Below are 72089 nucleotides of genomic sequence, written 5' to 3'. Positions count from 1 at the left end.
ATATGTATTATGGACTAAAATTTATATTTTTTTAAAAACAACCCTACTGGTTTTACATATTAATTCACAAAATCATTTTCAGCACAATCTATAACTAATAGTAATGAGGTGTTAATGGCGAAATCCTTTAATCCTGTGTATTTCCATGTGAAGGCTGCATGAAAGACAGGAGCTAAATCTTGGTTATTCAGTATTCCATGACTATTCCATAACCCCCTCCTCTCCTTTATTAAACATCGTTTCTGAAATTATTCATCCATAATTTACACAACCTTCTCTAAATGTTATGCAGCAACAATTCTTTCTGAAAATAAAAATTAGAAGGAACATATCCCATTTTCACCATGTTTAAAAGCATTATTCGTTATGTGTAATCCATAACTGCCAATGAATATGACCTGGTGGGAATATTTCTCTTTTAATTCACACTGAAGCTTCTAATAGAATTTCCAATTGACATAGGGTCCATCCATGGATAATTGAAGTATGTTAGAGAGCTTTTAACCATTATCCATGCATTTGTAAAAAGAGGACAAAATATTTTCTGCAGTTCCACGACCCATAAATTGGGAGGTAAGATACTTAGTGCAAACTTTATTATCAATTCCTTACCATAATGTCCATCTGCTTAGATTGTAGAGACTGATTTAACGTCTCATCAAAGAGTACAGTGTAGCAATCAACATTCTTCAGCTCATTTATAAGAATCCCTTTGAAGTATAGTGCCAATCCAAAGGAGCCCAAATAGGCTCACTTTGTGGCACTACAAAAAAATTGTCTCGCTATACAGCTATCAGCAAACATTTTGGAGAACAATTTACTAATCCCTTCACAGGAGTTACATGAATAATTACTAGTGATGCACTTCAGACTCCAGAGAATTTCAGCATCAAGCACATTCCTTTTGGCCAGATAAGAAGACAATGTTACCTCGGCCACTAAAGTTTCTGTTTCACTTGGGGCACACGATGTTGAAGGAGTATTTACACCAGATGAATTAGATGTTGATGTCTTTGGAAAAAGAGAACTCAGGGCATGAGACTGCTTTTTTGTTTTACCTTTCTTTCATGTGGTATTTCAGAGCAAATTCTTCCATTTTTGCGATATCGATCTCCTTCATGCATAATCGACACTTGGCTCTGAACTTCTTTTCGGGCGTCGATAAAATCCATTCATTATAAGCTTGATTATCCATCCATTGGGGATTAAAATAGCACTTTCCAGGCATAACTAGTCTAAACTACATAACACAAATACGAAGCCGTCCCTTTGCGAATACGCTTTACAATTAAGTTTTGAAATGACGCAAACGTAAGGACAAGTGCGGATGGTAAAACGGCAAATTTATTGAAAACTACAAGGTACATATTGTTACGAAATTCGAGAGCATTCCAGTTTCGATAAGAAAAAAGAAGATCTAAGCATATGCGACAGAAGATGAAGTGGAGTCTCACCCCGAACGCATTGATTGTCTGCTGTGCTCCGCGCGCTTGGCAGACACCAAGACGCTAGGCAGGGTTAGAAACGGCGGCGTTAAAAACCATGTGAGAGAGCTCAGGAATAAAACAGAAAGAACGAGAAAGATCCGCGGGTGTTTTATAAAAAGGGCCGTCGGCAGTATTGGACAAATTCAAGGACGTATCAAGTTTTTCAAGGACCTAAGACGTTTTTCAAGCACTTTCAAGGACCTAAATTTAGCACAAAAAAAATTCAAGGACTTTCAAGGACTCTCAAGGACCGTGGGAACCCTGATAAAATATTAAATCATACAATGGTTTTTCTTGTGAATATATCACATGAAAAGTAATATATAAAAATTGATACAAAAGAAAAGACTAAACAAAAATAATAAGAGTCAAATTTTTGGTACCTATTTACTAATATAATGAAAAACACTGAAAAATTAATATGGGGGATCTGATTGAGATTAATACTAAGAAACATGTACCTATAATTTATTTTTTCCCTTTTATTAGAAGTATTTTCTTGTTTAAACAGAAAAAGTTAATTTCCTTAAACTGTTGACTTTCAATTGATGAAAGTTATAGATCATCTGGTAGAGTAAAATAAATAAATAAAAAGCAAAGTACGAAAGGAGACCTGTGTAAAAAATTACATTGAGTAAGTTGTGCAGTACAAACAGAAATTTATCAATTATGAGGTAAAATATATATATATTACAGTGTAGTGTACACAATTACAAAAATAGTAATTATTAATTAACTGAAACAAAATGTTTATTCATATTTTTTTTTGTATAATTCAAATAGTAATTAACATTTTACTGTAGTAATCTTTCATCAACATTTAGAAAAATTTCATATTATCTAAGTATTAAAGTTGAGTATTATTATTATCAGTTAGTCTTGTGTCTACTGCATAAAAAATTGACATCATGAATTTTTTTTTGCAAAAGCTTTAAAGTTTTAAGCCATGTGTATTGTTAAATTAGTAAAATAAACGATGATATGGATTATGCATTTCCAGTTTTCTTACTCAGTCTCCAAAATTCAGTTTTATATGAAAAATATCATTTCTTTGAAAAAATTTTCGCCATCCCAGCATTTTATTTATTTATTTTTAATTTTTTCCACAAATGGAACTTTGATTTCCATCACTTAATTTAAGGAGATGATTTTTATATCATTCTGAATTTCTAAACACAATTCCATTTCTTTAAAAAAATCCATCCCAAATCCACTGAATTTTGTACATTAACTAATAAGATTGATTATTTATTAAAAATATATTTTAAAAACAAAGAAAAATGGTTTAAATTCTAAGTAGTTCTAAAGAAACTTTCACCTATCGGATAGAAAAAGATAAAGAAGTTTAATTTTTTTCAAAATTCTACCTAAGAATAATAATTAGAATTTCACCAGATTTTAACATGAAGTAAACTATCAAAAATTTGACCTCATATGAAAATTAATAATATAAGATAAATGTTACCGAAATTTGCAACTAGAAATAATATGAACTAATTAATATATTATTTAAATACATTGTGTTGTCTCATTTATACATGAGACGTTATTTATAAACAAAAAAATTTTGAATATTTAAAATAAACATATTTGCTACATTTTTTAAAATCAATCTTTAAATAAAATTTGTAATAATTAACCACATTAATGCACTCATTAAATTTAAATAATATGAAAATAAATATAATTAAATACAGAACAAGCTCCTGGAAACAATATGAATATGATCCATTAATAAACTTCATAAAAAAATTTAATTTAAACTTTTTTTTATATTGCTATATTTTTTTAAACAATGTTAAACATTAAGAATTGAATTATATATAAATCAATTCTTAATGAAAATAAATGCATTCTTTTTAAAGAATAAAATGTAACTATGTTATGAACAAAGCAAAAAATTAATAAAATAAATGAAAAAGACCTTAAGAATTACACTAATAATTAAGGTGATTACTCCAATCTATAAAGAGAAGTTTCAGTAAAATAGAATAAGAATTACCAACAATGATATTTACTTTTACTCATGAAACTCAAAACTGTCCAATCAAATCAGAAGAAGCCTCAATGGTATATAATTAAGACTGTAAAGTCTTAAATATCTATGATGGTTTCACAGATTAAAGAAAGTTTTAGAATAATATCAAAATAAGAAAATGCTTTTAATTATTTAAGATCTCTTAAAAAAAAATTTTTTTTTAATAATATTTAAGGTACTGAAAAGGATCTGAGAGTTAAATAATGTGATAAAAAAGTATCAGATCTTCTAAAAAAGCATATGAAAATTTTTTATATCAAATATAGAGAGCATGGCAAAAAATAATCAGTATAGAGTTTTTTAAAAAAAAGTGACTTTTGTTACTAAATAAAAATATTAAAATCTAATGTAACAAAAGTTTACAGTTTGAGCCCCCTGATCAAGATAAACGTGTATACATACGTATATGAAAAAATAATCTAGTTACCTTTGTTTCGTTCAACGAAAATTACAGTTTAAAGTAACTAAACATAAACAATATCAGAGTAATATAAAGAAATTGGATTAATAAAATAATTTATTAACAAAAAATAAAAATGGCAATTAAACATAAACAATATCAGATCTAAAAAAAAAAAAAAAAGAAACATATATGCATCAATAAACAGATATTAGTAAAATAGGTATTAGTACCTATTAGGTAATACTAGATACTCTTTTAAAACTATAAACATCTCAAAAAATATTTTTATCAGAAAACAGATATTTCTAAATATAAAATATTTCATTTAACAAAAGAAAAATTTAAGGCAAACTAAGCATATCAAAGTATTAAAACTCAAAAAATGTAAATATGACATTAAAAATATGATTATCTGTAAAATAAAATAAGATACATCATTGGTTCATTTTCATCATTCAACAAGATTAGCTACTACAAAGAATTATTTCAATATCCCAGAATTATTAACTTCCATCTTCAGTGGAAATATCTTGAACAATAAAGGAATTTCCAAATAATCAGAATGCACTGAAAAATCATTTGTACAAAAGACATAATAAATACGATATTTCTCTTTATAATGATAAAACTCTGCCTCCAAATGGCCAATTTTTTCAATAAATTCGCAACAATTTATCTGAAATGTATCATTATCTTTTAGACTGCTCACTTCAACTTCAATAATTTAATCGATCTCGCCACATTTTTTCATAAGAATATCAAATCCTTCATCTTTCAGTAGAGTAATTTCGACCCTATTGGATTCTTCCCCAATGGAAAATTGCCTATCCTGCAAATCCCACATCAAATCTGGATGTTTAATCTTATAGTAATCCTGCAGGTAAGCAAACACATATTTTTTGCCAAGCATTTTAAATTGAGACACATCCTTGTGGCTTTCTAGAGATGGACTACCTTTTTCTACGGAAGAATTTGAAACAAATTTTGTAGCTTCGACAGTTGTTTTATAACTGAACTGACTATATGTTATTCTAGACCTCTTTCTCTTTCTAAAACACACTTGTGTAATTGATTCATCATGAGGAATATTATCTTTTAAATGAACACTAACTGGAACTTCATGCAGTTTAGATAGTATTTTGTCCAAGAGTTCTTTTTCAAAATTTGACGAGGAAACAATTGAATGAGAAAGATAAGGAGCTATGCATCTCCTTACTCCTTGTTGAACACTTCTAACAGTTTCATTCTGAAAATTGCTAACTTGTGTAACAGTTTCATTCTGAAAATTGCTAACTTGTGTAACAGTTTCATTCTGAAAATTGCTAACTTGTGTAACAGTCTCAGCTTGAAAATTGTCACCTTGTCTAAAAGTTTCATTCTGAAAATTGTTATCTTCAAGATTAACAGTAACTGGTAATTCATTTGAGGTGGACAATCGCGTATCCATGTGTTGTTGTCTTCTAAAACTTGAGTGATGAACTTCGTTAAGGCCACGATGAAGGTCGAAATGCCAATTGGTGTTTTTTCTTTTTGATATGGCGAGAAATTCCTCCACAATTGCTTTAAATGTTGAATAATCTTCTTCAGAAAGATTTTCCAAAAATGCTTCAAAATCGTTTTTATCCGATGGGTCCATATCAATAATATCTTTTATATCAGTTAGAAAACCAAACTCAAAATTTAAATAATCATGGATTTTAGACCGCTGTTTAATCCATTTTCGAGTGACATACAGCCTCAATTTATCAAAGTGATGTTGAACTTTAACCTGTTCTCCGAATGGATACTGCAAATGTATATCCTTGCATTGAAACAATTCCATGGAGCAAATTTTCTCATACAAGCTTCTTAATACTTCTGTTTCAGATTCATTTAATCGCTTGGACTCTTGAAAAACTATATAAGGCAATCTGTCAAGATAAAATTCTTTCAAAGAATCATCTACTTTGGCATCCACTTTTAATATCTCTTGATTAAATGGCAATATATTTACACCACATAGTGCAGCAAGTTCCAAAGTTTCATCATGAGACATGCCATTCACTCTTTTTAAATAACAAGACAACAATTTGCAAGATGTATCCTTCTCTCTAAAGTAATAAAGTTTCTTTGCAAGCACCATTTTATTTTCTTCTGACAATAAACGAAATCGGCAATTGTTTAAATCTTTCCTCACTTTATTTCTTAGTTGCTCTAATATTACTTTAAAAAAACGTGCATTTCCCAATTTAGGTTTGTTGCTTACGGCTTCAAGTAACTTAATAATGCAGGACAACTCAAGTATATCTTTAATATAAAAATATTTTTCTAAATCGGGTGATAACAAATCATATTCTAAAATAGGAATCAAATCTAGATCGATTTTACTTATTTCTACAAATTTAGAAGAGTACAAAGCTGTAGAAGAATACAATTTGCCATTTTTCGCTAAAAGGCAAGATGATGAATTAAATTTATTTCTTAAGGTAACCAATAATTTGTCACTGTTTGAAATTACTTTATGATTTTCCCAATAAGAAGTCAATTCAGAGAAAAACCATTTTACATTTTCGACTTTTGACAAATGATTACTATATTTCTCATAGATTTTGTCAAACTCTAGAAATCTTACTCCGAGGTTAGAAAAAATATTTGATAGGAGCATCTGATCCTTCTCAGTAGTAAAATAGCTATCTGATATTATTTCACCAGGAGTAAATACTTCTTCTATTCCCGGAATTTGAACACTAAGATGAAATATTTTGCTACTTGTAGAAAAGTAACATTTACAAGCTACATTAAATGAATCATTTTTTGTAAGTAAAGGAAACTTTTTTAGAAATTCTTGGTCACTTGCACTCAAGGAAGTCCACTTTTCAGCAATGAAATGAATTATTTGTAAATTATTTCTCTTTGAGATTTTCTGATTTATTGTACCTTCTTGAATCCATTTTAAAACACTTCTCTGCAGTACTTTAGATGGGCTCATGTAACTAGATACTCCTATTTTCTTATAGAATTCAATAACTTTTTCAGAAAAATTCTCAGTGTATGCTAACTCATTCCTCTCAACTGCAAATTCCAATTCTTTACACTTTGGAATGGCTTCTTTAAAATAACACATTTTAGCTTCTCTTAAAGTATTATTACAGGTCAATACAGGCAATTTCTGCAATTTAATTTTCTCGCCTGGAGTTAAATGATGTTCCATAGATAGATAAGATGCGGCAAAGAATTTAATGATCGGTTTGTAGTTCAATAACGTTAATTGGGACATAATAGTGCCATTATGAATTCAAGCAAGAATACTTTTGCGTAAAACATCAATAGGATCTAACCTGTCGTGAACTCCCATTTGAATGAAAAATTCTCTTAAAGAGTGCATATCATACATGGATGAAATTGTGTCATTATCTGAAATAACATTTGAAAGTTCTTTAATTGTTGTGGCATCATTCACATAACACAAACGAGCATATTTGAACTGTTTAGATTCTGTCAGAACAATAAATCTTTGTTTTAACTTATCAAAATCATACCAAGAAAATTTTCTAGAGTGCTCTGCCATATATTGTATAATTTTATAATGATTGTTTAAAGTGATTTTCTGATTTAAAGTATTATCATCAATCCAGGTGAATACACTTTTTTTAAGTATTTCTAATGAAGAGGTCAAGTAGTGAGCTCCCAAAACAGTTAACCAATTTTTAATATTTTCCTGATCTTCTCCAGGCAAAAATTTATTGTCAACAGTCATCGCATTTAGCATAAAAAATTCAGGTATAGGATTACTGTAACCTTCAAGTGTTGCATTTACAGGTGTTATGAATCGTTCATCTTTTGAAATAAGAAAAGGCAATGATTTTAAAGAATAAAAGTCAGAAGTATTAAACTTTACTCTTTCATACAGATAAGAAATAAATTTCAAATGTGATCTAATATTAAATTGTTGACGATAATTTGCAGTATAAAGCTGAAATAGCTTTATGAAAGTGAAACGTTGAACTTCACCAGCATTGGATGATAGTAAATTTCGATTTTTTACTTCATAATCAATCAAATAAGGAACAATTTGGTCATCTTTGATGTTTTGAAATTTTTGTTTAAAGAAATCAATTTCATCAGTCCAAGCTTCTCCCAGTTTTAACAAGTTTGATTTCTCATAACATGGCAACCAACTTATCTCTTTTTTAGCTAATTCATAATAATTCGAGAATTCTGTGCAAAACTTGCTAAACTGGTGCTGAATTCTGCGTACAAGAAGTACAATTACATAATTTCTTAAATGTTCAACTCCAGCTAAATCTTTAAGTAAATATAATTGAAGGGTGCCAACTGAGCGAATCAGAAAACAATTCCATTCATTTTCGTGCAATTGAGTTCGATCCAGATTTAAAATAAAACTGCTGTTTAGATGATATGGTAATGATAAATGTAGTTGAGTTGGCAATGTGCTAAAGCAAAGTCCATTAATCTTCTTTATTTCTTCATAGGATTCATCACAAGATATTGCAAACGAAACAGAAACTTCATTTGCTCTCTTGATTTTTTCGGGATATACAAACTGACTGGCTCCCTGAATTAATTTCCTAACATCAATTGGAATCGTTAAATTATAAGTTTTTGCTAACCAAGAGCTAACCACCTGTCGATTATTCAGAAAACGAATTTTTTTAAAATTTCCGAAACTTTCAACCAGTCTTTCCAAGCAAAACTCTCTTCCATTTAAATTAATGATCATCGTATTAATTCGGTGTAAAAACAACAGAAGAGCTGGTTGGTCTATAAGCTCCTTCAGTTGGCTTTCAAGCAGTTTAACATTTTCAACTTTTAAGATGATATTCACTTTTTGGGTATAAGAATAATTCTCTTGTAGAGGCAGTTCATTATCGACACACCAAATTGGTATAACTTGCCAGGGCTTATTTTCTGGATCAGGCCAATAATTTTTATCGAAACGAAACGAATATCCGTTTGAACATACGTAGATGCAATCAGACAAATTAAATAATGACTTAAAACCGAGTCCTTTGTAGCCAGTCTTACTTAAATCATTTGCTTTGACTTCTTCAATTTGCGAGGCATAATCACAAATTCGCTCAACGTCGTTATAGTCAAATCCCTTACCGTTGTGATGAACAATTAAGTAATTACCATCCAGAATGAATTTTATTACAATCGCCGTTAATCCTTCATCGTATGCATCATCAGCATTTTGTAAAAGTTCAAAAATAAATTTGTTTTGTCCACTTAATGCGGTTTGAATAACTGTATTCGAAAGATTAGTAAAAGAGCGTAATACACGAGAAGGTGTAGTATACTCTTTAAAAATACCTGCTATGTGCTCCTTTGCTACCTTGGAATTTTCCATCGTAATAATATCAGTATGTTACTTTAAAACTTTTTGAATATGTTGAATTTCAGCACGACGACATTAACATACCGAGCACATAATTTCAAAGATGCTTTGTAAGAAAATCAACTTATATGAAACACGAAAAGGGAAATTTCCCAAATCGAAACCGAAATTTTATCAATGAGTAACTGTCTTATTATCTACGCTTGTCATCTTTTAATATTTAAATGCTGTTGGTTTACGTTGAGAACTGCACAATGGGCCTGAGGATGATCCGAAAACATGCCTTCACAATTTTAATCGTCTACAGAGGGATGGTGCTCCCCTGCTTTGGTAACCCAACCAAAGAATATATAACGACCGTTAGTTAAATGAGCTTTCGCTTGTAGAAGAGAACAAGGCAGAGCAGCAGTGCCCCTAAGCGAAGCGTGAAGGTAGCTGGTTCGAATTCCGCCGTGAATGTATCTTCGTGTTGTCCCTCTCAGTATTGTACTGAGTCTTTATCTTGATTAATTAAGCACACAAGCCTGTAAATAGAAAACTATTTTAATTTATAACAGATTTTTAATTATCTTTTTCATCAAAATAAACAAACGTAATACGATTATTATTGTTATGTTTTCAAAGGTCATTGAAACTCATTGTTAATATGTTAGTGCCGTAGATAGGAGGAACCCGCAAGAGGAAGTGAAGGTCCTATCTTCCCGATGGCAACGAAAAACCGGTTTTCAGGTTTGCCTTATTTTTGTGGTTTATCTTATTATTGGCGTTTAAAAAAAATTTACTACCATCTTTTTTTTGGTGAGTGTTTAGTTGTACTAGGTCTGATTTAGAATATAACAATATACTAAAATATAAAAAATGAATAATAAATTATATTTTTTTAAGGTTAATAAACTTTCAACTCGATTTAGAAATATGTATTAACTTAGTTAATTACTTATTAATAATTAATTTGATAATTTAATTTTGCAATTCTAAACTATTGACAGAGCCTTTAGTGGAGTGTATTTTAATGCAGAGCTGCCATCTAGTGTTGGAATTAGTAAATCACTACAGAAATGAAATGAAAATAGAAAGTTATTATTATTGTTAATTTACGTCGCACTAGAGCTGCACAATGGGCTATTGGCGACGGTCTGGGAAACATCCCGGAGGATGATCCGAAGACATGCCATCACAATTTTGATCCTCTGCGGAGGGGATGGCACCCCCGCTTTGGTAGCCCAACGATCTGCGCGCGAAGTCGAGCACTTTACGGTAGCACAGTTTAACGAGGACCAATACCGCACACCCTCGGTCCCTACGCAGACTGATCTAAGTGGTCACCCACCCGCACACTGACCGCAGTCAGTGCTTGATGCTTGACTTCGGTGATCTGCTGGGAACCGTGCCTTAACGATCAGTCCACTGCGGGATTTTACTGTACTTGAATATTATTTCAAGAGCACAATAAGCTTGAAATCAGAGATTTTCTGCCCACGCTGAAAATGCCTTAAACCTTCTTAGGAGAAGCATTATTGACATGCAATTGCATTTCTGTGAAAATAAAAATAAAAACAGATTAATCGCATATACATGAATTGATTTTTGAATTTAGATATTTAAATTTAAGCAAAAGGAGGGAGCACATTATTCTTAATCTACAGCTTTAAAAATTATATCTAAAGTTAATGTTAGCCTCTTCTGAGAAAGAATGGTTCTTCGAAAATTCGTTGTCTTGACGCTTCAGCTTTTTAACTTCGTCTAAAGAAGGAAAATAAATTATAGTCAATAAAATTCAAGCTACAAAAAAACAATATCTGTGAAAACCAGCAAATCCCAGTTTTGGGGTAAATAACGATACATTATAACGATTTTCGGGTGGAACAGAAAGAAATTGAAAGGAGATCGGTAAAACTATATCTAAGAATCATTAGGCAATCAAATTGGTTTTGCCGTTTTTTCATCTTTTCTTCTTAACTAGGAATTCGATAGTTTCCAACTATCTTTTTGTTACTCCTCGCATATCAGTTTGCGACCTATAATTGAGTATAATATTTAGATTAAATTATTAATATACATGTATATAAACAATTTATATTAAGAATGAGAAAACGGAACACTCTGTTCATATATTTTAAAAATGCTTGTGGCACTTGAAGTCGCAATTTGATTAAAAACTTCATGTTTGGTGACGCTAATAAATGTTTCAGTCAGAATTTTATCAAAATCTAAGGAATCACTGTTGAGCATATAAATGGATTTAAAATTAATTAGAAAAATAGCAATAATCCAATTTATCAAACTAATAAATTATACCAATCCAAATAATCAAACTAATAAATCTAGCAATCCAAACTAACTAATAAATCTAGCAATAATCACTTTACATCCCCATTTAGTCTATGCTATGGCATACAAACTGGTCTTCATACATGCTATCTGTGACTGAAATAAATTTTTTTTTTTTTTTTTCGTTTAAGCATAGGCGTAGTAAGCATATAATTTTTCCAAGTCCTTTTTTAACACCCTAAAAGATAACTTTTTATGAACAATTTAAAAATTTTAGATGGTTTTTAATTTAAATCATTTCACGATTATCACATTCATGTAAGTGTTACTGTAAATATCATTTAAGGATTTTTTTTTTTAAAAAATACATAATAATTCAAATAAAATTTTTTAGTGAAACAAAACAAAATCTAAGTATTATTGGTAATTTTTAACTACATTTGAAAGTTCGGGGGAACCACGCAAAAACTATGCAACTTTGGCAATTAGATTCGTTTGTGCAGGGTGAAAATGTTTTAACTGTAATAATTTTTTTTTTCTCTCCGGTTTTTGTTATTTTATTATTTTTTTTTCTTCTCTTTTTTCATCATTGTTCTGTAATTTTCCCCTTGTTTTCTCTACATTTTGAATTTATTTTATGAGTTCTATTTACTTGCAGCTTAAGCTCAATAAATAAAACTTATTGTTTTTCTTAATTTTCTTCTTATTTATTTAGTATGCTCTATATATATACATAACTACTTTTTCTTTCTGACAAATATTTTACAGCATAATTGTTAACGTGAATGACTGAAATCAAGAGAATGTCAACTATCACATAGTCGCTTTTGGTGAATGTCCGAAATACTTATTGTATCCGATTAGATATTACTTTATTCGTCGATATTATTTTATTTATTCTCGATTTTTATATCTTTTCTTTAACCTAAGAAAGTACGTGCCATAACCCAAAACTTTTGATTTTAAAAAAAAAAATTCTTTCTTTAAATCCATAAAATAATACTTTTTATGAATTAAAAAGTTATATAATTTATATGTAATTTAGCAAAGTAAAAATTTAACAATGCAACAAAATTTAAGCATTATTGTTAATTGTTGTATTTATTTAGGTTATAATTATAGTTATTTGCTATTTACGAAAGATAAATTTTCTTTTAATTACCTTTATTTTCCATTAATACAGTGACATAAATTTTAAAGACACCTTTGTTAAAATCAAAAGTTCAATTTTGATTTTTTTTTCTTTTACAATTTGAAATAACTTACAGCATTATCGAATTCAAAATTTAAATTCTGATTTTTCAAGGATTAATTTCTTGATAAAACGTGATAGACTATGATGAATGTTCTTAGAATTTTTAACTAATAAGTTCCATTTTATACGATATATCCCTTTTATTACTATGAATTAATGTGAAATATGGCGCAAGATTTTCTTACATTTCAGCAAATGGTGGTGCTTAAAACTATTTTATTTCATTATCAAATAACTTTAAAAAATTTCATTTCGACCTTATAAGACCGGATTGAGTCAAATGCATAACAATATTAAGTGGCAGATTATGTAATTTTATTCTTTTAGCTTTTAAGGACATTCCATATCTAATAATTACAAGGTTAAATAATAAATGCATGTTATAAAATGTCTTACTTTCTCAAAACTGTACGGAAATAAGTTACGAATGAAAAAAAACTGTATTTAGCTTTTTTACATTCTGATTGTTCTGGGCAAAGAGATTATTTCGCTAAATACAAGCCTAGACAAATTTATGTAAATACCCAGTTTTTCTATTGTATTTCATGATAATTCACGCTATTTTTCAATCAAAACTGAATTAAGTTAAAATAAAGTATTATTTGTTATATTTACTCTTACAGGAAATAGAGTATTTAAAAGTGGCATTTTTGTGTATACAACACTTGGATTGGTAATGACGTCAAGCTTTTCTTAAGAATCTTAAGCTTTTACTGAAACTAAATTAGTGAGAAACTTAGTGTAGTCTATTTTTTTTATAAAACAAAACATCAAAATTGAGGCTTGCTATGGCTTCTCAACATGCCCTGAATGCCTTAACTTATACTTACATCAACATGTCTTATTACTTATACTCGCATTAACTATTGTCGATGCTGGCAAAATATGTTATTTTTTGGGCTCTAAAAATTTCAAATTTTTAACATGATTTGTACAAACATATGTCAATTCAGAGCATTCTTATTAAGAAAAAATTAAGATTATAAAAATCATTAAGTAAGTAACGGCGAGTGTATGCCTTTTAGTTTAGCATACTTAAAAACGATGTTAAAATTTTCATATCAATTATTTTCTTAGGCTCAACAATTGGAAACTTTTTGTATTCGTATAAAAATAAAACATTATTAAGGAATATAAAAGAAATAGGTGCCTCAGTGAAATTATTTATATATTTAATATCAATTATAATTTATCTATTAAGACTTAAATAGTCCAAATTTTTTTTCTTTTCTTACCCTTTCCCATCCAATCATATAAATTTTCGGGACGCTTAATTAGTATTTTAGGGTTTTTTCAATTTATTATTTTCATTCTCGTAGAGGTAAAATACATGCACCGGAAATTTAGGGTAATACAATTTTCAATAAAATGCATGACTTATTGTTTAATCTAAAATGAACTAGTTTCTAAAATAAATAAATAAAAATAAATGTCTCTTTGAAAAATTGTTCCCGCTGCTTTTAATATTATATTTTTTAACCATTGTTGAAATAAAGTTAGCATGAAACGAAATATCTATTTTATTTTTACTTACTAATTAATTTTATACGTCGCGTGAAATTTTTTGACATATTTGCATCGAATGGATTCCAAAATACTTTTTTAGACCGTCAAATAATTTGGAAAAACAGCGGATTTAGAGAGGATCAGATTGCAAAATGCTTCAAATACAAAGGATGATAGAAAAATGTAATCCATGACCATAATTAAGTATTTTATCTTCTTAGTTTTTATTAATATCCTAAATTTAATAAGTACAAATATAAATTATGATGCGAATCTTCTACACGCTTCCTCAATGATGATTCATAAGATTTCGAAAAGCTTATTTTCTTCCTTGTCATCCTATTTCTGGGTTACTTTAAAAAATTTCACATCCATTATTTTACAAGAGAAAAATAATTTTTTTGAAATGTACCATAAAAAGTATAACCTTTATTTTCTGACTATATTATGCTTTTTTTTTATAAGTATTTTGTGTTCTAGGTGTTAATAGCTCAGAAATTGTTCCAAGTAGAGTTATTGCTGAGGAATTGTTCCATCGTAATGGATCTGATAGCATTTCGTATGGAATTTCCCAAATTGTTTCATTACCTGAAGATCAAACGTTTAAAAAATGTACTTAATATTGATAAGGAAAATAGGACAGAAAATTTTTCTGAAAAATTGCAATAAAAATTAATAGAATTTAAAAGTGTAGAATTTTAAGTTGGTAGATATCGCAAATTGATATTTACACACTGTTTTCATATTTCAAATTGATAACTCAAAACATATTCCAGTAGATTTTTATAATGAAATATTTTAAGCATTATAAAAATAAAAAATATCGTTACTAATTTATTTATTGTACAAAGATACTGTAATCAACTTCTTGTAGCTGCATTGGGTATGAATTTTTACTTAATAAATAATTTCATACTTAAATAAAAAAATTTTTTAAGTATGAAGCTATAATGAATGAAAAAAGTCAAAATTACTACTGGTCATATGAACAATTTTAAACTTTATTTAATAAAATAGTTGTCACAGTTTTCCATTTTTCTGAAATTTCAGCAGACAGACATCACACTTTCGATAAGACTTCAACTTAAATACACTTCACCTAAATTAATAATCTCAAATAAATGTATTAATAAGCATACAAACAATAGTTTTAGATACAAATATAAATAAGAATTTTGCACAAAAGGATTCTTTTCTTCATAGAACGGTTTTAAAAATTATTAATTAGTGATAGCTTCTTCAAACATGGGAATTATATTCAAATACATACCAGGAATGGTAAACTCTTGTCAGGCTAGAAAAAACTGATTATGTAAATCTACCCAATACAAGAAACTGTCATTTACAAGAAACATCTAATTTAAAAATGGAAGTTTAATATAATTCACTCAATAATTCTATATGAAAATCTATTTTATTAACTTTTAATGTTATATTTTACATGCTTAAAGAAACTAGTTTAGAAGAAAAGAAAAAAATATTAAATTTCGTTTGGGTCTTCAAAAGAAAAAAATTTCACAAATGAAGTGCCATTGAAAATAAAACAAAAATTCAGAATAATATTTGCCATTCATTTAAAGCCTACTCATAATTTTAATTAGGTATTCACAACTCTAAAATATTACTTATAGGTTTAATAGTAATTTTTTCAAACTTTATTAAAACAATATATTTAAAAAAAAACTTGAAACATGTGTCTTAGCATTTTATAGTATTTTGTTTCAAACAGAACATTGGACATATCTTTAAACTTACCTACTAAGCATGGCAGTAATATTAGTTTGAGAAAGACAAGCTATAAATGCTTAATATAATTTTTAGATTCAAATATTTAGACACATAAATATATGGTTAAGCATTTACAGAAAAAAAAAATTTACATTTTCGAGAGCATAACAACTAATATAACACAATAAATTTATCAATTTTAGTTTGCTTAATCAAGTAGAGTAGACTTAAAAATAGAAAGACATTTAAGGAAATACATTTACCTAAATATTGTTCTGAACTTAATTGCCTAAATAATTAGACAAATTATGAAAATAGTTCATTGTTCTTGCGTTATTGCAGAAATTCTTAACTGCAATTTTTATTGTTTACACCAGTGAAAGTTAATGTGGTTAATAGAATTTAATTGCATAGATTTTCTACTTTAAATAAATTACCAGCATATGAAAAAAAAAGTTTCACAGACATAAGCAAGTATAAACCTTAATAACTATATTTGAAATTGACGAAACTCTCCTCTGAAAAATTGCGAAATCATAGCTGACAACACGGATAGGAAAAAAATCCAGTAGATTTCACGAAATAATATAAATTTCATAACTGTTGCAGAATGTACTAAATAATTGACACAAAAGGGAATTTTAAAGATTTTTCTAGTTATCAAAATAGAAAAATTGCAATATTTTCCAGTTAAAATTAATGTTATACTTGAAATTTTATGTGTTACGTTTACTCATAATTTTGAATATTAATAGGCATTTAATTAATCAAATATATTTAAAAGATTCTATTACTATAATATATTTAAAAAGAAAATTCTGAATAAATTGAACATTTTAGAAGAAAAAAAGTTTTGACCCGATTTCTGACAATGAGGTTTGCTTCATTATGAATTACTTATACTTATGCAAATGTGCTTACTGACATCTGTTCTGATAGATGTCCCAATAACTAGCTTTTACACAATTAAAAACATTCATAAAACACAATTGTTATAACTTTCATCCCATAACACAAAAAGGCTATATAAGAGTTTATACACAGGCTGTGAAATTAATACATAACTTAAACAGCAGACAATAAGATCATGCATATGTTTGATACAATATACCTGCTTTTTTCATTTCATACACAAAATTAATTTTACTTTTAACAAACTGTACTTTTACCCTACAATAAAGAACTTAAATTATCATCAATGACTTGATCATTTAATCATGTGCAATTTCAAAAACAATACTTAAATTTTTATAAATTAGAAACAATAACCTTAATCCCAAACTGCCGATTAAATTTTGTATAATTACGAAAAATCAGAACTTTGGATTACATTTCATGATATGATTATATGTACACAACTAACAAAAGGAGAATAATGAAAACTCCAAATGCTTACAAATATATCCACATAAATGTGAAATTATAAATAATTGACAATATAAATATAAAATTACTAGAAGATAAGCTGATTTTATTTGCATTACAGAAAACTTTCACATCTTTAAAGATCAAAATTAAACTAAAAATATTTTGATAAAACTGCAATGTTTTACTCGAAAAAGGGAACTTACCAGTTTCGGGAGTCTGAATGGCACGTAACTTTTATTGTTGTCATCAATGCAAAATTAATTGCAGTAAGAGGTAAAAAATACAGCTAATGTAATAATAAGTTTTCTTAGAACAATCTTAAATCTAGAATTACAATCTAATGAACGACTTACCCTAGAAAGTAATTAACATCTAGTTAAGTTTGCAAATAAGCTTTAGTTGTTATACCGTGCTTGGAAAAACAATAAAAAGATAACCATTTTAAAAACATCTATATAGAAAGTTTAATAAACTATCTAAATAGGCAGTTCTCTAGCTACTGTTTCACCAAGTTTATCTTCTCCACAATCAGCTAACTGTATTTGGTACATAGAGATGCTTCCAATCTTTGCTGTACATGAATCATGAGCCACTAGAGAAAAAAAGTATCATTAAAAATACTATGCATTAAAGAATTACAATGTCAAAAGGGATAAATTTCTCACACAGACAAAATTTACAGAGTTAACTAATTTATTTTGAATACATAAATCTCATCTATCAATTTTGAAATAAATAAAGATAATTTGAAGATCTAAAATACTTGTAACTTTAATCACCACATCTTCTTAATACAGCTATCCTAAAAAATGCAACCTTCATATTTCAACATTCCTTATTATAAACTAGACATTATATAAATTTTAGCATCGTACCTTAATTTTAATGACAAACAGTACAACACACAAGCATTTCTCTCTATATAAGTTCATTTATTATTATACTTTAATAACAGACTATATAATTTCCAAAAATTTAAGCAAGCTCATTTTTGCTATATTACCGCTGATTTAACTAAAACATTCTTAATGATCAAAACATTTATATTTTAAACAGAATAAATATTCCAATATGAAAACATTTTTAGGTTATCAAAAATTATCCAACAAATGTTTTAAACAATAACCGCTCAATCAATTAATGCATATAAAAATAAATTTCTATTAAAGTTGAATTATAAAATTCATTCTCAATGGAAAATAACTCGTGAAAGATGTTTACGTTTTATAGAACGTAATATATTAACATTCATGCAATGTTTTAAAATTTAATTAGTTAAAAATAAATGTATAAAACTAACATATTAATAATTTTTACTTACCACAACAGATTAGATTTCTACTCCATGCAGTAAAATTTCGGCACGTGAAATTAACAACAAACATGCACACGAACACTGGCGATGTGGCGATTTAACAGATAGAAAAAGTCGCCACACTGATTGAAAAAAGTAACCCATTTTTCGTTGCCACCGGGAAGATAGGACCTTCACTTCCTCTTGCGGGTTCCTCTTATCTATGAAACTCGTTAATATGTACATAAAGGTGGGATTAAACAGGTTTGGTTTCGGGCAAGGTCTTTTGTAAATTGTATTTATTAAAACATAATCGTGAAGAGTATGGATGGTGTTTTCTACACTAGGGAACGCTGCAAGCTCGGGACTGCCTAAATTTCCGGGTTACTGTTTCAGTTGTATTTTAAAGGCATTTGGCATCTTTGTGTTTTGAGATTCTTGCAAACAATGATTACTTATTACTTATGTTTACAATGCTAACAATACTTGTGTTTACAATACTAAAAGTGTTAACGCCAACGTAAGGTGGTGCACAGCTTGTAACACGAACAAACAGTAATAAACAAATGGAAAGAGGCCAAATCAAGACTGCCAAAAAAGCGAGATATTCAAAATCTAGCAACCATGTCACCTTTTTTAATAATAAATAACAAAATAACTCAAACAAATTTTCACTCCAAACTCCCCAGAATTACATAATAATATTAATATCTTATGAAATACGGCAGATTTGAGCTCAGAAATTATCTAATTTATTTCTTTTATTGAAAACAAAATTATCCGTTTGAAAACATCGCCTATTAGAATAACGTGTAGTAAGCAGCTGCAAACATTTTAACCGGAACTAGAGTAGGTGCCGAGATTGTTATTGTTTACATTCCTATTGAAAACACCATCCATAAAAATGCGAGAAAGTTTTGCAAACAAAAAGGAAATTATTTCTTATAACTCGTTCGTAAAATAGGTAGAGGAATTCTCACCCTTGGTTAAAGGAATATATATATATATATATAAAAGTTAAAAATATCGAGAAATCATAGAAAATAATGAGGATTGATGAAAAAAGAAGAAAAATATTAAAAGATTTAAAAAAAAAAAATGAAATTAAAAAGCCCAAAAAAAGAAAGAAAAGATACCTCTTCATCAACTCTCATGATTATATCCACAAAAGGAGTGCTTTTTAATACTCTATCAATGTAGCCAAAGCAAAATATATCAATACAATAGTACGAGGAACGCTCAGAAAAATTGAAACAAAATAATACACATTAAGTGAAAAATATATCGCTCAAAAAACAGAACAAAACAACAACAAAAAATTTACTTTGGCTATATAGATAAAATATTAGAAAGCACTCCTTTTTGCAGTTATAATAGTGTGAGCTGATCAAGAGATCATATCTTTTTTTTGTTTTTGTTTTCTGGCTTTTAAATATACATATTTTTTAAAAAATAATTTATTCTTATATTTTTTCATCTCTTTTTATAAATCTTTATCACTTTTCATGCCTTCTTTGTATTTTTAACTTATTTTATGAAACTTACAGTTTAAGCACAGTAAATAAGACTTATTTTCTGAGGTTTTTATAAATTTTTTTTTTTTTTTATCCTTTCTGTCTTTATTGTGCTACGCAAGTTAAAAATATCGAGAAAAAAAACAATTAAGATTAATGAAAAGAAAAATTAAAAATAAATATTTGTAAAATAATAAAAAAAATTTTTAAAAAAAGCAGGAAAATAAAATAATGAAAAATCTTTTTATCCTTTTTGTGCTATATATGTTATAGATTTGTATCTGTATAGATACATATATATGTAAAAGGTGGAGGGGGGACAGTGTGATAGGGTCGCCTGAACTGCTCTGATGAGGTTTCTCTGCCCCCCCCCAACCAGCAGGCGAGGGGCCCTATGAATCAAATCGTGAGGAAAGGAGTTGTCTTTTATTTATGTAGAATTAAACCTACATCCTGAGAAACATCCCTGAAAATGGTCCAAATACATACCATTACAATTTTGATCCTCTGTAAAGGGAAGACTCGCCCTCTTTGGTAACTGAAGAGCCTAAGCAAGACGTCAAGCACTTTAACCCTTTGCAAAGTGGTCATCTACCCACTAATTCAGCGTTTCCAGCGATGCTCGACTTTTAGGAAAAATTAATTTAAAACAACACGCTTAAATGATTAGGAAATACTGAAAGTTATTTTCAAATACTTTAAAATCAAACTATAAGGATTTATTTAAATAAAACACAGTTAAGACTTTTATTATGCGGAAGCTATAGGAGAAAAAAAAAACTGATGGAAATGCAATATACATTTTAAATCTTAATACGTTGAATGCCTTGGGAGTCACTGGTGACCAGCACTGAGTTTGTTCATAGCACCACGTAGGTTCACCAGTGACTGGCACTGAGTATGTTCGTAGCGCCACGGGGTTGACCGGCGAAGCCAAGATTATTAGAAACACATAATTCAAGTAAATTTTTAATGCTTTTAATTTTTTTTATATTATTATCGTTGCTAAAATGGTTTGAAGAAATTAATGCAATAAAGAAAACACAAAAATCATTATGGCCAAGCCATGTAAAATTAGTGTGACATTCAACGTGTTAACACAAAATTGCAAATAAACTATCTGTAGTCATAGCATTTTCTTGTTCAAAATAAAAATTTGCTAAATAATAAAAGTTACCGCAGTTTTTATTGTTGTTTCCTAAAATGGACAGCAAGACAAATTTTCATTTTATGACGTAACTGTGTTAACTCTTCCCCCAAACGTTGTAAGGGCATATAATCGAAATAAAATATAAAATCTGAAGCAAAAAGAGTTCAAAAATCCAATTCAGATTGCAAGAAGCCCTAAAATGAACTGCAGAAGCTTTTCTAGGATTGGTGAGCAGGATCTAAAAATCATAAAATAGGATATACGTTTCTACACATCACTGAATAATTTTATGCCTAGATTTTTTTTATTTTTCTAACTAAAAATAATATAAAGCTGTTTGCAAAGAAAATAATATATTAAATAAACTCATATATAATAAAAGTGGAATCGTATAAAATATTGTATTAATTATATTTAGTAATTGATATGTTTGCCATAATCAAAGATTGAGAAAACTGTCAGCAATGATAAAAGATTAACCCACAGTCTACCTTTTAGATTTTCTCAGTGTCATATTCAATACAATTTAAGAGAAAGAATCCAACAGTCGTCATATCCGCATATAAATTGTGATCGCTTGTGCAAATACATATTAAATTAACTAAATACTATGAGTCGAAATAACACCAAGAAATTTCAGAAGTTTCTTAAATGAGAAGCAGTGGATGGATTGTGCTATCTAAAAGCTAGAAGTGCTAACTATTAAGTTCTAAAAACAGACACATTACTTTCTCCATGTAAACATTACACATCTTTCTTTTTTTCCCCCGTTGACAGATTTGTAATTTGGTCCAAGACTAGTCCTTTAAAATTGATTTCACTTTTACCAATTTTTCCCTAACTTTTTAATCAAACTAAGTTTTTTTGAACACAATTATAAAATTGCTTTATTTAAGGAAAATTCCAAGCCACACTAATAATTTCCACTAATGATCGAAAAAAGTTTAGGTTTGTAAGATAGACAAATTTTTATGTCATTTTAAATTATACAATTTGAACAAAATCAATTTAATAGTTTGAGTTACTAAAATTTAAAAAAAATTGCACTTTTGAATATTTTTTCTCTTTATAAAAAGTTAGCACAGGCATAATTTGAGGTTAATTAGCATAATTTGAGGTCAGCTCTCTAACCCTCCAACTTTGAGTCTCTGGATAAAATTATTCGGAATTTTTTCTGCGACACAATAGTTTTCTCATTCAAAAATAAGGAGAAACTGGTGTGCTACTGGAACTATGAGAAACTGTTCAGAAAAAGGAAGGACTAAGGATGAAACAATTGAGATTGGTTCTTGTGTGACAATCTAATCACTAAAGAATAAGCTACTATTAAGGGTAAAATATACGTAAATTATCTCTCTCACATCATTCAGGGCATCTATATTCAAGCTCTATGGCAAGAAGGCCCATGAGCAATAGTGCAACTTGGATGGTCAGAGACAAAAGCTGAAAAGTTGCGCCAAAAAGGGCTTAAGCTAAACAGGAACAGTTAGAGGAAGATCATTGGTCTAACTGGACACTGCCCCATCAGAAGACACATAATGGGTGTTGTATCTGACCATTTTTGTCGAGGTTGTCATCTTGAGGAGGATACTTTACGACATATACTTTGTTGTGAGGTCTACTCAGTTCAAAAATTTTAGAATTTAGGGCAACATTGCATTACTTCCAAGACATACCTGATAGGTGTTTGCTAAACTTTATTTTAGTTATAAAGCTTTCTTGTTAATCATGATTTAGGGTTTGGGTACAATAGACTTCTGGTCAATGTGCCTTGCTCTTTGGAGCTGTCCAACCTCTAAGTCTACTTTCTTGCAGGGGAAGGGGTTCACTGAATACTTACTGATAAATTTTAAAGTCTACTGGGGTTGTGGTTTTTAAACAATTAGAATTACGGCAATGCTCGTATAATAATTTTAAGGTAAGAGTTTTTAGGAATGACTGTAGTCTACAGTGTTTTGCATTACAAAAACTAAAACACATAACATTTCTGAAATATGTTTAATGAAAAGATGACATGTAACAATTTTGTAATTACAAGAGAGCACACATTATACAAAAAAAACAATCCTATTTAAAATAATCAGAAAAAATCATGACTGAAAGGTAATTACGAAGAAATAAAATAATAATAATAAAAAAATGGAACAAAATCATCCATTGGTTTGATTTAATGAATTTTATTCTCAAAAAACAAATTGCAGTGCAATACTTGTAACAGTTGCAGTTAAAGGTGAAAATAAAATATACTAATAAAACTATAACTTCTTTATGTAGCTGCCAACCTCCAATAAATTCACACAAAATATGGCTTTTTTTCCCCCCAGTTACATAATATCTTACTGTGAAAATACGTAAGCAACTGAATTATTAAATTTCTGAAATTATTTTGCATGTATGCATAGGGTGGCCTGAAAAAGTTTAAGTGTCTTAGGTCTTCTTTTCAAAGCGTGGAAAAATTGTCAACTACCATAATTAAGAAGCATACAAAATCTTATAACTATAAATTGATATCTTCTAAATCATAGGACAAGAAGCTGAAGAATTTAAACCAAAAATTTTAGAACTAACTCAACTTTTGCCACCTCAATGCCACCAATGTTTAGTCTAGTCTTTTTTCGCCAATCAAATTTCATTACCAGCAGAAGGAGTGGGAAAAAGAACAAAAAGTCTGAAAAGTGTTATCAACTCTAATCATAAAAAAATGTATAGAAGAGCGTGTCAAACCATTATACACAAAAATAAACATTTTAATCAGTTACATACTTATTTAAAGTTTTTTTTTATCACTGTATGTGTAATTTAACTATCCAACTGTTAAGATTTATAAATATATAAATCATGATTAAAATAATAATGTAAAACAACAAAAAATGTAGAAATATTAAGAATTCTTCTAAAGTTTAGAAAGATGTAAATTTCACCAAAAGTCTGAAGTATTTCTTGCCTGGTAGAATATAGTGAGTTATATTTTGTACTGATAAAATTTTCTTTAGGAAATTTTAACTTTTAGGCACTACTGCAATCAAATAAAAAAATTCTAAAATTTTAAACTTTTTCGGTCAAATCTTCTTAACTTTAAGCTGAGTAAGGCAACTGAAAATATAAATTCAGTTATAAGAGTTTGCAGATTTTTTTAAATGACTTTTTTTTTGCACAAGCATTAAAAGATGTAAAATGTTTTAAATTTACTGGCCCTTCCTAGTACACTAGAATTTTTTTCAAAGTTAACCTCTCAACTGTATACAGAATTGGCAGCTGTGATCTTTATTAAAAACAGCTTTTGTTCACCACGGAAAATATGTCATATTTCAAGAACTCATAAAATTATAAGCTTTAAATACTGTGGTTGGCACAAAATTCAACGTATTCAAAACTCTTTGGTGAAAAAGATGAAGACAGACTATAGAACATAACAAATTAAATACTGTCAGAAAAAAAGTTGAATTACTTTTTTAAAACCAAAAAACTATAAATATGCATCATTTTTTACACATTTTACAACATAATAATTTGATTTGTTCTTTGATTCATTCAGCAAAATCAGTAACAAACTCAATAAACATACATTTTTGGTTAACTAAAACAATATATATTCATATGCATACAAATATTTGGAATGTTTCACATTCTTTAAAGATGATGGAATCAAGGTAATAGTACTAATGTGTGCATAGTTATGCAAAAGCATTTTATTTTTACTAAAATTAAATAACAAATATAGAACAATTCTTATATAATATAAAACTTTTTTGGAAAAAATCAGTCCTTTAATCACAAAAGGCTGCCTTTATTTTAGTAGGAAGTGTTCGCTGCACCCCATGTATGGCAGCACAAGGCGTCAAGTATTATTGAAATGCAGAAGATCTTCCTTATAGACTTTCTTCCTTCAGTGAAAGAAGGCAATTCTTAAGAAGTTGGGCCTGGGCCTGGAAAAAAATATTAAATCACTAACAAATTTAAGGAAGGTTAGAAAGTTATATTAATATATGCTGCTAATATTTTTATTAAAATTGCAAAAGAATGTACCATATATTTTTGAATATAAGCTGAGAATTTTCAGACAACTTACAAAAGCTAAAGTGAAGGATTCAGCTTATAATCGGATCCACTAACTTTGGAAATTCCAGGAGGATATCGCCAATAGAAATACCTCACCTTTTCAAGGCCAGCACTAGGGAATAAATTTCTAGCAAGTAAATTAGACAAATTTTCTTTTACTGTTGGGAAGGAGTAAATGAGCAATGAATGGGATAGAGTAGTGTTTCCCAAACTTATGACTTTTGTGTACCCTTTCTACATTTTTCGTAACGCTGCGTACCACCAACAAAAAAAATGAATGTATTTTTTTTTTAAAACTATGCTTTTTTGGTACAAAGTTTTGTAGATACCAACCTGCAATCCATGTTCAATGTTAGGAATAAAATTATATTTTGTAAAAATAATCAATATAAGTAGAATTTATTACAAACCTTTACTATAAAAAAAAAATTGCACAAAAGTTACAAATCACAACTGGCTGTTGACATCACTCATTATTAACTGTCAACTCTGCAAAAAATAGCCAATAGAAAAATACATAATCCTAAATTTTTATGGGTAGCTTTGTTTTTAAATAAAAGTTTTTGAAATTTTTGCTTGTTGCAAGATATTTCACATAAGAACGTGTACCCCCGCTAAACTGTACCCGTACCCCAGGGGGTACACGTACCACACTTTGGGAAACACTGGGATAGAGGATTAAAAATGCAGATGTTTGTTTTGTCTTTGAGGAAAAAAATAGTCAGGGTTAATTTTTGATAACTTCTTAGACAAAAGTTGAAATAAAAAGATAAACCTGAAGCAACATTTGATGTTCTGACTATCTTTTAAATAAATATATTTCATTTTAAATAAAACAGTTCATTCTTTAAGTCCTTATTTTTTTAATAAAAGAATTTTTACTGTCTCCTTTATTTTTTACTCCTGTCATTGTAATCATTCAGAAAAAAAAAAGGATCCTGGTAGAAGATAAGTTTTTTGAATAATTTAATTCTGTTTTATTGGTTTTTACACTACTCAGATTTTTAAACAAAATTTGGAGGATGTCTATTGCCAACAGAGTACAGGTGGTTTTACGAAATCATTGAAAAATGGTGATCTATAAAATCAAAGTTAAATTTTCGTATTTTAGCAACCGTTTTAAATTTTTAATAAGTTTATTTTAATAAACAATATGTTACTGTCATTAGAATACATGGTTAATGCAAAAATAATTAGATGCTAAAATACATTTACCACTTATTATGCTGTTGTTTTTTTTATACTCATATAATATTTCTAGTTGAATCCTAATTAGCTATACAACATATCTAAAGGATAATTATTGTAATGAAATAAAAAGGATATTGTAATCAAATAAAAAGTAGAAAGATTCATTTTAATGTAATATCAGAATCTTTTAAGGGGACATATATATTTTTCTTTTCAGTTGAAAAATTATTTTGCCAATGCTTTCACAGAAACACAATTCACTTCACCGAATTTACGCTATTACCACATTTGATGAGGGGGTGAATGTTTAGCGCCGGCCCTGCGTTTTGTCGAGCATTAGTGATTATCATTATATCTGTGTGATACCAGAAATATTACAAAACATACATACAAACCATAAAAATAGTTGAAAACTGAATGCCTACATAAAAAAATTGAAAAAAGGACTACACTATCTTTCATTTTATCAGTTTTGTAAGCTGAGAATGATCCCTTTACCAGCATAGCAGGTTTTTTAAACATAACGTCTTTTATTTGGTCTCCTTTGTAATGTTTTACTTAGGCTTTCTGCCAATCCCTAATGGTAATTGAAATATATGAGGGGAGAGGGAGAAATAAAACAAGTTGGAGCTGATGTTATGACCGCAATGCTCACCTGAAATGCTTGCAGAGTGGGTACATTTCTATTTCAAAGCATAGATGCCTTTTATTTTTACATCCACTTACATACAAGTTATGAATTTTGGGTGAATTTCCAAATTACAACAATAAATAATAGCGATCATACTCTTTGGCTTACATGCAGAAATATACCATACTTAAAATGCAAAAGACTTTACATGTTTACAAGTGGAATAAAATATTTATACACAACAAGTTCAAATACATTAGAAATAGAAAAAAATACACCATCTTTTTTACTATCAGATACATAACATTTTATATTTTTTAATAATTTGTGACTTAGAACATTGATTAGGCTGAAGCAAAGCAAAAATTGAGGATATTGTTGTTTGAGCATGGAATAAGAGCACTGTATGTGAATATTTAAGTAATTCTAAGAAAGTACAAAATTTTAATGTATATCTTCAAAATGCAGAAGAGTTGTGAGCTATGTTAGAAACAAATGAGAGTCTGTTTGAAACTTCATTAAATACAGTCAGACCTCGATATAAGTTCACCCTAAGGGACATCACAAAAGTGATCTTACAAGCAGGGTCACCTTTAAACAGATTCATTAGCAGTTCTTAACTAAGCACGTAAATAGTATACATTATGATTTTTTAAAAATGGTAATACAAACGAAAACGATTGGCCATAAATTAAATATTTAAGTCAATAAAATTTTAACAAAATTAGTAAAGAATTAAAGAAAGTTAGATTTTTTTTTAAAAATTTAATTTAAAATAAAGCTGTTTTCAAATTTTCTCAAAGTGTACATACATACATTACATCTTACCTTATTTAAAATAATCATTTATGCAGGTCTGTCTCGTTTTTAGTTTAATTTTTAGAACAATGTTTTCTAGATTTTGTAACTTCTTAAAATTTTCCTAAGCTCCCTCATGATTTGAAAAAAAATTTCGTATGACATTTATTGCATTGAAGGCTTCTACTTGGGTAACAGCTACAGTCTCAGGAACACTGGCATTGTCCTCACTGTCTACAACTTGTGAAACAATTTCAGAAATTGTAGCTTGTTCGCTGGCTGCAACGTGTTCCTAGAACTCGACAGGGGTAATTGCCTTGTAATAAAGTTAAATAGGCTTTTGTTAGAAAAGAGATCCCCTCGTCTTAGATAAAAATGACCTTATTAAGCGATAACGATTTTTAAAACTTGACCCTATATCCGATAATCTGTAACAAAGAATTCCTATTCAGTGAGTCAGGACTTTGGAAAAGTGACCTTATGTGCGGGGTGACCTTATGTGCGGATGACCTTATATCGAGGTCTGATTGTAAATTGCATGCAATAGCCTGTTTTACATTTATTTACAATATATAAAACAATGCAAATTTAATAAAATTAATTATTAGACTAAAATATAAATTTAAATGTGCACATTATGGTGCTAAAACACTATAACTAAGTTCAAAGGGATTTATATTTACTGTTTTATAATTTAAGTAATACAGTGAAAATCCAAATATAAACTGAAACAATGACTTGAAAGAAAATGCCTACTAAATAAAAAAAACGCCAAGTTATTAATCTAAAACAGTTAAGAATATTTTAATCAGTCATAAACTAGTTTCTTAACCACTTTTTCAAAGGTAATAAAATACATTTTAAATAACGAAGAAATTTAATTTTAAAATAATTTTTCAATAAAAAACAACTGGGTACTTTTTACCAGTCCTTCAGAAATGAAACAGATAATTTTGATTAAATAAAAATCAATTTTTCTTAAATATATTTTCAAAAACTTTGATTTGATATTTGTTCAGTTAAATTATTATTGGAGTTAAAATAAAAGTTAAATTTATATTTAAACATTTTTAAATGTGTGTCAAATTAAATAGGTCCTTGAATGTTAATGATGTGAAGGACCTAAACTTTTAAGTAAAATATTGACTGGTTATTAAATATAATTTAAGATAAAGTAAAAGTTTCCTTTGATTTACAGAACATATTTCAGTTCCCTGATATGTATCATAAAACTAAGAATACATCCTAATTAATTGGGGATACATAACAAAATTGAATCATTCTTGCCCAATTATTCTGTAATCAGCTCATTAATAAATTTTCTTTTATGTATATAAAATGGTTTACTTATTAAAAATAACTTAAAACAAAATGTTAAAATAACATGTTATGTTAAAAATAATAAAATATGAATGCATACTTAAGGATAGCTGCAGAATGCTTTAAAGAACTACATTTTATTTAAACTGTTCAATAACAGAAACATAAAATGGAACCCTTTAAAATTTCAGATTAGATTTATTTAGTGAAAAATCTTATCAAATTATATTTACATACATGTGGGATACCTTTAGAATACTTAATGGAACTGTTTTGTATTAAAACTATTATAATACCTATTCTACTAGCTAACAGGATAAAAAAAATTACTAAATCATTAATTGATGTTATGCTATCATGCGCAAAATTGAAATTCATATTAAAATTACACATTCAAAATAATATTTTTTATTCTTGCTTTTCCCACACACTTTACATTAAAAGATAAAGAAAAGAAGCTTAACTTATAAAAATAAAGATTATACTCATAATTTGGCAACAAAAAAAATGATGCTACTTATTTAAAGTAAACTCATGAAGTTTATAGCAATCAAGTATGAAATATTGCAGACTTTGCACTTTTAGCATAAAACATTTTATTTCAATTACATTTCATTTAAAACATTTCAAATTATACAAGCACATTTCAAAAGCATAACTAAAAGCAAAGTAAGGACACATTTTCAGATAATTTTCTTCTCAATTAGTATTTTGAAAGCTATGTTTTTTTTTAATTATTAAAAAATAACAACAGTGATGTCGCTAAATATGCCACAATCACATTGATTTTATTTATTTTTACCCTACATAAGAAAACAAAGATTATTAGAGATTGTGCAATAAACTCAACGAAACTCATTTCGAAAAAAATAAAATTGTAAGCTAGGAAACATTGAAATTTAAGAGGGGAAAAAAAAGTCTGCATTTTAATTGCAACATGATAAACCTATGAGAAAAATAAGTTTTTCACATGTCCCTCCCAAATGAAGGAATTAAATTTCTTGAATGATTTTGAGAATTCTAGGCAAAATGTGCCTTTTGCACTCGCTGTCCATATTTAAAGATCCCAGCAGAAAAAAGTTTTCAGGACTTAAGAGAGACACAAACTTATTATTATGTTATTAGACAGATGCAAAGTAAAGAACCCCAAGAGGCTTTTTTTTCTCTCACTCGCTAGTATTTTATTTAAATCCTTCAATTATTTACTATGCGATAATCGCCAAAATTATAATACTGGACCACTTTTGGCAATAGGTAGTAAAAAATTAAAAATAGTGCACATTTTAACTTTTGAGATTAGAAAGACTTAACAGATAATAACACACAATGTTAAGCTATTTTTAAATCTAATTTTAGACAAAATGGGTCAATATTGATTATTACAAATATATTATATAACAATACCTTAGCATGTTTTATTTCTAATTCAGCAAGTTCCACTAAATTTCGCTTGAAGGCAGCAACTCTACGTATTTTAAAGTCTTGCAGCTCTGTTGAAAGATAATCAATATAAAGGAAAAGTAAGACCACCAATCAAATTACAATAAAAATAAATAAAAATAGTTTTTTACGAAACATAAATTCCATGATAATTGTTGCATGGTGTGCTAAATATCTTACACATAGGGAATTTTATAGTCATCACAACAGAAAAACTGCAATATTTTCCAGTTATGATTGACATTACACATACTTGAAATGTTATATTTTATCTTTACTCATAATTTCGAATATTAATAGGCATTTAATTCATTAAAGGATATTTTTTAATTAATTTAAAAAGAGAGTTCTGAATAAACATAAATTGAACATTTTAGAACAGAAAAAGTTTTGAACCGATTTCTATAAATGAGGCTTGCTTCATTATGTATTAGTAATACCTATTTAAATATTCAAGCAAGCAACACTTGGTACAAAAACTATTTCAATTAGAAATTTTTTTTTGACACTTATTCTAATTTTAGGAATTTTCTAAAATGTACAAAAACAATGAGAATTTTAATTAAACCAGTAAAAACTGGCAAAATTCAGTAGTCTACTGGAAAATCCAGTAAATTTTCAAATAAAGCTTATAACTAAATATATTCATTAATTCCAGTACTAGCTATTTAATAATAAAATAATATCAGGATATAAAACTCTTATCTAATAGAATATTTTATATTCTATTAAATTTATTTTCTTAAGATACAAATCTCATAACTCGAAAAGCCATTGTGTTGAAAATAACAATTTATAAATATAAAAGCATGAATATGATATATTCATTAATTTCAGTATTAGCTGTATCAATAAATATGCAAGCGCAAGCAATCTGAAATAACTGCATAAACAGTTTTACCAATTAACTGAAAATGACAAATAGCTATTACTAAGCTTAAATTTGTAATAACTTTTGGAACAATTATCTCCTGATTTCTTTTTATGATTTTCTTTTTATATTTAAAAAAGAAAGGGTTGGAGAGAGAAAAAGGGGGAAGATTCTTTTATTTCATTAAGTAGTCAATATTATTAGCAGTAGAATTATGCAAAGTTGCTCTTTTTTTTCTTTTAAATGAACGAATAACACTTTAACGTCTTGGAATTTTTACTACTTCAATGTCTTGAATTTTTAGGCAATGTTTTAGATCTCAAAGCAATCTGAAATCAACTCCATGAGAAGTTCCAGGGGTCGGCGAGAGACAGAGAGCATTTTTTACGAAATGTAATTAGTTGGAGCCGTGATGGCTCAGGGGATAGAGCATGTGCCTCCCAATGTAGCGAACCAGGTTCCAATCCCAGCGATGGCTGGTTGATAGGAATTTCGCATCCAGCTTGCACCGACCACAGTTCTGATGTAAAATATCCTCAGTGGTAAATGGATCATGGGTTAGAGTCCCCTTGATGTCAGGCTAACTATGGGAGGTTTTCCTCTCGCTGTAACACAAAAGCAGGTTAGTTCTATCATAAAGTCCTCCTTGAAGGCAAATTTCTTCCACTACTTGATCTAGGAGTTCCCTTGTCTTCTGGATTGAGTTAAAAATTACTAGGCTACGGAGTTGAATATTAGTAGTCGTAAGCCAAAAAAATTAAAAAATTGTCCAACGATGGTTATAAAAAAATTAAGAAAATGTAATTAGCTTATTAAAATTTTTGCTGCATATTTCTAATGCACAAGATAAAGATTTTATTTTCTTCATGATTATGTTAATTCATTAAAACTCAGTAAAAAACTGTATAATTTTCACATCAAAAATATATTAGTAATTTTTAAGCACGTTTTTTATTTTATTTTTAGCCCTACACTCTCCGAATAACTGGCGGTAATTTTACAATAAGCACTGCACATAGTCAACTATTAGAAAAAGCATACTGTTTTAGTCTAATTACATAGTCAATTACTAAATACTAGTCAATTTAAAATGAATTGAAATTTTGATTTTAAATTATTTCAAATAGAAATAAAATGATCAAGCAGGTGGGGAAGTTGTTAGTATCTTGGAACTTTTAAATGCTGTAACCTTTGACCTCTTTGCTAGCTTATTGTGGTCAGATGGAACAAAAAAAAAAAAAAGAAAGAAAAAAAGAGAGACTTTTTTCCTTAGAGAAGAGTAAACAGAGAAGTTGAATGATGAAACAAAATTTTATTACAAATCATTCATTTATAAATTTTTTCCTTGAAAAGCGAGGATTCAAAGCAAAATTAATAGATTTCTTTTTTAAATTTATTTCAACAGAAAATAACCAAGAAGGGGCGCCAATTGAGAGGGCCCATCAGGATTGGTCCCAGTATGCCGGTGGGCCAGTCCATTCTAGGGAAAATTAAGAGCTTTTTAGAAATACCTGATCAAAAAAAAGAACCTTTAAGGGCTTTGAAAAAACAAAAATCCAAAATAAATACCTTTTAAAAAAGCTACGGACCCCGTTATATTAATGACCCTGAATCATCTATTCAAAAACTGATGATGCAATGAAGTGTATATTACTTCTCGTTCTCACAAGAATAAACTAAATATTACAATGTTATTGATTCTTTGTTCTCTCCTCTCTCTCATAACCGTGCTTAACAAAAATTTTTAAGAAAACAAAACCTTAATAAAATATGAAGTTTTTATCTTAAAATGTCACATTAAGGAGGATGTCAGTTTTTTTTTTAAAAAAAATATGATATTTTGAATTTACTAATATTTTTTTAGCAAACATTTTTTTCCATTACTGCATTTCATGTTGGCTCCTGGTAAGGTCTTTCAATAATCTGCAGCTGCAGCTCCAGTTGTCTCCCCAACCCTTTAATACAACCCTGTTTTTATTTATTTAGTATTATTATGATTATTTGCATTGCCAATTTTTCAATGAAAGAAAAGGGGAGAGGTGTCAAAAATGCATCTTTATTCACAAAAGCTAAACTTATTGCCAACTTCATTCCATTTTATTTTGTTTTATCAGCGACATTTATATTATCATTTTGAACATTCTTTAGTTAATTAAATGACATTAAACAGGAAAAAAAAATAATGTTTTTGCTTGAAAATTGGATGTTAATAACCTTCTTCTTTAAAAAAAAAATTGAACCAGTTCTGGCCTTAGTTTACCTTAAAAACTATTATCTGGACATGGGAAAGTCTCCAAGATTCTGTATACATGATTGTATACACATGATTTATTGCATCTTACAGTAAAATATACATAAGTAATTAGTTAGCTTATCTTAAAAGGGGCTAAATAGCTTGAGGGAAAGTATTTAATTCAGAAGATTTCTTCAATTTGATTTTCTAATGTTAAGAAATAAAAAGTTTGAAAAAATGACCAAAAACCTGATCTTTCTGGTGAAAAAGTCTAAATTTTGTTTTCTTGGTGTTTTTTTTTAAATACAATTCTAATAAAAAGACACCCAAAAAGATGCCTGATGTTCGAACAAAGGACATGTTAACTAAAAAATTAGAAGCAAAAAGAGAGCTGAGAAAGCACTTTTTCCAAAGCAATAAAGAATTAAAACTGGACATTTTTCCTAGGGAAAAAGTCAAAAGTCTCTTTAAACACTTAACAAAAAGACACATAAAAAAAACCTAATAAATTTGGACTGTGTGCGCATGAACTTCAAAGATTTTGAAATTTTTTTAATGTAAATTTGACTACAAGAAACATTAATAGAAAAAGTGAACCAAGAAGAATGTGACTCTTCATTTATAAAATGAAAGGAAGTTAAAAGTTTTCTCTGCTCCCATCTAATTCTACTCTGTCAATCAGAAAGTTTTTCATAACACAAATAATCATTTAATTACTTTACTCTGCAGTAGTTTTTAAATTATATATTACTAAAATCAAAAATATGCACAAGCATTTAGCATTGGAAAGAATCAATAAACAAAAAAGCATAAGTATTGTTAAATAAGTAGTTCAAATGCAAAATTTACTAGCTGCAGTTTTTAAATAAAGAAACATAGGAAATGGAAGAAAAAAACATGTTTAAAATTATTATGCAAACAGAGAAAACCCTTCAAGATATTGAAATTTTAAAGCAAATTGAATTGAATACAAGAACATGCTCATATTGAAACTGCAAAAAAAATAGAAATTACACAAAATTAACATGTTCTAGAAATTACATAAACAATAATTTTTTTTAAAAAACAATATATTTTCAACTTATTTAAATGTGTCAGTTTTACTATCAGAAAGAAGAAATAATTGAGAAAGTTTAAGGAAATGAAATTCAAAAGTAAAAACCTTGTTTTGCTTGTTTCGATATGGCTTCAAAACGATCACAGGCCTCCTGTTGAGCTGTTTCAGCCTAAAAGAATGAATAAATACAACATTAGCAACAAAAATTACTCATTCTTATAGAATGGCATTCTCGTTAAAATGATGAATTCTTAATTCTTAAGGGAAAAAAATTTATAAATAACATTGAAATACTGAGTAGAATATATACACTTATTGCCATAAAAATTAGACCACCTAGAAAGAGTTCTCAGAATGAAACGAAATCTTACAAAAGCAAGTACAATGGTGGTTTAGTAAGTGATAAAAAAAAATTAAAGCAAAATGATCAATTATTGCATAAAAAATTACAAATGAATAAGGTTTCTATATCTTCTTAGGACAGCTTTTGTGTGAATGCAGGATGAAATACAAACAGAAATTGAGGCATACAATGTCCAAAGCCATTTCTTTCCATAGTTTATGTAAAAACATCGTTAAATCAACTGAACTCAGAGGCCATTCAACTTGCAGTCCCAGAAATGCTTGATCAGTGACAAATGGTGGGACAGGACATTCCTGGGACACTCTTGCTGTGTGTGGTCGAGTATCGTGTGTCGAAAAATGTTTCCAGGGTACTCTGCCATAGGCGGTAACACATGTGGTTGAAGGGTGTCATGAAAGTACAGCAGGGTTGTCATGGGACACTGACATTAATATTAGGAGTGATAGCATGTTGTATGTGATGGCACCCCATACCATCACACTAGCTATAGAATCAGTGTTATGCAGTACAGCGTTCAGGCATTCACTGCAGAGCAACTCCACTACAAATGGAGCCAATTGTATGTGGGACTCAACCTTGTCTAAGCTGTATAGTACTTATACAGCTGGTGCGATGGTATGGGGGGCAAAGCATATACGACACACGAGCACCACTAACCTTCATTTGCGGCATCATGGCAAGGCTTTCGAAAACTATATTTCAACAAAACAATGCTCAGTCTCACACAGGTAGAATGTCGGGGGAATGGCTCTTCAGTCTGCTCAATCCCCCAGATTTCTCACTAAACGAGAATACCTGTGGCCACTCGGGTAAGATGAACAGTCTCCCAGTTTAGTCTATTTAGTGGTGTTTTTATATCAACTAGGGAATAAGATGCTGTAGAACATCAAAAGATACTTTAATGTACTTCAATGCCAGACTAATATATTTTGCATTCACACTAGAAGTCGTCCAAGGGGGCACTAAAACCTTTATTTGTATTCTTTCCTGCAATCATTTTTTAATCACTTACTTCAACATTGATCACAACATATAAACATTGTTCACATGCATGTAAAATTTCTGTCAAGTCTTTATTTCAGAGATTCATCTTTATTTATTCCGAGAAGTCTTACTAGGTGCTCAAATTATTATGGCAATGAGAGTTCATAAAGAGGAGTTTTTATCAGAACAACAAACTTATTGCAAATACCACTAACAACACGAAGGGCAAACCATCTACACAAAACCTACAGGTTTGAATAATTATCCCTAGTTGAATAAAAGGTGAAAAATTTACAAGCTTGTCCCATTTCATTGCACACAATTTGAATTTTTCGAGAACTTTGCGTTAAATGCTGATTTTAAATCCAAAACTTTTTCATTTGAATTTGGAATCACTATTTTAAATTAATACTATACATAATATAGGAAATATAAAATGAGATTTAAATGATAAAACATAGAAATGTTGTAGGATAATTCTAAAATTCGACCCTTAGTAAACTACTGACATGATTAGTTCGACTTATTAAAGTCGGTCCAGAAGGCACACTATAAAATGACAATGAAAATTTGCAAAGAGTTGGATTTTACAATTAGCCCATGGCATGTATAGATATCTATGCAATACTCTCCAGGCAAAGACTCAAGTTCATTAACTCGAACAGCACTCCAGAGACGCGTTTGAATAACAGAATCTTGAGGATACACTAAATTCTCTAACAACTCTTAGTTTTGGAGTAAAATTATGTTTTCCCCCTGATAATTACTTGACTTTTTTGAATCTCATTTTCCCTCACAATTACTGGTTTGTACGAACATTGCGCATAGATATATTTCATAAGTAATTTACAATAAAAACATCAGCAAAAAGTTTTCACAGAAAAATGGTTCGAAACTACTTAAAACAGTTATAGTGAGAAAGGGTGAAATTATATATATAGTCTGTCTGTGTAAAGAATTCCTCTCTCCATTAGTCTTGAACAGTGGCAGTGACTATGGTTGTGGGGTTTAACTACTTCTGAAAGAGGTGATTGGTCAATATTAAGACAGGGTTTTGAGGGTCTGTAAGAAGACCTTTATCTTCAGTCTATTGCAAAGCTCCTAAAACATGTTGTTTCTTGTTTCCATAGCAACAGAGGGCCTTAGACTTTTTGGCGAGAGGAGTTCTTCACATAGGCAGATGATATGTTACCAGGTGGACGTCTTTATTTTTTGCTCTTGCTTTTTCTAAATTTCTATTTGCAGCTTCATAATTGGCTAAGCACCTAAGTCTTCGATAGAGAAGATTCTGAAACAAAAAAAAGAAACAAAATTGATAGACTGGAAATAACATCAGATGCAATGAAGTAAAGTGCTGTATAATGCGCTTACTTTTGCTGCTGCTGTGTCTCTCATGTAGTAACGCAATGTGTCAGACAATTTTAGATCTTCATCTGTTGCCACTCGACCTTCCACTTTCTTTACATAAAAAAATATTAATATTTTATCTTTTAATAAAATATAACTAATCGAAATAAATAAAAAACATATCAAAACAAGGAAATACATAATGCCCATTTAATTCCTAAATTTTAATAGTTATAATATATAAAAGAAATCTTAAAACACAGCAAAAAAAATACATTTTATAAATATACTATTTAGTTATACTTTGTAAATCTATCTTATCAGTGGGCTTTAAAATTTGAACAAGTATAATCCCAAACATAAATATTGTGTAAAATTCACGTAATGTATAAGGTAAAATTAAAAACAAAAATGCAATTTTTTAAAAAGTAATTATTTATTTATTATTATGTTTTTTATTTATTTTTTTTTATTTTTTGCTCGCACAAATGTACAAAGGCTTACCTGAAATTTGGGTATTTCTTTTAATTCCAAATATCTTAATTCTTAAAAAAAATATATATATAAGGAGTTAAAAAGTTTTTTTTAAATGCAAACAAAAAACTATTTTTTTAATTTTGACATGAAATCACACTATTTAATTAAAATAGCTTTTACAGAAATCATGCTATTAGCAGAAACTCAAATAATATTGATCAAACTTTTCTGAAATACACATTCATCAAAAAGTAAGCAAACAAATCAACAAAAAGAACCAAGAAAATGGACAAGAAAATTCAGTTAAGTTGAAAGTTATGCTCTCCCATTAGTGATTTTATTTCGCATTCATTAGAGATATTAAGCAGTGAAATAGCAAATTTGATTTGCATAACAATCTCTAATGCAGTTTTCCATCTTCTAACATTCATTTAAACAAAATGAATAACATAATTTATACATGATATGATACTAACTTAACCCTTTTATGACAAGATTTGCGAATATTCGCTTATTGCTTGAGTTTCCCGGGCTAGAGGTTTCTTTGCTCTCAAGCCAACTTGATGAAATTATCAAAATATGAACGTGTTCTTTTATAATGCACTGATATTTTTGAGACAACTAAATATGTTCATAACGACTAAATACATTACTGAAAATTCTTTTTCAGAATTAAAATTTGAAAATAGAATCCATGCAACTGACAATTTGGCATTACAATCGGTGTACCCGTAGAGACTCATTTGTGTTTTTGACTACTTTTGCGGATATATGAACAAACGAATCACCCTTGTCTAACTTTTATCAGCAGTTTCTTTGGACAAAAGTTTTAGAAAATATCTTTCAGTTAATCTGAGAGAATTTAATAATCCTGCTGCTCTTGGCATATTGACCTTCATGCCATTAGAAGAAAACTGATAAATAATTTGTTTTACTAAATATCTGAAATAACTTGACTAATTGTTGCTATTTTGAACTTTGACATTGTAATATTGAAACATTGACATCGTAAAAACAGAAAATGTGATGTCTAGAACATCGATTAATAATTAAAAATTTAAAGTACATTTCAATTTTGCTGTCATAAGCTAAACAACAAATCTGTTTAAATCAAATTATAACATTGAATAGGTTAGTATACTAATTTCTTTTATCACAGTTGCATTTTGATTTGGTGAAGTTAGACTTTATTGAATATATTGATTATATCATTAATTGAAATAGCAAAGTATAGGTTAATAGTTTTCTTTCAATTAAATTGTGCTGAGTCTCAACTTTTGAATTAGATAAAGTGAACAATATTTTTCACCCAGTTTAACTTCAAAACATTTACATAAATTGATATAAGATACAGCAACAAACAAAAAGCATTCAACTCACTCTAGCTTTTTCAAAGGTGTCAGAAACTTTACTGAAAAACCTAGAATAGAATAAATATATGATGCAAACAAAAAAATAAATAAAACATTTTTAAATTTGTTTAATCAGTATTACAACAAAATTCTACCAACTATTTTATGTGCATGTGTGCTTTAAAATGAGACATTCAAAAAAAAAAAGTTTACTTTTCAGACTTGCACTTAGTAAACAACCATATAAAGATTTAATTAAATGAATTAAGTCAAAAAAATCCTAATACAATGAAGCCTTAAACAAGCAGTTAAATCCAAGATTTTCCTAAATCAAACCTTTCTGCTTTTCCTGTTAAGATAAATAGCTATTTAGAGGATTTTAAACTGGTTCCGATCTCAGTAAAACTTACGTCAATGCCAATTCCATAAATAATGAAGAATCAAAAATCTCTTATTATTCTCAATTAGACAATTAAAATTTAAAAATTTATTTAATACTTAACATTAAAATATACTGAATGACTTAGTGTTCATTAAATTAATTCTATTAACACAATCCTTAACCTGGATCCTAAGAACCCATAGTTTCAAAATTGTAGAGGAATTACTGAATTCTATTTTTTAACAAACTCCTCACAACTTGATTGAGTATCAACGATTTAACAAGATTAATAGTTTATTTCCCAGATGAACGTACTTCCAGATTAAATTTAACTATCACTGAAATTTGATCAATTTTATAATTAAATTTAAATAAAAGTCAAATTGTCAATTTCTATGTTTGCAAAAAAAAAAAAAAAAAAAAAATTTGCTTCTTTTTTTTTTTTTGGAAAATTAAAAGTTTGAGATCATTTAGTAAAACATTTGATTATACCTCAAGTGTCAAGTTTAAGCATAGTTCATAAAACAGAAAAGTTTCTAACTGAAATTCATACCTTTAAATACACTCAATGCTATAAAAATGAGAGCACTTAGAAAAAGTTGTAAAAATGAAAAGAAATTTTACATACGTAGGTACAACGTTGATATAAATAAGTGATTAAAAAAAATCTATGCAAAATTATGATTTATTGAAGAAAAAAAAAAATGAATGCAGGTTTTAGGAAATTCCTTGGGCAACTCCTAGCGCTAACACGGGATACAATACAGTAGGACATTAAGTCATAAGTGTCCCTTTTGATGTCAAGCGGCATCTCGTTCCACAGTTGCTGTAAAAATACCATGAAATCGACTACGCTTAAAAACCGGATTGCTTGACGAAACAAGTGCTCCAGATATGCTCATTCGGTGACGAATCTGAGGGTGGTAATGTGGTGAAAGTATTTCTCCAACGCCCTTGTTGCGTGAAGATAAGCACTGTTAAGTTGAGACATTGTTCCAAGGAGCCATGCCATGAGTGGCTATACATGTGGCTGAAGGGTGTCACGAACATACCAGTAGGCTGTCATGACACCGCAGATAAAAATTAGGGGTCATCTTGTGTCGTATGCGATGTCTTCCCATGCCATTACTCCAGCTGTAGAAGCAGTGTGCTGCTGTACAGCGTTGTCAGGACTTGAGGCGTTCACATAGGGGCTTCCACACTCGTACAGGATGGTCATCTTTAACCAAATTAAATCTGTATTCTAAACTGAAAGCGATCAGACACCATTTGGTTACAGTCCAACCCCCTTTAATAGTAACACCACTTTAAAGGAAGGCAAAAATGGGTGGGTGTCAATCCTACCTACACTGTAAAGCAGCACACCACTTCTACAGCTGGTGTGCTACTTGATACGACACACGATCATCCCTAATATTGATCCAAGGAGCCATGGCAACCTTTAGTCACAAGTGGTGCACTCATGGCAGGACATCAAAGAGCCATTTTTCAACCAGACAATGCAAGGCAGACACACAGCAAAATTGTCACAGGAATATATGTGCCACATTTCCCTGGCCTGCTTGATCCCCAGATTTATCATGGAACAAGTATACGCAGGATGGCAAGTAGGATAACCTTTAAGTTTAGTCAATTTAAAGGTGTCCTAATAGGAATTCTAGAATGAGATGCCACAGGACAACAGGGACTTATAAGCCTCCATGCCCGTCCACACAGTCGGGCATCGAGGCATCCTGCGTTTGTGCTAGGGGTGCCAATGTTGGGTATTAAAACCTTTTTATTCATTTATATTTTTCCTGCAATAAATGGTAGTTTTGCTTTGATTTTTTTAAACATTCATTTATATTGTACTTACATATATAAAATTTTTGTTTCATTCTGCAACTCTTTCTAAGTGTGCTAAATTTTATGGTAATGAGTATATTTGATCAAACTGCATTTACTTCAATTCGAAATTTATATATATAGGAACACTTAATAAAGGAAAATGAACTTTGCAACAAAGAAAAGGAACTTTTATAAACTTCTGAGCAATGTTGAGATATTTAATTTTAAATCTTAGTAATCAAACAAACATGTATTTTTTTTAAAAACCTTCTGTAATCTTGAATAGTATTCATGTTTAATTAAAATGTCTTCTGCGGACTCAGTAAAATAAAATATAAATGTAGTAATCAATTTAGCTTTCAGTGTATATGTAAAGTCAAACCATGAAAATATTTTTCTTACGTGTGGGCATCATGGTTTATAAAATTAGCTGGAAACTAAATGCTCACAGAATGGATGCGATTTTAGTGGGCAGCAGGAACTGAATTTCATATATAAAGACTAGAAAACAGATGCAAATGCATCACATTTAAATTCCTTCAAAGGTCACAAAAAACCATGAAAAATATATTTAGGAGCTTATTGTATGATTTAATTAAAACTAATTTCATGAATAAGGTTTCAAAGGTTAAGTTTTTAGTTAAAAAGAATTTCATTCATTATAACTCGGTATGACCTTATATTAATGAAATTATTATAATGTCATTCCAAGATCTTTCCCCCTACCTCAGCATGTTCAAAGAGTAATCAATCAATTTCTCATTCTGCTTGTGCATGCTTTTGTCAGTTGGTTGTTTGGTCAGAATGGAGTACCTAACAATAACAACAAGAGCTGAAATATTTACAGTATAGCTCACAGAACTCAATTCTTAGAAGAAGAAAAAATAATAATTCCACACACAGATATTTTAATAATAGAACCATTAAACGGTTTGCCTAGATCCGGATTTAGAATGCTTAGAAGCCAAAACATTTGTGGTTAAATACATGAAAATGCCAGGGATAAGAAATTGATTGAGGATATTGTTGTTGTTAAAATATAATGAAAATTATAAACAAATAAGCTATAAATAATTTCTAAAAATTTAATAACAAGATTAAAAACATTAAACGCAAGTGATAACATTAGTGAGAAACAATTGTGTTAACATAAACATGAAATACAACATTTGAAACTGTTACCCTAATAAAACAAATTATGGCTTCTTTGTTGGTTTAAAAAGAATGATAGTAATTTCTCGATCCCCTTTTTTTAAAAATCGAAAGAGTGAATCGAAAATCACGCATGTCAAAAATACTTTAGCTAAGCATTAAACACTGTTTTCCACAAAATAAAATAAACCTCAGACAAATAAATTTTCAATAATAATTGAGACAAATAACTCCTTTATTTTAGTTCCACCTTTTATTATAAAATTTAATAAAACGGTTGAAAACACTCTGAAAGTATGTCAGTTTTGATCTTTCCCTCACAATGAATTCTTAGCGTTCCATTTGTTTAAAAAATTTAACTTCGAAATTTCCCGCAAGCATAAAATAATTTAATAACTATTTTATGAGTTAATTCATTTAATAGTTTAGTTTTTGATGCTAAGTGTCAGAAATTGAAAAAAAATCTCTTGTCCAAACCTGCAGCTGAGCATAAGTCTAATCTCCCAAAATTTAATTGCAAATTATGGGTAAGGTTTAAAAAGTCAACTTATTGACTAGAACATGCATTGAGTTTAAGGTCAGTATAACCTAAAACTGCGTAACCTAACGTAGACCTTAAGTTTACGTTATTTACAACATGAAGTAAGCATGCAAAGTGTTTTATCTGAAAAGTTTATGAATCTGATTAGACTTTATTTACATTTCAAAAATATGTTTTATGCAAAAAAAAAAGTTAGCGATGCCAGAAGTTTATAAAAAATTAAATAGCATTATATTGCATGATCACGCTCTAAATTAATAGAAAGGAAAAAAAAATAATGGATATATTTTTCTCTACAGATGTGAGCCACCACAAACTCACTGCTTAATGTATGTACCTATTTTTGTTGTATTTTAAGTGAAAATCAGAGTACTTTTATCGTCTATCAGGCAATGAACAATTGTTAAATGTTTTTACAAGAACTTACTTAAACTTCTTACAATTCTACTAAAAGTTAATGTGATATTTAGTACTTATACATAATTATTTAAGCTGAATACTTGTGCTCTTAGGAAAAAATAGCTTGAACTAATTTCAGATAGTAGGAAAACACCTCTGTACAGAATAGCGGTGCCAGCAACTTCCGAATCAGATCCATTTAATGTCTTCATTATTTTACACTATTTTGTATAAAGTTTTCATTTACACTTAATCTTCCTTAGATGGCTTAAAAGCCAACCACTTTTCATAGAATGATATGAATTTTCTGACTGTTTCTAATCAGTAAAGGTATATGTAAGTATATATTTAGGCAGTTAATCTTGTCAGGAAACAATGAAGATCATGCTGAACTTGTTTATATACAATAATTTTGTATCAACTTTTACAAATAACAATAATTTACAAAAATGTAACCGCAGGGAAGAAATCGAAATGAATCTTACTTTTCTAATTCTGAACCATCTATAGTAGCCAATTGAACAAGAGAGGATGATATTTTTATGTAAGTATCAGCAACACCTGAAAAAGAAAAAAAAAAAAAAAAAGAAAACCATTTACAAAAACAAGTTGTTGTTTTTCTAAAGAGGTAAAAATAAATAAAAATTAGAGTGGAAAATGTGTTTTTCATTACGAAAACCTCATTGTTTCTTTACAAATTACTACATATCAATCATACATTTTTGATGTTTTGATTTTAACACATCTCTTTCGTGTTTCCTAGGCATGTATGAGAAAACATATTAGACTAATAACATGCAAACTCTGGCAACTGTTTAAAAAGCAAATGAAAGTGGAGACATAGGACTTGGCAAAAAAAAGAACTCGTTCTTTTACTGGAGAAACAGATTCCTAGTGAAACTGATTGATTTTCTACTTCACAGCTAAGTTGAAACGAGACAACACAAATTAAATTGGAGAAAAAAGGACATCAAATGATAAAAGATACAAGTTTTTTTTAGAGAATCTGAAGATAAAGACTGATTTTCTAGAATTTTTTTTGGAGAATGTGGTAAAAAAACTTGTGGTCCTTAATCAAATTGATCAATTTTCCATTCCTGATCAATGCTATATCAACCTTAGACGATTCTGTTAATCAGCATACAGAAAAATGACTATCACATCGATCTTATTATACCAGCATGTTAACATGCACTTGCTTCAAGGCAATTCAACGAAAATTAAAACAAAAAAGCAAAATTTCAAACTTATAGGGAATAGCATATTGAGTTACATCCATAACAGTCAGTTTTCATTTTTGAAAAATTTTTCAAATTCATGGAAGTAAAGTATCAGAACAAGTTCAGAAAACTCCAAAAGCTATAACAAAAAATATAAAGAAGTATTTCACGAGTGTTAATTTATACACATTCGAAGTGTACAAATGCTACGTCCACAAAGGTGGAATTGCTCTTTATTACTATTTATTTCAGCACATCAGAAAACTAAACATTCACTAAGATATACTATTATTTATTGTATATACTGTAAAGACTTGAATGTAGAAGTTATAACTGAATCTGCATTAACGAAATTATAAGGAATTACATTTGCCCTGCGAAGACATTTTAATGTTATAAAATACAGATTCACATCCAAAAAAGAATGAACTAAATTTTGATTTTCACGATGTCCTTACTAAGGCCAGGATAGCCTGGTTGGTAGGGCACTGGACCCATGTCCAAGAGTTTGTGGGTTCGATCCCAGGCCGACCAAAGTCTCCCTGTGTAGTAAATGGTGACGGATGCAGATTAAATCCGTCAAGTCGCAAAGTCCTCCATTTTTCCATAACAAATCAATACCTCTCGGGGTACTGATCTAGGAATTTCCTTGTCTTCTGGATAAAATATTCTTACTAATAAATGTCATTAATGAATTTAAATATAGATGAAGGATTGTTAGTATACTCATCACAAATCACTATGTTCTATTTTACAAGTCATGGGAGGTGAAGTCAATTGGTAAGAAATTACTCATTGAAAAAAATTACTGTGAAGTACTACACCAACTGAATAGGATACTTAAAAGCGATGTAGTGTGGGCATATCGATCCTGATTGGTCATTGAAACGTGGCATATGTTACGCAACTGTTCTTTCCATTCTATTACAAGTAACCCGAGCCCCTCAAGTACCGATTCTCGTAAGTGATATATTCTATAATCCTTCACACAAATTCTTTCACAAAGATTTCAATTCCTTCTCTCCATATTTTTTACTTAACACAAAGACACGTATGCAGAGCTCATTCTAGGCAGGGTAAACAGGGCGCAGCATTCTGCTGCCCTTTTAGTCAAAAGAATCCACCCTGTTGCCCCTGAAGTAAATTAGTGCCCTGATATAATAGACTCCATACTCTTTTTGCACTTTTTTTCCTCAGTCCTTTATTTTCCCCCCAAACTCTGCAATGGATTTCCTAAACTTTTGTTATTTTCAACTCTTTTTATTTAGATTGTCATTGCTGTCAATACATAGATTTATATGGGAAAGAAAAATAGCCATCACACCCCCTTGTTGCACTTGTCTTTCAAAGTTTGCAGTTACTTCCACTATCATTAAACCATAATTATTATTAATCATTTTAATTATTAAATCATAACTACAAACACTTAAAAACATACATTTATTATTTTATTAATATATGCATGCATTTTAAATAAATTACTAAGCTAATTAGCTCATTAACTCGATATATATGTTAATTTATTGATACATATTAGTAATTTATATGATTTGCTTTGCTATGTTTAGTAAAGTTAAAAAAAAAAAATTCTTTTACTAATTAACAATGTTTTTTAATTGAACGTGTAATGCCCATAGAAAGAAATTATTGCCCTTTTAGAATAATAATGCCTTTTTTTTAAACTTTTGCACCCTGCCCTTTTTTCTGTCTAGAATGAGCTCTGCACGTATGAAGTCATGTAAAACGTAAACAAACTAGCTATGCATTGAAGTTGCCAGGTACAGAAAACAAAAATATATCACAATTACAATAAAATACATAAACAAATAATAAATGAACAAACTATTAAATTAGAAATATTATTTAATTATATTTCAACAAATTTGAAGAATTATATGCTTTTAAAGAAATAATAATATTTCAACAAACTAGATGTGAGTTATGGTCCAGCATTTAATTGACTTCATGTTAATTAAGATTCTAACTTATGCGGAGAAACTTTGCTCAACTTTCACCCGCCATTTTGCTCATTAGCGATCAGTTGGTGCTGACGTCATACGCCACATGTGTGAAAAACATCTGCGATCTTCTGCAAGTGCAAATAACCCATTCATAAAATTTTATGTCTAAATTTTTCTTTTTAAATATATTATTGTAAAACAAAAATTTACAGAAAACACACTTTCTTAACTTAATTTTTTTTTTTTAATATACATTATTGAAAAGTAAAAACTATGTTAAAACTATTATAAACTTCACACTTTAAAAAAAAAAAAAAAAAAGATACTTCCTACTCTATTTAAATTTGATTGAATAATATTATTTGTATCTCCCTTTAAAACTTCCTATGAACTTAAAAATACTTACTCTTATGCGATTGAGTCATCTTATCAGCCCTAGCTGTTGCATTTTTAATGTGACTGTGATAGTCAATTAAAAATGATCTTTCATGCTCAAAAAACTCATCAACATCCTGAAAAAATAAATGATGGGAATGTAAACACAAGAAATCATTAAAATAATTCATAATTTAAAAAAACAATAGTCGAAAATTTTAAAATAACCGTACATAATATTGTAAATTTTATCCTCTTGAGTCAGTTTTATAGGTATTATGCTATGTAACGTTCTTTCTCTTTTTGCTATTTTAAAATTAAGTGACATGCTAATAAAATTATTATAACAAAACTACTTATTAAATTGACTTTAATAATTTATCTCGTGACATTCATTTATTTTTGATGATGCCGGCAATGTCTTATTTGCAATAATTTTGTACCTGGAATTAGAAGTATTGTATTCAATATTTACGAGTAAATATGATAAAAGAAATATTTGCCTTTATTGAACTTCTTTACTCTCAATTTTACATAAATGTCGTGCATTACAAAGTTCCCAGTCAATTTTTAAAATGAAATTTGGGAACTTTTTCCAAACTTTTCAAGAACAAATTTGCAATTTCAGAAATATTTAAAATTGAAAAAAGTAAAAAAAAAAAAAAATTCAAACAGTAGGTACTCACTTAAGTTTAGAACTGATGGATACAATGAGCATAATTTAGAAATATTCAGAAGCTTTCGCTTACTCAATCAGAAATAGCTTGAAAGCAATTTAAATAAATACAAGTTTAGATTTAGTTGTTTAGAAATAACAAAAATTATTTATATACAAAGTTAACACAAAATTACGTTCTTAGTTTAAATCATCAGCAGAAGAAAAAAAAAGAAAAAAAGTCTGCAGTATTTATACTTGAAAATAAATTTACATTATATTACATAAAATTAAACCACAAAAGATTTACCAATAACTTTCAAGTAAACCTGACAGTGCAGCACATTTTTTTGCCATTTAGTTACATGCCATAAAGTACTGTGAAAAACAATAAATAATAAATCCATTTCAAAAGAGAAATTTGACGAGTAATGTTAAAAGATTGACATATTTTTAATGTCGTTAATCTAAGGAACATTGCAAACTATTATCATAATCTAAACTCCTTTCATTACAACTTATGTATCAAATAAGGAATAGAATACCACAGTGCAAGTTAATACAGTAGAGCCCCGATTATCCAAGTTTCCGCTTTAACCGAGCTATAAAATATTTCAAGTTTTTTTTTTCTGACTTATTTTTTGTTTATAAAATTACAGCTGAAAAAAATTTTAATTTTATGTTCCAAATACTCAGGAAAACAAGCTGATGGACAAGAGATTACCAATGAAGTGATCGTTAATATTGTCAATAATGAAAATGAATCCCGCGAAGATGATGAAGACAGTGACAATGTCAATCAGCATAGAAAAATCTCTCAACATAGAAAAATCATCATCAAAGCTATCAAAAGTGCTATTGAATATATAGCACAACAAGGAGAGGCACCACCAGCCTTCCTGTTTATCCCTAAAAAAATGGCGAATGCTGCAGAAAAGAGCCAAAGTAATGTAAATCAAAAAACGATTAAGAACTTTTTTAAGTAAAAACTGTGACTCTTAAAAATTTATGTAAAGTATGCTCTTTAAGTGTTTTTAAGTAAGCTTTTTAATTATAATACAAATTGTATGTGGTGTACTTGTATAAATTTTGCATTTGTTAAATATATTACATTTATACCTACTCTTTTATTCTCCATTTTTATACTCTTCACCTTAAAGGAGTTTTTCGGTCACCCGAGTGAGTCTTGGTTCACATTAACTAGGATAATCGGAATTCTACTGTATAAAACAATTTACTGCAGCTTTTTCTACTAAAAATAAAGAAATACCTTTTGGGTGGTTGAGAGCAACAAATCATCAGCAGATTTTCCCAGGTTACTAAAAAGATCTGACAATATCTCTCTTTTGTTCTTTCCTCTGACATTGAGCTTTAGAAAAACATATGCAACAAAATAAATTAATAAGAACTTAAAATATCAATGAAGAAACACTTAAGAAAGTGTTACTCACATCTTCTTCATACTCTAAGAAAACTTTAAGATTACTATCATTCCTAAAAATAGGATGACATGCCAGACGTTGAAGAAAAACCTCATGCATTGCCACTGTTTTTTTAAAAGTAGCAAGATACTCCCTATAGAAAAAAGATAAAAGTTATGGGTTACAACTTTTATACATAACTAAAAATTCTTACTAGTTTAAAACAGAAAAACAATACAGAGGTTGGTAGGCATAAAATGAGATGAGAAATCAATGCCTTAAAAAAAATAATAATAAAAGTGACCTAAATTATTGGTAAAAAATTGATTGTAAAGTAAGACATTATTTCGCAAATCAATCAAGAACAGAAAAATCAGAAGCAGATTTAAATACAATCCTATTTATTAAAAACTAAATAGCTCAAAGATCAATAAGAGGTTTAAATTAATGTCATGACATTTTAGTCTCTAATTATTGTTTTAATGAAACTAAAATGAAATCAAGTGTACATTTCAAGTTCTTGTTTCATCTTGAGAAATTCCTCTTTGGTCATGGTCCCTTCTCCTTCACTCAGCTTGTGTAACTTTTCTCGTGAAGCATCAAAATCTGGGCACGGTGGAGCAGGAGGTATCTGCAATAAGATAAATAATTAATTCTTTTTTTTTGATAAATGACAAGGTATACATAAAAACAGTGAAAAAGAAGAATAAACATAACACAATAGGAAGGGAGGAAAAGAAACTATCTTGAGTGCAGTTAGGTTGAGAAACCCTGGTCTAATGTAACAAATAATGCAATTACAATGTAACATATTCAATTGTCTTTGCAGATCACAGACAATGAAAAATGCACTATCTGGGTGGCCACTGATATTTGTAAAAAATTCCCTGCATTTTCCCTACACATATTATACACAATATATTAAGAAGAAACACATTTACTGCATTCTTGTGAACTATATTAGGATAAAGATGCTGGCTTAGTTGCTGGAAAAACTTGGAGAAATAAGAAACAACTCTACATAAAATAAATAATTCAATAATAAATGAAATAACATAAAACCATAGAACAAATTATTGAGAAATAACTTTGATTAACGATGGAATCGGCAAAAAAAATCTGTCGATCTTGAAATTAAGAAACATACACAAAAGTAAATAAGCCTTGTTTTACAGAAAACCGAGATGCTTAAAAGTAAAACAAGTGTTTGACAGAAACACTGGAAGCAACAGAAAAAAGGTGTAAAGCCTAAAATAGGCAAAGGATTGTTATTAGGAAACTTAATTGGCAAAGCATGGAAGGAGGTAAAGCATCTGGCAGCAAACACAGTGAGATAAAGTGCAATGATAGAGGTTCTAATTCAAAAGAAAAGGTCAATGTGTGTGTGAGTTTTAATTTTAAACACCGAATTTATAAAATTAACTAATACTTAGAGGTTGAACAGCTCAAAAGAGCAGGACACGTCAACCAGAGGTCTATTGTACACAAATCTTAAATCATGATTAACGAGAAAGCTTTATAGCTGAAACGAAATTCAGCAAACACCTGACAGGAAAATCTTAATTCCCAGGCCTTAATGCAATGTTGCACAGAAATCTTTGAGCAGAATAGACTCACAACCACAAAGTATACGTAGTGAAACCTCCTCAAGACGACAACCTCGACAAAGAGGATCAGATAGAACAACCATTATGCATAGGTGCCTCTTGAGGGTGCAGTGTCCAGAAAGAAAACCACTGATCTTCCTCAAACTGTTCCTGTTTAGCCTAAGCTCTTTTTGACGCACACTAGGACAGTCACGGTTTAGCACTTCAGCTTGTCGCTGACTATCCCAGTTGCGTTATTGCTCATGGGCGATTTTGCCATAGAGTTTGAATAAATATGACCTGAATGATGTGGGAAAAATTCCCAAAGCTGTTTCAGGCCCCCAGAAAATCGCACTAGAGCCAGCTCGTGCAACGAATACTTAGTTAGATAATAATTGTTCCCATCCTCAATATTCTAAGCTATAAATATTTTATCACTTTAAAAATTGTAGTAAAAGAAGCAATATAGATAGTGTAATGCAGCTATTACAATAAGAAATTTTAAAACTTTCCTCTTATTTGAAATAGCATACGAATTGGAAGGCAATTTATCCATCACAGTAAGAAAAAAAAAAAATTCAAAATATCTACTCAAAAATATGCAGGAAAACAAACATTTACGCAGATTTTATTTTATTAAAAGTCACTTGGTAAAATTTCGCAACTCTTCAAGAGGCTGTGTCAACCAATTAATTTCCCTTGAATGTAGCAGAGTCCGAAAATTAAACGACACTTCATAATTATAAGAGGATACCACATCATTTTGATGATTTTCCAAAACTTCAAACACTTAATCACTCTTAAATAAAAAAATATATAAACAAAAATTTTTAAAAAATAGGTATAAAATATTAAAATGCATAAAATATTTTTTGAAATATTGTATATACTTTTGGAACAATAATTTTAAATGAAAGATTAAAAGTACAACTTGCATTGTTGTTAAATACAACATACCGTAAAGCCAGCATATTTTTCATTCTCTTCAAAGGAATTATGTAACCACACAAATTCTTCATGTTGTCTAACCACCGAGAAATCAGGTTTAGCAAATACTGGTAAAGTAGTCTAAACGGGAATAAAACGATAAAAAATATAAAGAATAAATGCAGCATGAACACAAAAATACATATTTAATCTTGTAACATTTACACTACAAAATATTTTTTACAGAGTAATTAAATCACAAAATAAAATAATTTTAAACAAAGCAACTAATATTTCTAAATTACATTTTTTTTATAAAAAGACTTATTGAGTGAGATATTACGACAAAATTCATAATATGGTCAGTAGTTGGAAGAACTACATTTTTGAAGCAAGAAATAAAAAGTAGAAACCTACTATAGTTTAGTTCATATTACTGAATATGATCTTTATAAATATTTAATTTTTAAAAACATTGAATAATTCACACTAAAATACTATGATAAAAGTTAGGACAAACTTTGAATATTCTTTTTTTTTTTTTAAAATTAGTGTTACATATAAAGTTATTTATCAGATAAAAAGGTTTTTTCTTAAAATATACATATATAGAGATTTTTTTAGGTCAGATATACCCATTTTATACCCTGAAAATCAATGTAGTAAAATTCATGTTTTTAAAAAAATTAAAACTATAGGATTTGATTTAAATCTGATTTTTTAATTCAAAAAAGAAGCCTAACATTAGAGGCTGTAAAGCTATCAGATGTTTAGCTTTACAGCCTAAACATCTGACAAATTAATAGTACTTGATATTATTTAAAAACAGTATAGCTATAATAGTAGATATTTCTAACTAAAATGATTCAAAAATTATTATTAATAACAAACTAATAACTGAATGAATAAAATCATGGTTATTTTTGGTTTACATCCTAAAGCTTTAAAAGACCCGGAGGCAACTTGTCATACATCCAATAAAGAGTAAATTTGATCAGAATATATTAGAGGGGAAAAAATTTATTGCAAGTTTCATTGAGCAGAACAAGTCTTTCTTGGTAAATAATAAGATTTAAAAAGTATTTTGAATACTCAAACATAAAACAGAGTATATTGGAAAATTATAATGTAACAGTTTAATGCCATTCTTATCCATTTCAAGTTTGTAAATTTATGTATCAGTTTATTTTGAAATAAAATTATTTACACTTTTATTATTTCTTTGAATAAAACCTTCATTATCACACTTGAATCACACCCTAATGAACATATTTAAACTAAACTCAGTGGCATGACAGCCCATCATTGAAGGCCAAGGCCTACTGTGCCCATCTCAGTTTTCTTGACCTTTGGGCTCTGCAGTGCAAGAGCAGATGTTCTGGTTGGGTGGTCAGCCCAATGCGGAGTGTTTAGTTCCCAAGCATGCTTGGTCCTCATTTTATTGACCCACTGAAGGGATGAAAGGCTGAGTCAACCTTGTCCGGCCCGAGGATCGAACCAAGGACCTGTGGCACAACAGCACGAAGTGATACCACTCAGCCAACAGGTGTCAATGAATATATTTATGAAAATATTTTTGACTTAATGTTTTATTTTTAAAAAAAAATAAATTGATTTAAACCAATATGGGTAAGCATTTTTCCTACACTAAATATACTTGGGTTTACTTTCCTCTGATGTATGCTTAGAAAGTAATTAAAATTGTTCTTTTCTAATGCAAAATGAAAAATTGAATCATTTTTTTGGATATTGATAGGTTAGAATACTTTTTGAATGCATGTACGAATAGGAAATCAAAACATCGGCCTATTACGATTACCATGTTGATTCTTTTTCAATAATTCTTTATTTGCTTACACAGAATTTTTTGTTTAAAAAATTAAGCGTACCTACTTATTGAGTTTAGTCTGAACAATAATATTTTTTTCTTCCTTTATAGCTTTATTTTTTTATTTAAAGTAATTTCGTTTTATTTATCATTAGATCTATAGAAATTATTAATTTAATATAAAGTACAAAATAAAAATTTTTATTGAAATGAAATGCATATTCATAATAAAAATTTAAGATTGGAAAATATGAAAAGATAATAGAAAATGTCAATTTTCATCAAATAAATTTTTGAACTGATAATGTGAACTATCGCGAACTAATTTTTTGTTCCCCTTCGTCTTGATATTAATGAATTTCGACTGTATGTGAATTTTGCCCTCTTCAAATATTGGATGTCTGTGACGCCCATTACTTTTAAGAAGAAAATATAAATATATATTCCAGTTTTTAATTAAAGCTTATTGTTATTAATTAGAAGAAAAATAATTATACATTTGCATGATCCATCTTGAACAAAATGTTTATGAATTTATAATGATACCTACCAAATACTACAAAATCAAAATAAAATTGACTATAAACAAACAAAATTACAAAATCTAAAATTCAAAAGTTAATTTAAAATATTACCTTTGTATGGACGGTAAATTTAACTTTATCTCTCTCACTTAATGCATCAGAAATATCTACTACGAGAGACTGATCTGAAAGATCAACTGTGTCGGAGCGATTCTGAAAAATACAATTACTTAGAAGAATAAATAAAACTAATGTATATTAATAAAAAAAAGTCAAAAGTATATAGAAACAATCCTATAAAACTGCATGCACTTTAGTATTTGGTACACATGTACTAAATTTCAATATTTAATGCACATGCATTAAATATGACATGCATTATATAAATTCACATATGACTGACTATTGCTTTATAAACATAGGAATAATATGCCTATTTTATAAACTTAAAGTTATCTCTCAACAAAATTTCTGTAGCATATAAAATATATTTTCTATTAAAATTATCAATGGCAACTTCAACAAAAGATCGAGTAACTCAAATTTATGCATGACAAAGAATTATATTTTTTTAATTTTTTTATAATAATTACATTTTTAAATAAAATAAAAGTAAATGAAACTGCTTTAACATCAAGAAGACAAAGTAAAATTAGTGAGACTACTTTAAAAAATCACTTTTTGTGATAATTTCAATTACTTTAATTGACTGTTAATTTAAATGGTTTAAATTCTGCCATATTTTTTAACTAAACCTTTACTAAAATATTGAATAAATATGTTTTACAATTTATATTATATACTAAAAAATTTATAGTAGAGCTCTATTTTTGAATTATAACATGTGTGATTCAGTTTTAGTCAGTAGATTCAAATGTTTTTAACAACCATAAAAATACTGATTCTTATTGATTTAATGAACATATATTAATGTCCTTAAAGTGATTTATGAATTGTATTTAAATAGTCATATATAACCATTATAATAGCTAAGAATTACAATAGAGGCAAACATAACAATACACAATGCATGAACCTTAAATTGTCAATATGCGATCACCGCTCTTATAACTAAAAATGTATTAAATAAATCCACATAACAAAAAATTTCAAAACTCATTTCAATAAACATTGAAAAGCTTAGAATTTGTAACAATAAATCTCCAGAATGCACAGGCATTAATTTGGGAAGATGTCCATATCCATTTACCTGTGCTTAAAAAAAAAAATAAATAAATAAATAAATAATTCACGTAACTTTGGAGACAATTGGCACACATGACAATAAAAAGGCGAAAAATTATCGAAAATCGTCAACTCAAACAGGTACTGATATGAAAATATCCCTTTTAGAAAGCTAAAAATCTCACATTTTTTGAGCTTTGGTAGAGACAATTTCATTTAACAAAATTCCTGTTCAAAATAACTGAATAATAAAGATTTCATTTAAAATTATATTAATATTACTCTCATTGCACCAATGAAGAATAAAGCTCTTATCTGGGATATTTCCGTTAAGTGATAAGTTCCGCCAACTACAATTGTTAAGAAACCAAATGGATTTTAAAATGAAAAGAAAGATGGATTTTGAAATGAAAAAAGAAATGGATTTTGGAATGAAAAGAAAAACATGAGGAGGTTTGTCTACAAGTGGCTACAAGTTATACTCTTTGAGTTGGTCTCCTTCCGATATTTTTCTTTATTTTAAGTTTCTTGTAAACCTCAGCCTGGAAGCTTATGAAGACTTGGTTGTTATTGATGTTATTATGATGATCACGACATATCTGTATCGTGATCAGCAGCGAAATAATTGGAAAGTCTTGGCAACTTCCCGGCAGATGCCTGTAAGAAACTTAAATAAAAAAAATTAAAAAAAACAGATTAAGACAATCTTAAACGGTACAACTCTGAGCCATCCGCTGGGCAACCCTTTTTAAGATTTTTTTAAAAAACATTTGCAGGTTAAAAGTCTATTTGGTGCCTTGTGGTTATAATTAACAGTAGAGATCATAATACAGAAAAATCCACAATAGAAATAAAAGCTTTACAGAACCTAAGATTCAATATTTTATATTTTGCGACTCCCTTATGACGAAGATTATGATAAACACCCCTGCCCACCTAGACAAGATCTTTTCATAATGGTGCTGTTTCATGCCAACTGAAAACAAAAGTTTCGCCCTTTGAGTTTACTCACTTCTTTGATTTCTTTCTAGGCAACTTTATACATAAAATGTTATCCCAATTTAGAAAATTTAATTTAGGCCATTTTTAGTATAAAATTTTTCAAATTACAAACAGAAGCACCATAAGAAATCTAGTTTTATTTTATTTTGATATTTTTATTACTACTTAGCATTTTTAGCCATTGTTTTATTTTTACTTAATTGATTTAAAAATTAGAGAAAGATTTTATTATCGAGACCTGCACCAAAAATTGATAAAAGCAAATTAGTGACCGGCAAGAAACCTTACAGAATAGAAAAACATCACATGAAGGGAACGACTACAAGGTTGTAAATCAGTGGTTACCAACTGGCGGCCTGCGAAGCCTTTTTCGTTTCAGGGAGTTTAACATACCAACAGAGCAAAAAAATTTATTTCTCAGGTTTTGCATCCAAGAAAATATTTATACAAATCAGGGTTGGGTTTTTGACGTCAAAAAGTGGTTTTTGACATGACAAGGGTATAATACTGGTTTAAACCGTCAAAAACCCGTCAAAAATGTCAAAAACTGAAGTTTGCCAAGAAAATATATAAACTTCGAAACTACCAACAGTTGCCATGCATTATATTGAAATTTAATTATACTATAGGTAATCAGCAGTTTTTAAAATATTTTTTAATTAAAATTAAGGTAAAATAACAGATTTAAAATCTCAGAAATTTATATTCAAATGCATGTGCAGAAAAATTTTGCACAAAAATTGTTTAAATATTTATATTTAAAAAATTTATTTTCTTCTTTTTGATACTTAAGAAAATTAAAAGTTTATTACTATGCATTTTTGACATATAAGGAACATATAACTAATATTTATAAGGAACTTACAAGTTATGTTGTATAAATACAAACTTGATATAAGATACAAGTGTATAAAAAATTTTTTTTAATGTTATACCGAATATCTTTATTATCCAGTATGTTAATTTGAATTTAAAAGTAGTTATATTTATGAATAATGATAAATATAATTCATATTGTTTATTATATTTATTTATAATTATTACACTTATCATTTTAAAACAATTTTTATCTCTTAATTTTTTTTTCTCCACTTGTATTAAGAATACAAATAATGCATATCTTGAAAGCAAGAAGTAATTATTCAACAGCTGAATATTTAGATATTCAACAAAACTATATCGTATTCAGCAAAATGAAATTCACAAGTATTTGGATAAACTAAATTTTCAACATAGTAAATGAATAGGCTGAATATACTGTAAATCGACACTAACTACTCTGTGTATTTAACAGAAAGCACTTAAATTTGTATTGTCTTATGTTAAAAAGATTATTAAGAAGATTTAAAAGAATATTAAAAAGATTTTTCTTTAAAAGAAGATGTCTAATGTACAAAACTGCTAATGTTTATCTTTAAAAATGTCTAATTTTTAGTATAATCTATACTATACACTAAATTTGGTTATAAATAAATTTCTTAATAATATCACTGCAGATTTTCAATAACACATGAAAATGAATACATAATATTACAAAAGATGTGAGTTTTCAAAAGTACAAGACTACTACTATTCAAAATATAAGTGTTTCTTCAAAATTTTAAATTTATTTTTTCTAGAACATATTTAGAAACACTATCCTTTAAAAAATATATAAATTTTATGCATTAATTAAATTTCACATATGAATATAGGTTTTTGACATTTTCGACATTTTTGACAGTGAGGTTTTTGACGTGACGGTTTAAACCATGGTTTAAACAGTCAAAAACTGTCACATGTCAAAAACCTGCCAACCCTGATACAAATACAAAAATAATCGCGTATGTTGCTTAAAAATTTACTTCTAATTTTAATTTGTAATTCAATACGTTGTTTTGTACAACTTATTAAAAATCTGACAGTAATATTTAATGGTCCTTCAAACATAAAAGAGTCCTAAATAAAATTTTGATAAAGTTGCAGCACACCATTCGGCTGTTTTTTTAAATTGCGGGCCCTGGTCTCACATAAGTTGGAAACCCCTATTATAAATCATAGCAAAAAACTAGACTTTTACAGCAAACTCTGCAAAAATAGATATTTTTAAACTTTTGTCAGCACAAAAATCTGCTAGTGCCTTGGCGATGATAATTGCCACAAACAGCTACAGAAATATTACCTAAACGGTAAACAAAAGGAAACAGGAACAATGGCTAATAAAAAAGAAATACTAAGTGTACACTGAGTTATTTTCAAAGCAAAGATTTCCAAAATTTCAATATATCTATAATAGTGGTAATTATGACAAGTATTTATGACAATTTACACCAAAATTTTTTACTAAGCAATAAAGGAAATAAGATTTCGCTATTTAAAATTATCAAAACAAACATTCGATATGCAATAATAAACTATATTAATCGAAGACAGGAGTTGGAAAATATTCTGATAATTTACAAAATATTATACATCTCTTAAAGAAAATGAAAATAGCAAATTATGAAACATAAGGACAAATAATACATAAATAAAGTGCAACTCCAAAAATTAGGGAAGATTTGCAGTGAGTGATTAAAAACACCGAAATTAAAACAAAGCTAGGTCTAATATTAAACAATATTAACTTATAGAATTTTCTTTTTTGAACAATTAAATGCAAACAATGGAATTATGTTTGCAAAATGTCTTACGAATATCATAATAAAATTGTGCAAAATTATTTATCAAAATTACCTTAGCAGAATCGCTGCCTGTCAGTACAGAATCTTCCGTGCCGTCTTGTAAATTAAGCATTGGTGCAGCAAAATATTTCTAAAAAGGTTATAAAATAAAGCAAAACTACTGGGAAATTGAAAAAATATTTACAATATGAAATTAATTTTAGATCCACCCATACATCTTATCCACCACTTAGCTCACCGAAGAAAACATTCACGGTAGGGAAGTGACAAACCGGAAACTACCGCCTCCCAGAGATAAAATTTCTTTTATTTTATTTTATGAAAAAAATTTGGATTTTAAGTAACTAAAATAAAATTTTGCCTTCAAAAATAACTTAAACTAATGACATCTAACCATTTGATATAAACCATGCAAATTTTTTACTTTCAATTCCATTTTGTTCTAAAAACCATTGACGTGTACGGTGTGATTTTGTTCAAGCTCCTTATTGGCTACAAAAAAACTAATGACGTATTAGTGCCCAATGATTGACTGGAACACATTTGCTGTATTTAAAATAATATGCCAGTCCAAATGTTACAGTTACTTTCTGCTCTTAAGCTTCATTGAAACTACCATTGCAAAACAAGAGCAATGCAGTTGAGCTAGAAAATCTTATTGGTCACAGAAAATCACGTGTTGTCTTGCAGACAAATCAAATCTGAAAATCAGGCAAAATCCTGTGTTTAAAGGTTACAAGCAAATACTCCAGAATATAAACCATACTAATTGCAGGAAAAAGAAACCGAAACTGATATTAGGTGTTCGTTAGTATTTCTCTATCGCTTTCTCTCTCTCTTTTTTTAAACTTTTCACGTTAAATAAAGTTTAAAACATAATAAGTCATTCTGTCTATAGTCTTTAATAATTTCCATTTTCATAGTTACTTTTATTTTATGAATTATTTCGTTATTTATTGTATTTGTGTTGGAACTTTTTAAACATAGCTTGAAGCAAAATTTTTATACTATGTTGTAATTGCCAGAGCATTTTTTTAAAAAATTCGATATTGCCTATTATCCTTTTGTATCACATTGCAAAAACAAAACCTTTACATTTGTTCTATTTGTATTTTACACATATTTATTTCTAAGACTGTTAAATCATTAAAGCTCATTATTATAGACTAGCATCGTAATGGCAATTACAAAAACTACTGTCAATGATTCTTCAGAGTGCAAGGCGAATAGAAGAGAACATGCGATAAAAGACAGTGAATTAATGAATTGGGCAAAATATTGAGACTACTCCTTAATGATCAGCGATAGCGCTGACAAAAAAATTCTAGATCATTCGATAAAAAGAAAGTTTTGTTAGATGTATATCTATATATGTTACGATGCTCCGCCACAACACTGCTGTGCAATTGAAAACTCAATATAAGCGGCAAAATATTCAAAATTTGTGATTTTTATATACGAAATATTTGTATGGCAAGCTACATATTGCAAAAAAAAAATTCCAAAATAGGTTTTATTTTCAGTTTTTTGAAATTCCATTTTAGTGTTCATAGTATTAGCATAAAAGAAAAATAGTTATTTAGCCACTATTCTCGGAATCAAGCGTGAAGCACTTTGTTTCTTCAGTTGAATTCATAGTTTAAAATCTTGTTCAAAAAATGCAAAAACTCTTAATTTACAATAATAACCGAAGTAGATCCCAAAGAATTTAATAATAAAAAAATCTTTTAAATTGATCTCTCTGTGTTAAAATAACTACCACTGTTATGAGTTTTAAACTCGATGCTATGTTTTGCTGCTCAAGACTATTCGGAACTAGGAACTACTAATTCATGTTACAAAGGCACAGGATCTCCAACGGAATAAAATAATTTAACATTCAATAAATAATTCGAGAATTATTAACTTATAACAATGTCTCAACTCTACAGGTCATATTTAAGCAATTACAGACAGACTTGAAATTTGATGCGGTAAGAGCCATATTTGTTTATGAACTGATAAATTTTTTTAAAAAAGAAAAATTCTTATTTGTACAATAACCATTGTAATTTTAAGTGTTCATATGAAATTTTTTCTTACCTATTTTAGATATTGTTTTGCCGCATAAAATCTATAAGACTTAGAAGCTTGAAATCAGGTATGTAGGAAAATGTACTAGAAGCGTAACGGTATTAAGATTCGGTTATTAATTGTTAAACTTGTCATAAAAATCATTTTGGCCAATCTACTGCCCACTGAAGTGCAACTACAGAGTTTAAATGTCACATGTTGAAGGCCATTTTCAATTTTGAACTTAATGCAAATTCTTTTTTCAAATTATATTTGTGTGAAGGATCAAGCAATTTTATAAGCTTTAGCAGAACTAGAAAACATTATAAAAAAAGTCTAAATTGCATCAGTTAATATTTTTAATTTTATCACGTATTGAATTTAGTTTTTCTTTTCTGTTAGCATTCCTTACACATAAGGTTTAAGTCTTTTTCAGATCCATCTTAATAAGATTTAAAGATATCTCATTAAAACATTATTCCTACAACTGTATGAATTATGTTTTTATTAAGTAAAAGCTCCAAGTTGGAGCTTTTATTTTATATGAAATCTTTCATTTTCTTATTAGTATTTTAATCACGATAGATTCTTAGAAAATTGTTCTATGAAGAAATTTTCCCTGTTTCTTGCAAAATATAAAGAATAAGCTAAGTAAGTGGAGCACCTTATTGTAAACAGCTCATTTTGATTCAGAATCTCCAACTCTAGATCGGAAATGGAAGAGAAAATATGTTTATATGTGCACCCAGCCCAACAACAGAAACAAAATAGTTTTTTCTAATTAATTCAGTCGTTCAATAGAAAAACTACAAATAATGTCACGATAAAAAGGATGCAACAAATTGATATTGTAATTAATTTATTGCTAAAACGTAAGCAATCAAGTAATTAGAATATGTACATGAATTTTTCTTTTTTTTTTTCCTGATACAAAATTTAACTAAAATAAAAAAGTTTATTTTTGTAAAAAAAAAAATTTACTTTATAAAAAATCTAACGTTTTAAAAAAACCTTTAATATATTAAAAGCAACTGTTTTAAAATAATAATAAAACCAATTTTATTGCAGTATTAGTTTAATTAGCTTATATCAAATCCAAGTGAATTTGTAACTGAGCATGTGAATAAGATGACTGCCTGGTTAACCGAATATTTAAATAAGTTTCAGCAAAACTTTTCTTTGAAGAAAAATCTTGTAAAGAAGATGTTCAGATGTTAAAGAAGACAACCTATAGCAAAACTTTTCCACTGTTTTCGAGCTAATTTTCTGATGAAGTACTAATATTATTACAATGCAAAATAGATTTTGAGCATGAAATACATAGCATGTGATAGAAAAAATAGGTTTGAATTTTATTTCTGAACAAATAAATTTAGAAGAAAAAAAAGGATTTTATCACCAAAATACAAAAAAAAAATAATAATAATAAAATGACAAAAATAAAAAATCGTTCACAGTTTAAAGGGAGAGAAATGGCGCTAGAAAATATGGTACCACTATACATGAATGAAAAAAACTTTACAAAAAGAAACTTATTTAACCTAACTTTAATTTTTTATTTTCAAGGTTAAGATTTTAATAATTATAATGCAAGTACTAACGGTTTAGCAGAAATCAATATCAGTAATTTTTAATAATCAATACTTTTTATTTGGAACAAATATACAAAGGAATGTTAATACACTTACACAACTTAAATACTACACAAGAAAAATTTGTCATTAAAAAAACATTATTTCAAAAGTATATGCTTCAAAAAATATTGTTTAAGGAAACCTTCCTTTTATTCTTTAAAATACAAAATATTACATCAAAAATTAAAGTTTGATTTAAAAACTCACACATAAAAAGCAGGACCATGCTTAGGGCTTCAGCTACACTGTCTTAATTAAAACTAATAAGCTGCCTTTCAAAGTTAACCGTTACAAAACACTGAAATTTTGAATGAGTAGGTGCTTAAAACTATTATTACAAATGTAAATTAATACAAACTTGTAAATAAGCAATATTGAAAAATACAATTACAACTAGTAATTAAATCATAGGAAAAAATAATAAATTTCAAAAAATATCAAATTATATAAATTATTCCAACTTAAAAACTTGTTTGAACTCTTGAAATTAACTGCTTTTTGGATGACCTTAATTTTTAGCAGCCCTGATTTGTCATGCCCTCAACAAAGCCCTGCATCATTGACAAATAAATGGCAGTCTTTTGGCATAGTGTTTGAATAAAAATCTCATTTATAAGACTAGTAAAATTTTATTAAAATAGAACTATTCTTTCAATCTTTAAACCTATATAGTGGAACCCCAGTTTTACATTTTCTGTTTCATACATTACTTTCTGTGTGTGTGAGAAAATTGCTTGTACGGATAACATTAAATTACCCCAAATTTTACGTTACCTCGCTTAATAAGTTTTCTAACAGATCAGTCTCCCTTTTTTCTTTTTTTTTTCCTTAAACAGATCTCATACAAACTTTTTCTGAGTTCTTCATTTCATTTCTTTAAAAAAAATAATAAAGAGACTTGTTTATTAGTTGCTTTAATATTCTTTCTACTTTGTTGGTGAGAGGGGATTTGGTACTTTGGGATTATCCTGTTGACCAGTCAACACTCGCGAAAATTAGCAAATCCTTTAGCGAGATCAAAATGAAAAGCAATTTCCAAAATAAACATTCTAAACACAAATAATAATAATAAAAGCCGCCACATAAATCCTTCTAAAAGCGAATCAAAGTATTTTCGGGAAGTTACGCAGTGTTTCTTGTTTTGCCAAACCCTACAATCGTAAATATGATATAAATTGCAGTTATGGGAGTAGAAGCTACTTTTCAGCGATATCGAGATAATCCCAAAGTACCAGGGATTTCCCCCCTTGAGTAAAAATTAGAAGGGTGATGGAATGGGCAAAGCTAGAAAAGGATAGTTAAAGGGAAGGAAATGTGGGATCTAATCATTTAAGGAACGTTACACTAAACAACTGGTTATGTTATAATTTTTTTTTTTATTCCTGTGACTTGAAAGATGCCTTGGAAGAAAAAATAAATAAATGATCTGGAAGCTCTGAGTTTGATTTCTACAGCGTTAAACAGGGTCAACTAAAATGTTTTACAAATAAATTTAATAAATCAGGGTTCTTGGTATTAAACGAAAACATTTTGGAAAAAAATTATGTGTCTTTCAAAGTCAATAATGCGTAGATTAATAACAACACATATCCCAATACTTTTCAATATCTGATTTAATATCTGATTTAATACCTGCTCTTAATGATAATGATGAAAACAATGTAGATGAGAAGAAATATCGGAGGATTTACCCACAACTGTGCAAGAGTTTCAAATCATAAAAACTTAAGAAACAATATTTATTTGCGAATGTAAATCAAGAAGTAAATTTGTAAACAATTAAAACTATATAATAAGCAATAATTTGTAAACAATTACACTTTTGTATCCCTGAATTTTTTTTTTGGTTGCTTCGTGCGATATTTATAGCTATTCCATCAGAAAAGTAACATAAGGGTTCCACTAGATTTTTTTAATATTGATATGAAAGATACACAGACAATACACATAAAATAGTAAAAGTTATGAAAATACACACATTTGTTTAACTCGAAAATTGAGACTGTTTACTAGGATAAATATACAAAAAATAATAATGGAACATTGATTAGAAATATTGCTTGGTTAAACAAAATCACTTTTTACTTTAGCTGTTCTCTCATATCATAATACAACAATTTCAGAAAAGCAGATATTTCATTTTTAATACAGGAAAATTTAATAGGAACATCTTGATTTCAAAGATGCGCTATGCAAAGTGTGATAAAAGTATTAATTAAAAATGTGCATATATGCAGAGGTTTTGGATGTGTAGTTAACACAAATGTTTAATATGCACTCCTGTTTTTATACGGCCTACTCAAAGTCTCATGCTGCAATCGATACTAGTACTAGCACATACTGATCTAGATTTTCAGATCAGTCATCTAATTGGACTGAGAGGCACATATAGAAAATCTTTTACAAATTTCCCACTATTGCATGCTGTAAAATATAAGGAGAGTGGTGGCCGAGGAAAGAATCAATTGTCTGCGGTAAATATGCTACCAATCCACCATTGCAGTAAGGTGCTACTGAAGTGGCATTGTTTTTACAAAAACGCGGAAGAGGATTGTATCGCAACCATTACTAATCTTACCTCTGCATATGAAATAAAATTTATGAATACATCTATAAATTACAGTAATTATTTCTACTTGTAAATGTCATGTTCATAAAACACATACAAAATGCCTAAGGCAAGAAGTAGGTAAAAATTAAAACAGCACATATTGTTGGAATGCTTATGAATGATCAGGAATAGAGCTGTCATAATTGTGGAGCAAACAGAGCTTTAGCCCGTATTTCTTTTCCTTCAAAATTTAGAGAAAAAAAATATGTGTTCTTTACGAACAGTAGTAAAATTACGGATTTCGTTTTTGCAATATTCGGTGTTCTTCATATTATAGCAGAAATCGGATTAAAATGAAACAAAATGAAAAAGGTTGGGTAAAAACCTTGCAGAAATTTTTTTTAACAACTCGCAAATGTAAAAAAAAAATTGACAACTCTTGCATTGAAATAGAAGGTCTTCTTTTTGCTTATAAAAAATAGCACAAATTAAATTTCTGTCCAACAAGTTTAACTTTAAAAAAGATTTTATATTGTTTTGAAAGCATAATTTGATAGATAGATAAAACGGAACTATATGCAGTTACGAATTATTACTAAATCCTATACCGCAATGGTCTTAACTTGTCACGGAGTATATCTATGTTTAAAAAGCTAATTTCCCCCCAAAATAATTTAAAATTTTGTTTTACTTAAGTGGAAAAAGTTTGCCTTTTAACTATGATTTTTTTTTATTTTTGAAACATTTCTTAGAATACATGTAAGTAAAACATTTTGATAAATTTTTTTTCAGTATTTTTAAACCATTAATTAAAACAGATTTTAGAGTTATTTTTACTTTTAGAGTACAGTCCTGCATCAATTCATTTTTATTAATTTAATTAAAAAGTTTAAGGAATGTTATTGACATCAGTAAAGGATTTTTTTTTAATAACTAACATTTTCTTTCAAAACAGAGATAATTCTTTTTTATTTATTTTAGATTGATGTAATATTTCTGGTTGTGTAGTTCTGCTTCAAAAGAAACAATATTCAAACATATGTCATATAACAATACACTGTCTAAAACGATCTATCACAATATAAAATTCTCACGTGGTCCAGTTCTAGCTGTGGCTCCAGTCAAAATCAGTTTATAAAACTGTATCAGTTAAATATACGTTCTTTCACACTTGAACAAAGTTTAGTTTTAAAAATGTAACCACTAGATGTAAACTAAAAATTACTTGGTATAATTTACAAAATCAAATAGCAAATCAAAACAGAAAATGGCAGAATTACTTTAATTAACACTTAAATTAGATTACAAACAAATTTTTAAATATTTTATCAAGACTAAACCATACCAAGACAAGAATTAAACCATATTTAATTTATTTCAAAAATATATTTGATTAAAATTGTAATCAGTTTGTAAAACTGTATCAGTTAAATGTAAGCTCTTTCGCATGAACTATATAATAAAGTTAAGTTTTAAAAATGTGACAATTATGATCAATAAGTAAATTAAAAGTTACTTTTGTATAATTTACGAAATCAAATAGCAGAACAAAATTACTTTCATTGACATTTAAATTAGATTATAAACAAATTTTGAAAATTTCATTATGAAAAAAAAAAAAACTTTTACAATTTTAAACCATAAACTCATTTCAAAAATATATTTGATTAAAATTGCAACACCGTACTGTGTTTCAACTTAGTAAATTGAATATAAATTTAAACTTAGTTGTTTTAATATAAAGTTTTAAAAATTTTATCAAGTTTTTGAATGCAAGTTATTATGTTCTAAAATCATTATATTGTAAGAAAAAATAGGACTTAATGAATAGCATTCTAATTTATATTGTACTGAAGAGAAGGATACCGAAAGTACAAGATTTCAATAAGGCACTTGAGATATTTAAATCACATGAAACAAAAAGAAGAAATTACAAAAAAAAGAATTTCCTTCAGTAACAGAACATAGTAATTGATTATTTGCCATGCAATAACATGTGTATAAAATATCACAAATGAATTTACACTTCAATCTCACCATTCACCTTTAGAGAGCATAAAAAATATATACCAAGTTTCATAGACAATACAACAAAAACTAAAAAAGAGTTGGGAAAAAAATAATTTCGTATAACTCAATACTCAATCAAAATAAAATTTCATTAGATCTAACATTACTTAAAATCAAAATACAGTCCTAAATTAGAGGGTTTTTTGGAAATAAAACTTTATAGGAAGTGGAATGATAGAAAGATTAGGTGTTAAAAACCAATAGTGCCTATAAAGTATACCAAAAGTTAGATTTTACTAAGAATAGATTAAACTCAAATGCTTTATAAAGCACAGGGTTGGCAGGTTTTTGAGATGTGACAGTTTAATCCATGGTTTAAACCGTCACGTCAAAAACTTCACTGTCAAAAATGTCAAAAACCTATATTCATATGTGAAATTTAATTAATACATAAAATTTATATATTTTTTAAAGTATAGTGTTTCTAAATATGTTCTAGAAAAAATAAATTTAAAATTTTGAAGAAACACTTATATTTTGAATAGTAACCAAAATCTTGTACTTTTGAAAACTCACATCTTTTGTAATATTATGTATTCATTTTCATGTGTTATTGAAAATCTGCAGTGATATTATTAAGAAATTTATTTATAACCAAATTTAGTGTATATATAGATTATACTAAAAATAGACATTTTTAAAGATAAACATTAGCAGTTTTGTACATTAGACATCTTCTTTTACAGAAAAATCTTTTTAATATTCTTTTAAATCTTCTTAATAATCTTTTTAACATAAGATAATACAAATTTAAGTGCTTTCTGTTAAATACGCAGAGTAGTTAGTGTCGATTTACAGTATATTCAGCCTATTCATTTACTATGCTGAAAATTTAGTTTATCCAAATACTTGTGAATTTCATTTTGCTGAATACTATATAGTTTTGTTGAATATCTAAATATTCAGCTGTTGAATAATTACTTCTTACTTTCAAGATATACATTATTTGTATTCTTAATACAAGTGGAGAAAAAAAAATTTAGAGATAAAAATTGTTTTAAAATGATAAGTGTAATAATTAGAAATAAATATAATAAACAATATGAATTATATTTATCATTATTCATAAATATAACTACTTTTAAATTCAAATTAACATACTGGATAATAAAGATATTCGGTATAACATTAAAAAAAAAATTTTATACACTTGTATCTTGTATCAAGTTTGTATTTATACAACATAACTTGTTAGTTCCTTATAAATATTAGTTATATGTTCCTTATATGTCAAAAATGCATAGTAATAAACTTTTAATTTTCTTAAGTATCAAAAAGAAAAAAAATTTTTTTTTTAAATATAAATATTTAAACAATTTTTGTGCAAAATTTTTCTGTGCATGCATTTGAATATAAATTTCTGAGATTTTAAATCTGTTATTTTACCTCAATTTTAATTAAAAAATATTTTAAAACCTGCTGATTACCTACAGTATAATTAAATTTCAATATAATGCATGGCAACTGTTGGTAGTTTTGAAGTTTATATATTTTCTTGGCAAACTTCAGTTTTTGACATTTTTGACGGTTTAAACCAGTATTATACCCTTGTCATGTCAAAAACCACTTTTTGACGTCAAAAACCCAACCCTGATAAAGCATAATCGAAGATAATTTAGAGTCTTCTCATAATATGCAATTCATACACTTCCAATTAAAAGAGAAGATACTAATTGGGGAATTTTCCTTGGGGGAGTATATTCTACCAATAAGGTCCTTACCAGCAATTGGAAATGTGTGTAAAAAAATGCAGTGAGAAAGATCCTTTAGGCACAACATTTGTACTGTATTGAGCTATTTAATGTCATTAATCATCACTGGGACAATTTTATAGGCTATAACAGGCTTATATATTTTATCTACGACTTCTGATAAATTCTCTACCCCAAGAACACAACAGCAACAATATTTTTCTTCATATTTCTTTGGTAATTTTTTTATAGATTTAAAAATATTTTGGCGATTCAAAATGAACAAATTATTGTCCCTTATTTCAGCTGAATCTACCTCTATTAACTGTTTTACATTGCCGTCTTTTTTAAGCACTATATCATAGGGATGCAAAATATCTTTTATTTCATTTAACCAAACAATATCAATAGTGCGAGACTGCCATTGTAATCTGAAATGACCAAAAGATGATTTACATTTTGAGTTGGGATACTTTCTTTTATAATAGTTTTGAAGTAGAGTAAATACGTAACTTTCTCTTAATCTCTTCGGATTAGATTCATTCGTCAATGTTCCTTTCATCGAATTATTACTAGATGTTTTAAGTTGATTTTTAACTGCTTTGTTTTGAATAACATCCAACTCTTGGGGCAATAAGCTACTAAAATCTAACACATTTCTGCCAATGGAGTTGGCTCTGACTTTCTGAAGTCGAAGATTTTCCTGTTCGCTTATAATTGTATTAAGTACATTATTATTATCATTTCTAATTCCTGTTGAGTTTTTCAAAGCTACTTCATCTTCACTATTTGTATCATTGTCCATAATTTGCTCAACAAAATCTTCTGATTTCACATTATTTGTAGATATTACATTATTCACATTCTTATTAACTTGCACGTTTTCTAATTGGTTACTTGAAGAAGTTCTTTCTCTTAGTTGGTCAATTAAAGATACTGCATCATATCTGATTTTCTCAGGTAAAAACTTTTCAACTGATAATCTATCATTTGTTCCTGTTCTCATGTCAAAATTTTCAAGGCTGCTTGTGCACAATGATGCCTCTTCTGAAGAAGAATCTTCATCATCTTCACTATTTGTATCATTGTCAAATTCTTCTGATTTCACATTATTTGTAGATATGGCATTCATATTTTTTTTAACTTGCATACTTTCTAAGAGGTCACTTAAAGTGGAAGATCTTTTTCTTAATTGGTCAATTAAAGATACTGCATCATATCTGGTTTTCTCAGGTAAAGGCTCTGTTTCAATGACATTCTTTTCAACTGATTTTCTATCATTTGTTCTTGTTCTCGTATCACAATTTTCAATGCTGCTGGAGCACAATGATGCCTCTTCTGAAGAAGAATCTTCATCATCTTCACTATTTGTATCATTGTCAAATTTTTCTGATTTCACATTATTTGTAGATATGGCATTCATATTCTTATTAACTTTCAAGCTTTCTACTTGGTTACTTAAAGTGGAAGATCTTTTTCCTAATTGGTCAATTAAAGATACTGCATCATACTTTGTCTTCTCAGGTAAATGCTCTGTTTCAATGACATTCTTTTCAACTGATTTTCTATTATTTGTTCCTGTGCTCGTGTCACAATTTTCAAGGCTGCTGGTGGATACGGATGCCTCTTCTGAGGAAGAATAGTCATCAGCAGAGTCTTCGCAGACTGATAACTTTTTGGAAGAACCGACCGATACAAAATCTTCCAGAGCTGATGTATGACTCTCTTTTAAAAGATATTTACCATTAGTTGAATTGTCTAATGAATGTGATTTATTAATGTCCTCATTTTCTACTTTAAACAAAAGCTTTTGTAGTTCAGCTTTTATTCGATTTAATACCTTCTTACCTTCATTATGATAATCATTCAACCAGTTTAGAACACTTTTATTAGAACTGACATCCATGGAACAAATAGTTCCTATATTTGTTTTAAGATTTAGCTTTGTTCTCATATGTTCATAGATTTCAGATTTAAAATTTCTCCAATTACCATTAACGTACACTATGAAGTCATCAAAATGAGTGTTGATGTCTACTGGCTCACCAAAAGGATATTGCACAGTAATACGTTCACAAGTATATAATTTTAAAACACTTAACTTTTCAAATAAGTGTTTTAGAACAATGCTGGGATTTTCATTTAATTCTGTTGATTCTTGAATAACTATGAATGGCAAACGTTCCATATAGAAATTTTTTAGAGAATCACTCGCAGTTTCTTTAATGAAGTTAAAGTCTTCCTTAAATGGTAAAATATTCACTCCACAAAGTTCTGCTAGATCTAAAGTGTCACTGTGAGACATATCAACTATTCTTTTTAAGTAACATTTCTCTAATTTGCACTTGACTTGTTCTTCCTTAAAATAATAAAGATTAGATGCGAGAACTAGATAATTTTCTTCGGAAAGTAACTTAAAGCCGCAACTTCTAACTTCAGTTTTAGATTTAGATCGCAGTTGCTCCAAAATACACTTGTAAAACGTTAATGTTTTTTGTTGTCCCGATAATGGATTTTTTTCGACAGCTTTAAATAGCCCCATAATACACAATAAATCAAGTTCTTTCTTTAATCCAAGCCAATCTTCTAATTCTTCTGGCAATGCTTCATATGCCAAAACAGGCACAGAATTCGGATCTATGGAATGCATGGTATCAAATTTAGATGAATATAAGTTCATCGATAAATATTTTCTTTTATTTTTGGCCAACAAACAGGATGCAGTCTTAAATTTGCTCCGCATACATTTCAGCAGCCCATCCGATTTAGGCGATGCTCCGTTTTTTTTCCAATAAGTAACTAAATGGGTGAAAAACCAATTCATATTATTTTCATTATTCAAATAATTACTATATTTTTCGTAGATGTCAGTGAATTGAATGTTGCGTACCCCGAGATATTCTAAAGCTGCTTTCAAATTCATCGACTTCAAATCGTAATCTGAAGAAACCAATTCATTGGGAGAAA

At 28.5% G+C, this 72089-nt stretch overlaps 1 protein-coding gene and 1 long non-coding RNA gene across 3 annotated transcripts; both read right to left on the bottom strand.

The window, feature by feature from the left end:
• Nucleotides 1-15278: 15278 nt before the first annotated feature.
• Nucleotides 15279-18919, bottom strand: LOC147808497 (uncharacterized). The gene is made up of 2 exons (XR_015433588.1): nucleotides 17748-18919; nucleotides 15279-15397 (listed from the first exon to the last, which is right to left on the bottom strand). It is a non-coding gene; the product is annotated as an uncharacterized LOC147808497 (long non-coding RNA).
• Nucleotides 18920-23336: 4417 nt separating this feature from the next.
• Nucleotides 23337-59742, bottom strand: Snx6 (sorting nexin 6). 2 transcript variants are annotated; one of them, XM_016047641.5, is made up of 15 exons: nucleotides 59177-59406; nucleotides 54386-54487; nucleotides 51953-52063; nucleotides 49919-50040; nucleotides 49440-49563; nucleotides 49259-49357; nucleotides 47365-47470; nucleotides 44263-44338; nucleotides 42412-42498; nucleotides 39505-39544; nucleotides 37672-37758; nucleotides 37493-37588; nucleotides 35058-35121; nucleotides 30756-30841; nucleotides 23337-25278 (listed from the first exon to the last, which is right to left on the bottom strand). In XM_016047641.5, the coding sequence occupies exons 1-15, from the start codon at nucleotides 59234-59236 to the stop codon at nucleotides 25222-25224; spliced, it is 1317 nt and encodes a 438-aa protein (XP_015903127.1). In that variant the 5' UTR covers nucleotides 59237-59406; the 3' UTR covers nucleotides 23337-25221. The 2 variants fall into 2 exon arrangements, with proteins under 2 accessions (XP_015903127.1, XP_015903133.1); XM_016047647.5 differs by lacking the exon at nucleotides 42412-42498 and having other exon boundaries at nucleotides 59177-59742.
• Between the last annotated feature and the right edge of the window lie 12347 nt (nucleotides 59743-72089).

Source organism: Parasteatoda tepidariorum, chromosome 5, assembly GCF_982258835.1.
Source record: "Parasteatoda tepidariorum strain Cologne lab strain chromosome 5, Ptep-v5.0, whole genome shotgun sequence".
NCBI lineage: Eukaryota > Metazoa > Arthropoda > Arachnida > Araneae > Theridiidae > Parasteatoda > Parasteatoda tepidariorum.
This window is presented reverse-complemented; position numbering and strand designations above follow the sequence as displayed.

Coding starts and splice junctions, on each gene's coding strand:
- Snx6 (XM_016047641.5), bottom strand. CDS start 59,236: ATGCTTAATTTACAAGACGGCACGGAAGATTCTGTACTGACAGGCAGC. Junction 49,358..49,439: donor TCTTAGAGTATGAAGAAGAT/GTGAGTAACACT, acceptor GTTTTTCTAAAG/CTCAATGTCAGAGGAAAGAA. Junction 37,759..39,504: donor ACACCTTTGAAAAAGCTAGA/GTGAGTTGAATG, acceptor TTTTATGTAAAG/AAAGTGGAAGGTCGAGTGGC.